The 72,089-nt window shown below is 31.5% G+C and overlaps 6 protein-coding genes across 6 annotated transcripts; 3 read left to right on the forward strand and 3 right to left on the reverse strand.

Annotated features, from left to right (window-relative positions):
* The first annotated feature begins 108 nt into the window (after positions 1-108).
* On the forward strand, positions 109-3,004 carry LOC126687334 (uncharacterized). The gene is made up of 3 exons (XM_050381872.2): positions 109-310; positions 411-847; positions 1,507-3,004. Exons 1-3 carry the CDS (start codon positions 248-250, stop codon positions 2,780-2,782), a joined length of 1,776 nt encoding a protein of 591 aa, XP_050237829.1. The 5' UTR covers positions 109-247; the 3' UTR covers positions 2,783-3,004.
* Positions 3,005-10,423: 7,419 nt separating this feature from the next.
* On the reverse strand, positions 10,424-16,140 carry LOC126687374 (BRCT domain-containing protein At4g02110). Its single transcript, XM_050381926.2, has 10 exons — positions 15,866-16,140; positions 15,701-15,790; positions 15,513-15,617; positions 15,284-15,385; positions 15,116-15,200; positions 14,860-14,929; positions 14,706-14,750; positions 11,910-14,183; positions 11,533-11,749; positions 10,424-11,224 (listed from the first exon to the last, which is right to left on the reverse strand). The coding sequence occupies exons 1-10, from the start codon at positions 15,944-15,946 to the stop codon at positions 10,682-10,684; spliced, it is 3,612 nt and encodes a 1,203-aa protein (XP_050237883.1). The 5' UTR covers positions 15,947-16,140; the 3' UTR covers positions 10,424-10,681.
* Positions 16,141-16,773: 633 nt separating this feature from the next.
* On the forward strand, positions 16,774-18,519 carry LOC126653954 (uncharacterized). The gene is made up of 3 exons (XM_050347958.2): positions 16,774-17,049; positions 17,209-17,428; positions 18,036-18,519. The coding sequence occupies exons 1-3, from the start codon at positions 16,856-16,858 to the stop codon at positions 18,249-18,251; spliced, it is 630 nt and encodes a 209-aa protein (XP_050203915.1). The 5' UTR covers positions 16,774-16,855; the 3' UTR covers positions 18,252-18,519.
* An 8,665-nt stretch (positions 18,520-27,184) lies between these two features.
* LOC126688019 (phospholipase A1 PLIP2, chloroplastic-like) lies at positions 27,185-30,631 on the reverse strand. The gene is made up of 5 exons (XM_050382579.2): positions 29,771-30,631; positions 28,950-29,453; positions 28,694-28,753; positions 28,076-28,492; positions 27,185-27,991 (listed from the first exon to the last, which is right to left on the reverse strand). Exons 1-5 carry the CDS (start codon positions 30,395-30,397, stop codon positions 27,419-27,421), a joined length of 2,181 nt encoding a protein of 726 aa, XP_050238536.1. The 5' UTR covers positions 30,398-30,631; the 3' UTR covers positions 27,185-27,418.
* Positions 30,632-32,998: 2,367 nt separating this feature from the next.
* On the reverse strand, positions 32,999-36,815 carry LOC126653717 (dnaJ protein ERDJ3B). Its single transcript, XM_050347642.2, has 10 exons — positions 36,580-36,815; positions 36,345-36,493; positions 36,128-36,257; positions 35,632-35,746; positions 35,046-35,162; positions 34,686-34,772; positions 34,097-34,156; positions 33,939-34,016; positions 33,722-33,793; positions 32,999-33,313 (listed from the first exon to the last, which is right to left on the reverse strand). The coding sequence occupies exons 1-10, from the start codon at positions 36,648-36,650 to the stop codon at positions 33,155-33,157; spliced, it is 1,038 nt and encodes a 345-aa protein (XP_050203599.1). The 5' UTR covers positions 36,651-36,815; the 3' UTR covers positions 32,999-33,154.
* A 6,117-nt stretch (positions 36,816-42,932) lies between these two features.
* Positions 42,933-46,958, forward strand: LOC126686072 (transcription factor MYB111). Its single transcript, XM_050380095.2, has 3 exons — positions 42,933-43,416; positions 43,629-43,758; positions 45,787-46,958. The coding sequence occupies exons 1-3, from the start codon at positions 43,131-43,133 to the stop codon at positions 46,694-46,696; spliced, it is 1,326 nt and encodes a 441-aa protein (XP_050236052.1). The 5' UTR covers positions 42,933-43,130; the 3' UTR covers positions 46,697-46,958.
* Positions 46,959-72,089: the final 25,131 nt, after the last annotated feature.

Genomic DNA, 72,089 nt, shown 5'->3' on the forward strand with positions numbered 1-72,089 from the left:
TTCTTTTTAAATTCCCCAAAATACATTAAAATTTGACATAGATATTTTTTTCAAAAAAAAAACTCAATTTTTATTTCTCCACTTTGTTCCCATTTCCCCACTCTCTCTAATCTCAATTCTTTCTCCTATATATTCTCTCTACCCCTTTATTACCCAAACCAAAATATGTATTTTCTCTAAAAAAAAAACCTCAACAGGAGAGAGTTTATTGGTTGATTCTTCTTCCTCAACAAGAAAAATAACAACCATGGCTACTTCTCCTTCCTTCAACGGCGCCGAGAAAAAACACTGGTGGCTCACTAATCGCAAGGTAACCAAAAACATAACCAAACCAAACAAATTCTCCGATCACTCCTTAAATTTTTCAGCATTGTTTTAACTTTTAATTTATTTCTTGTTTGTTTACGCAGATTGTTGATAAGTACATTAAAGACGCAAGAAATCTGATCGCGTCGCAAGAACAGAGCGATATTATATCAGCTTTGAATCTTTTAGACGCAGCTTTAGCTTTATCTCCGCGATTTGAAGTGGCCCTCGAGTTAAAAGCTAGATCTTTGCTTTATTTAAAGCGATTTAAAGATGTGGCTAATTTACTTCAAGATTATATTCCGAGTTTAAAAATGGGGAACTCTAATATTGATGACTCGGGGTCTGTCTCGTCTGATAACTCGAGCTCGTCGTCGCAGAATCTCTCGAAAGAACGAGTTAAGCTGTTGGGTTCTGATAACTCGTCGTCGGGTGACTCGGGTGAGAAAGATCCAAGTTTCAAGTGTTTTTCTGTGTCGGATTTGAAGAAGAAAGTCATGGCGGGGCTTTGTAAAAACTGTGATAAAGAGGGGCAATGGAGGTAATTTTTCGAATTATTTAGTTGTTTTTGTTAGTGTATTTGTTAAGCTAGCTGTTGTTAATTTTTGTATTTTGTGATTCTGGTATAAATTTAATGAGTTTATTTATTATTTAGATCAGTGGACATGTTTTCTATTGGTTAGAGTAAATGCACTGCCACCTTTTTTTTTGAGACATGAGGTGGTAGTTATAATTATTCAACTTTTGACCCTTTAATTTATGAAAATTATACCTTTTCCCCCTTACTATTTCTTGTAAAGGGAAATAGCACATGTAATTGTTCTGATTTTGGCATAATTTGGCCCTGTTTTGGAGGTCAAAAGTTGAAAACCTATCATATCATGGCTTGTGGAGCATTTTTCTTAAATCAAATATTTTTATATTCAAAAATGGAAAATATTGTTTAGCTAATCTAATATTCTTCGATTATTATAATCTTTTTATTGATGGGTTTTTGAGCTTTTTGACTAATCAAATTTATACGGTCAGAAAATACCAAGGTTAGGTGATATGTTATTCTAGTACCTATAAATAGTTTAATTTTAAAAAGTCAGATCTAGGATTTTAATCAGTAGAATTAAGCTAAAAGTATGAATCAGAAAGTTCAAGAAAAGAAAAATAATTTCAAATCACTGATTTTACTATTCAATTTTTCAACAGATACTCGGTTTTGGGACAAGCATGTTGTCATCTAGGACTAATGGAGGATGCCATGGTCCTCCTCCAGACCGGAAAACGCCTCACTACAGCTGCATTCCGTAAGCAAAGCATTTCTTGGTCGGACGACAGCTTTTCCATTTCCGACTTTCCGATATCAGGCGATGTCACTGCATTATCAGCGCCCCCAACGCCTCCTCGTGGTACATTGTCGGAAACCGAAAGCATTTCTCATCTTTTGGCACACATCAAGCTCCTCCTCCGTCGTCGCACAGCGGCCATTGCCGCCCTCGACGCGGGCCTGTACGCAGAGGCCATCCGCCACTTCAGCAAGATTGTAGAAGGGCGTAGAGGAGCCCCACAGGGATTCTTGGCAGAATGTTACATGAATAGAGCTTTTGCATACAAGTCATCCGGCAGAATTGCAGAGTCAATTGCTGATTGTAACAAAACCTTAGCTCTCGACCCGACTCGGATTGAGGCACTTGAAACCAGAGCTTTGCTTTTAGAAACAATCAGATGCTTACCCGATTGTCTACATGATCTCGAGCACTTAAAATTGCTATACAACTCGATCTTGAGGGATCGGAAACTTCCAGGACCGGCCTGGAAGAGGCATAACATAAGATACAGAGAAATTCCAGGAAAACTCTGTGCATTGACAACTAAAATTCAGGGATTGAAGCAGAGAGTTGCATCCGGTGAGACCGGAAATGTCGATTATTACGCGTTGATCGGGTTGAGACGCGGGTGTTCACGATCCGAGCTAGAAAGAGCTCATTTGTTGCTGACTTTAAGGCATAAACCTGATAAAGCAACAAACTTTATGGAAAGGTGCGAGTTTTCAGATGACAGGGATCTTGATTCAGTTAGAGATAGAGCTAAAATGTCAGCATTGCTACTCTATAGATTGCTCCAGAAAGGTTATTCAAGTGTAATGACGACAATTATGGAGGAAGAAGCAGCGGAGAGACACAGAAAGAAAGCTGCAGCCGCTTTACAAGCGGCGCAAGCTGCAATTCAAGTCCAGCAAAAAACAATCCACAGTCCTCGACGTGAACCAAACACAACTAAAATGGAGAAAACAAGCTCTAAAAGGATCATTTCAATTGAAAATCAGGCAACCGCAGCAGCAGCAGCAGCAACATCGTCAGGAAACGCTAATTCATCGGTGTTTCAAGGAGTATTCTGCCGTGATCTTGCTACAGTCGGGAATTTACTAGCTCAAGCTGGATTTAACCGTCCAATTCCAGTCAAATACGAGGCATTGAGCTGCTAAGTATAAAATCCCAAAGAACAAAGACAGTCAAAACAATCAAAAAAATCTGAGGAGATGTTACCGGCGGGAGAATCTCTGGTTCATTTTGTACAAAAGGAAACATAAATATTTATATTTAAACCCGCCGGAAAATTTTGTCACTCTCTTTTTCATCCACCATCTATCATGTACATAATTTTATTATGGTATTCTGAATTTGCTATAAATTTTGGGTTTTATTTATTTATCTTTTTATTATAAAGTTTCACGATCAGTTTATTGAATAAATGTGCGTAAGAAGGTTGATACTTTGGGTTCTCTGGCATGGCAGGTATGAATTAAGAGAGGAAAGGTAAATAGAGAGAGGTCTGGTTTTGTCTTCTCTCTTATGTCTTATCGGCTCAGTTCTTTTTATTTGTTTAATAGTTTGAGTTTATCTATGGACTGACCAATCTGACATTCCACTAGATTTCTTTTATTTGCTATTGCCAATCTTTAAGTTTTTTTTACTTTATCCACTCTTTGGGGCTTTTTATTTTTTATACAAAAAAAATCTCTATCTGATAAGTGGAAATATTATTGGCTTAGAGTGTTTCCCTCTCCTATTCTATTGAGTGTCCCTTCTATTTGCGACGTGTCCTGTAATTTTGCGGTGGAAACTGGTAAGATAAAAGGAGATAGAAAAAGCTTAATATTAAAAAGAATAATTGTTTGACAAAAAAAAAGAATAATTGTAATTTAAAAATATATATTATTTCAATTGTAGTTAATTATTTATTTGAACAACGTGATATTTACCGAGTTGGAAATCAGATCATATTAAAAACTAAAATATTATTTTATTTATTATGGACATGTCTTCAATTTATTTTTTGATTTAAAAAATTCCAATCCTATCACATGTTAATCCAGACCCAAACTTAGACGGTATTTAATTCGTTTTATAGTAGTTATCGAAAAGTTAATCTTTTAGAAAATATAATTTTTAAGAAGTTTAATATAAATTGTGTGTTCAACTTTTACTTCTCAAAAAATATAAACTTAAATTTTACTATATAATATGTTATTTTTGGTTCTAATCAGTTTAATTATTTTAAATTTATATTAATACTATTTTTCGTTTTAAAGAGATTACATAAAAAATTGAATCAACAGACCTTTAAACTTGAAACGAACCAGTTGAACTGTGTGGTTCGCTTTAATTCTTAGATACCGCTTTATAAATGGTGTGATATTGCAAGAGAAGAAAAGAGTGTCATGAGGCACTCAATACAAGAAAAGAAAATGAGGTGTGAATTACCAAATTTTGGCATGATTGTAAGTCTGGGCATGCATATGGGAATTTACTATTTGCCATTGGCATGATTAAAGAGAGAGTAGTGTTCTATTTTTGTGCAGTCCATGCAAATGACACAGTAGTACTAATAGTAGTAATTAGTGAATGTACATAAGAATCACTATTTTATGAAAATTATTAATGATGGATTCTGTAAGGGGAAGAGGGTTGTTGACAGATTTTAATTTTGTTTATCTAATATTTTCTCTCCTAAGCTAATAAATATTATTTTAACTTTTTATTTTAAATTTTATATATTTAATTATTATTTATCGCTAAAGAAAAAAATATCAAAATTGTAGTTTGAAAAGGAAAAGTTAAAAAAACAAAAAGCTTTAGCTAGGTGGTTTTCAGGGTGACCGGTGGTTTCTTCAATTTTGACCGGAAAATTATTAATCTATAAATTCATAGTTTTATATTTTGGTGCAATTTTTAAGAATAATTTTAATGCTGTTTTTTCAGTTTCAATGAGTTGATCGTTGATTAGATTAAAATAATCTAGTGTTCGATCAAACTTCAACTTATATCTTTTTAGTGAATTAGATTCTAATTAAAAACGGAGCATATTGAAAATAGAAATTCTAAAAATATAAACGGTTTTGTGAATGAATACTCGCCGCTATTTTTTTTAATTCGTCAATTTTCAAAATTAGATCTTCTCTCCTTTATTTATTTTTTAAATAGATCAATTGCTATGCTTAATTTTTTTTTTTAAAAATACTTTATATCTAATTTATGATGTACTATTTACATACTTATCTTAATACACTCTATTTTGTAAAAATATATTTATACTTATTTGAAACTATTTATGAATCTGACACGGTGAAAATAAATTAATGGTTTGATTGTTAAAGCAATTTTTTGTTTTTGCCCATACAAAAAAAAAGGGTGTGGGTTTTGCTCTATAAAAAGGTGGCATCATTATGTTAGGATTCTTTGTTTCAACCTTTTGGTGGTCACAGCAGCTTTTCTTTTAACTTTGGGTAATTTGATAGCAACTTTCACACGGAGTAATGATTTTGTGGTTCCTAAAGTAATTAATTTTTTAAAGTCACCATTTATTTGTACTAATTTTGTAAGAAAGTATTTTAAGTAGTACTATCTTTAATAATTAAAAGTAAATTTTAGTCCTTCATAAATTAGTATTTCCATTTCATAAATTATGGATTTCATATTTAAATATTAATCTGGGTATCTATATATTTATTAGTATTTTTAACAAGGTCTAAAATCTTAAAAAAAACTTGATTACGATCTGACCAAACTTTTAAATCATAATTTTAATATTTTTTATGTTTTGAGCTTTCAATTATACTAATCTTTAAAAATCAAGTGAAAATAACAAAAATTATTACCATTTGTAGGGACTTAAAAGCGGCTGAAATTCAATCGATTATAAAAGTGATTATAATTAAAAATACAAAATATGTTAAAATATATATTTTTGATAAATATAATTAGAATTCATCACATCCAAAAATATTTGATCTTTTAAAGCGCTAAGCGTTAAGTAAATTTTATATATTTTTATAAATAAAATTGTGTAGTTTATAGCATAGTGGCTTCCTTTTTTATGATAATATTTTAGATATTAAAAATAATTAATTTATCTTGTTCCATGTATTATGTTCTAATTTAATTAGCTCAAAATTGAAATGATTTTATTGTGACCAAATAAGAACATTCTATCTTCTTTTTCCTTTCCTTAGAAGTGATTTGATCAATAGCATTTCCAAGCCTTATGAAATGGCTTTGTTCTTTGTATCCTTCTAAGTTACTCTACTAACTTTTTTTAATTTGCTTTCCTCACCTTTAATTAATTCAACTTATCACATCACCTTTAATTAATTAACTAATTCTTTTTTCTGCATGATAAGAAGAATTCAAGATACTATTTATTATTTAAAAAGGACTGAAGATTTGTATTTATTTTACTTAAAATCTATTGAGTAATATAGAAGAGAGCCATTAGTTTATAGTAAAATCAATATAAAATTTCTTGGTCGAATTCAAGTGTATTATACAATTCGAGTTTAAATCCGAATAGATTAAAATTTTCAAGTCTCGGAAGACATCTAAACTACCCAAACTCGATCGACATATAAGCTATTCAAGTTGAGCTCAAATTTAATGAAAAATAATAAAAAAAATTATTGAATTTTTTTTTACGTTTTAAATTTTTTCACTATAAAATTCAATAGTAAAACAATATACATCCAAATTTAGAAGTATAGAAAATTCAATATATAAAGTAAATAAACTATTATTTTATATTGTGCTAAAAGTTCGTTTAAATTGGCCAATTTCATACTTATTTAAATAGATATATAGTCAAATTCGGCTTATAGTAAATTTTCAATAGCTCGATTTTAAGTTCGACTCAAATGTTTTAAATCGATCCGGAATATTTTCGAGTAACCGGATTCGTTTACACCCAGAATGGTGAGTTAAAAAATGGAAACATGCCATGTTCTCTTTAATGAAAGTCCACTTTCTTGCTTAGCTGCACTGTTTTTGTATCACACCCAATTTCCACTATATATTTACTCTTTTTTTTTTTGCTGTCGCTTCCATGATAAGACGGCTATTGAAATTTTAGCTTGGTTGAATTTATTTGCAAAAATGATTGTAATATGATTATTTGTCTGAAAATAATTTTCTAAATTAATTGATTTCGATCGACTGGAACTCCAATATATATAATGAAATTATTAAGTGGCACATGAATGAAATTATCAACAAAAAAAAGTCGCACATGAATGATCAGATCAAACCTTTAAATTCTTATGTGACGAAGACTAGAAAATTAATACTACACTTAAGTTTTACAAATAGCATTGGATGCATGTGAATGAAATTACAGAATCACTCACATTTGCAGCATTAAACCATTACAATACGACTTCAAAAATCAAACAAAGACTAGTCAATCAGATTTATGAATTTGTGGTTCGTAATCAAATAATTATGGACAATAATTTTTATTTTTAATCAATTAAAAATTTAAATATACAATATGAACAAGTTAGAAACTGAAATGATCTAATTTTCTTTTTAATTGAAAATAGAAAAAAATGTTCTTAATTGATATAAAAATAGAAAGTGTCGTGTTTAATTAATCAAAATGGCTGATAGTGATTTATTTGATTCCGGATTAGAAGTTCAAAAATTAAATTCATCCTTTTCTCATTAAACAAATGTAGCTATAAAATTCTACTGGATATTTAGGTTAAGTTGTAGGTCATTGGTGGCATGAAAGTGGGCAGAGACTTTCTTTATATTTATATTCTCACATAAATGGTTATTATTTAATTATATATACAGCATAGCTTGATCTATAATTCATTTAAGAATTCTGAAAAAACATAGTTTAATAGCTTGTGGCGAAAGAAAAGGTTTTTAATTGTGCCACTTCTCACGAGGCTTACTATTATTCTATTCACTCAGTGCTGTGTTGATGCTGCTCGACTCTTCAAAACGGTTATCTGTCCTATAACATTTTTATATTTTTATTCTATATAAAGTTTATAGAAATTCTGAATTTAAATGTCCATGCGATATATTTTTTTTGAATTTTTTTATAATAAATATAAACAAGTATTGTTTTTATATAATTCAAAATTGAATTCAGTTGGACCGCTATTTGGTAGGAGCGAAGCTATAAACTATTTAAAAAATATTTTTTTTAATGTGAATAAAAAATAAAGTAATTGATATATATATCTAAAAATTCATTTAATATGTATAATTTTATCTAATTAATATAACAAACTAATATAATTTTTCAAAGAAGGTGGCCAATTGACCACCATTTTTTTCCGTAGGCTTTACCGCTGCTATTTAAGAATGTTAAGTCGAGTTAGTGGATCGTGTTCATATTGTATTGATCCATTAAAAAAGACGATTAGAATCAATACAAACCCGACTAATTAAATAATTTTATCAAAAAAATATGACCTAAAATTAAACTGACATGTGTCAATTCATATTATCTTTAATTTGATAAGTCGATTATACATTATAAATTTATACCAATACAACTCATAATTTATTATTATTATTATAAATCAGTTACATATGGATCATATCAACACAATATGGTAAACTCATTTAGTTAAAATGTGTCAAATATAATTTATATCATCAAGGTATGTTTAATCTATTAATTTTTTGTGTTAGACTAACCATGTTTGTTTATTGTGTATCAATTATTTTGACACCTCTAACAAGAGGTTATTGAGAAATGAAAAAGTGGGGGGTTGGAAATGGGATTAGGGAGGAAAAGAGGGGGTTAAAGAAAAATAAACACGTGATGTTTGAATGTTGGGAACATTGGAAAGAGGGGCAGAAATATAAATTAATTTTGGAAAATCATAATGATGTCAGTTGATAGCATGTGAGTGTATCATCTACTTCATGTGAATGGGTTTAGTTATGAAAAAGAGGTTAGCTGTTTTTGTCAAAACCTCAAAATGCCTTAATTATTCTTCTCTCTAATAAAAACACAAACACAAAACTACAAAAACTCCTTCAATTTTTGAATCATTTGCCATAATGTGGGAACTCTGTAGGGTCCAAACCTAATTCAACAAGCAACAATTTGAGACCATCATGAGATGAGATTACCTTCATCTAACCCAAACAAAAGTCAAATTAATTCTTTAGTATTTATATAATTAAGATTTCAAAAATTCAATTTAAAAAGGTGTGACAATACAAAGATCCAATATATTTATTTGCCAAAATTACTACTCCCTCCGTCCCATTTAAGAAGGGGCATATCGTATTTTCATTTGTCCCACTTAAAAAGGTCATATCGTGTTTTTTGTGCCAATTTATATGAATTTTCCTTTTTTATCCCCTTTTCTCTTTCCATAATTAATGACTATTAGCCTATACACAAAATACAACACTATTATAAATAGGGGTAAAATAAGAAAATACTATAATAATTAATGCTTTCTTAATATATGTGAAAAAGTCATTTGTCCCTTATTAAACGGGACGGAGGGAGTATATTGTTCTAATTTATAGCATCAAATGGACCTAAGCTAGCGGTAGCAATTTGATTTGAGTGGGTGAAAGATTGAGCGGCTACTACATAGAATTTGGAGATGGAGTGCGCACAAATATAGGTAGCCCAGCCAAGTGTCTACTACCCAAAAGTGGCTTCGTATCAAAGACTACGGTCGTCTTTACTTTACACATAAATAAATTATTTGTTCCTTCTAACTTCTAACTTCTAGCCTACCATATTGCCTTCAAAGAGAAAAAAAGGCCTCTAGCTGCTTTATCATTTCTGAGCTTTTTGTGCCGTACCATCCGAGTCTAACTTATGCGTAAAACAAGGTAAAAGGCAAATGTAATTTGACCTTACGGCATATTTTTTTCCATCTCTAATACAACTCTAATGTTATCTATTGTTGAAATTTTAAATCAAATTAAAGCCAAGTATGTGGTTATAAGAGTGGAAATCCAACACTGCTTAGAAATAAACCATTCATTGAATTTAGGCTAATTTTCAATAGCACAGTAATCTTATAAACTTGTCAATTGCGTTCTATTTTGTATTTTTACATTTTAATAGCACTAAAATGAAAAAAAATAGAAATTTTTATTATTATAAGAATTAAAATATTAAAAAAAAAACTAAATTTAAGAACTATATTACACTTTTTTCTATATGGACAAATTTAACAAACCCTTTAACTTAAAATACATTCTAATAAACCCTTTTCTTCACTAATTAAAGAAAATAAAGAAAAAAATCAAAACATATCTTCCCCGACCCACCACCTCGGACCCGCTACCGTCACACCCCGGGGGGGGGGGGGGGGGGGGGCATTTTTGAAATATTCAATAAGTAGCCAATGGGTATAAATTAATAATTTGTTCCTTCTAACTTACCAACTTGCCTTAAAAGAAAGAAAAAAAGCCTCAAGTTACTTTTTCACTTGCGAGCTTTTTTCCACCATACAATCTAATTTTAACTTATACGTAAAACAAGGTGAAAAGCAAATGTCGTTTAAGGGATTTTTTTTTCTTTCAACTGCAAAACAAGTAATTTTAGACTTTATTACAATGTATCATCATATAAGTATACAACTCTTCTTTTTACAAAATATTTATTTATCAAGGTGTAAGATGTATAAAAGAAATACTATCATTTTAGTAAATAAAACTAATGTTATGCGTTGAGACAAATTTACACCATTTTAATGTAAAAAAACTTGCATAAATATTAGTATTGCAGATAGCCATACATAGATCATTGATACATCAATCTTTAAGAACCGTGTACAGGCCCATAGCATAAGTCCGTGTTTAAGTAGTCCAGACTTTTAAAATTACAACGTTATAAAATTGTATGTACTACTCCAGCAAACTCAAACGTCAATCTAAATCACCACTCAACAAGCAATCAATATTCATGTTCAAGTGAGATTATTAGTTTTAAGAGAAATCATACGTTAATTTGAAGCTAAACAGGGTCAATATACATATCTAATTCTTAGAGAGGATGTTATACAAAAATACTCACATTGCACAACGAATTATAGCAGCAGGTTAGGCTCCACTCTTCACGAAGTCCCTTTTCTCCTCTTAGAATTGCTGCTTTTACTACTACAATTAGCACAAAACCAATCCTCATCAGGAATACTTTCAAGAGGAGGATTACAACAGTCCATATGCATACCAACTCCACACCCTACCGAACCACTTTCGTCTCCACATACTAGCATAACATCGCCCCTATCTCGAGAACCACAGACTTCGCAGGCTATATCATCAGTAATGTTTGAATCATCTGATGGTGTCAAATCTTCTGCAAGTCCTAGCGCTTTGGTCGAGAGGTTAGCAAATGATTTCTCCGCCCAAGCATGAGTACTGTATAGTACATGCTTGTCCAGTGAGTACCCAGGCTTGCAAACATACTCTACCAAGTAATCAGCTGCCACGCAGGGTATCTCATGTCGGAGAAACTCTTGCACCCATATGTCAACACGTGGCATTCCAGGACTGATGATGGCATAGTCAACTCCGGATGCAAGGAACCGGGTATAAGGAGGAGAAGTTGCTAGAATAGTCCCATCACCAGCTTTTACCACACGTTTCAGAGTTTCCTGATTGTTGCATACATAAAATGTATCAGAAATATACTAAAAAAAACTCCAAAGTAAGCTCTTCTGCTAAACTATGAAGCACGGACACAGATTCAGGAAATTGGGACTCCCGGATACGGACACGGCAAAACGGTATTAGTTTCAGTTTCTTATGTTACAAAATGAAATTTAGTGTCCAAAACACCAAGTTTACGACACGCTTCCAAATCAGAAAATGTTGTTCACTTGAAGTGTACGTGCTACTTAACCGCTAAATAACAGTAGATTCAAAAGGAAAAAGTAAAGGTAGATAAAATCAGATAAGATACCAAAGGTGGTGCAATGCATTCTCCATAGATGATAATGCGCATGCCATACAAGGCACCATGACCTGTCTTTTCTCGCAGCTGTCGCCATCTTCTTGGAGCCTCTAAATTAATTAAACCATCTTCACTCAGGCATTTCTTATGCCATTCATATGGCTCCTCTTCCAAGAATCTTCCTGCTTGACTACAAGCAGTTAGATAATCACTCTTAAGAATCCACCTGCATTGAAGTCGGCATTAGTGTCTCTGAAGTAAAAAAACTTGACGTAAGAGACAGGTCAAGATAACTGATGCAAATACTCTCAGCTAAACAACTCAGAACTTAGGTAAAGCCAGATTTTACTATGCAATTTTCTGAAGTCATGCAGATAAAAATGTACCTTCCTGAGGCTGCAGCAGCAAAAAACTTCTCCGTCCTACGAATTGGGTCTGGGACTATAAGGTGAGTTGCCTGGTATGACCACTGATGAGAATCTCTGCACAACTTACCTTTTAAACCCTTAATAACTTGCTGAAACTCCTTTCTCTGCAGCCTATGTCCACTCAATAAGAAAAGTGCAGGTTCAGATTTAATGTGCTCTAGAACTTCTCTTGCTGGCTTACAAATAGAATCACTTTTTCTTTTCTGGTTGTTTTTCACGGACATTACTGATTTACCAGCTCCTTTTTCGACAAGGTCTTTGGCTCGACTTATATTTTGATCTTCAATAATTATTGGTTTATTCTCCTTCTCCACGTCCGTGGAACTCTTCGTACTTTTTCCAGATACAAGTTTGCTCTTAGGCTGACCAGTCGCAGAAGGCTTACCTTTCTCCTTTCCAATACCTTTTTTGGAGTTTGCTTGTTTAGTGACAGAAGGGACAGTCTTTGTCTTTGTAATTCCTGAAGGCTGCTTTTGGCCTTTGCTTAATTTCCCATTCACACAACCTCTCTTAAAGGTTGATTCATTCTTATGCAAAGGTTGAGCAGCATTGTTTTCTTCTACGGTACCATCATCCATGTCAACAGCTGTATTATTTGCTGTCTGATCCTCTGGCAGAATTTCAATTTTATCAGCAACTTTATCTGATAAATTAACCATGAGCCCTGCCTTCTCCCCATTAGAAATATTGTCACATCCATTTCTATCCTCTGGAGGCTCAGTTTCATCATCCATAAAATTAGCTTCACTGATATTCTTCTCTCCAGATTTTGTTTCACTTACCATGTCCTTCTCTTGTACTCCAGTGACATTAAGAGTTTCAGCATATGTTTCAAGCTTATCAGCAATGCAAGATTTGTTATGGTCTGCTCTGTCTCCAGACGGACCACTTGCAGGATCAATTTGTGCAACAGTTTTATTTGAATAAATAGAACCCTTTTTGTTAGTAGTACCTTTTAATTTTGGTCTTGAACCTAAAGTCCTTTTGGCAATCGTCTTCTTCCTACCTGGCTTTATACCTAAGCAGTCATGTCCACCATCAAGCTGTTCCAAATCGGCAATAACTGGAAATTTCTCAATCTCCACTTTCCCATTACTATGAGATGGGACCTGTTTAGTTTCCTTCTCATGCAAGGGGTGCCTGGCATCTGCAGTTACATGGGTGAATTTTTCAACACCAAGGTCTCCATCTTCAGGCTTGCTGGCCAAACTGGACTCTATCAACTCCTTGAGAGGTGTTTTTACATTTGAACTCTCAATTTTTTCAGTCCCGGGAGTCACGTTTTCAAAAAACAAGTGATTTTGTACGGGCGATTTCATTTTCAATTCTGATGTTTTGGCTGTTGAAGCATCAGTATGCAACTTCTGAGCAGCACGAAGACTTGATATATCATTCGTTGAGTTGTCATGATTTCCAGGGGGAGAATGGTCATTAAGCCCAGGTAGATCATGAACCACATTTCCAGGATCAAGTCCTTGGATTTTGCTACTTGCTGGTGGACTTCCTGTCACGCACGCTTGTGCATCATCCCTGTATCTATGATTCGAACATGATATGTCAAACTTCTTCTGATTACTGCTAGGTACTTCTTTTTGAAGAAACTGGCTTTCTTTTGGAAGATCTTTACAACCAGACCCGATTAAGTCCTTTGCACATTCAGCTTTGGCAGGAGAGATATTAAAGGATTTGCTCAATTCTACTTTAGCAGGGGATCTATATTTGCCTGATTCTCCTCTGAAAATTGATGATGGAGATTTCCGTGGAATTGTCCTTGTGTAATTTAAAGCACTGAATGTTGCATCAGAATGAGATTTCTCAGAACTTCTAAAAACAGACTGTAAGTCATTCCCCTGTTTTCTAGAACTTGGAGTTCTTCCCTGTGCATCAGGTAAGCCAATACCAGTGGCATCATTTAAAGCACTTGCATCCTGCCAAGTTGGCATCTCAGAAATATAACTCCTATCATAAGCGGATGCGTGATGATTTCTGCTAGGAGTTGTTAACATGTCATTCACATCCATAACCCTTGCAAAAGGTTCAAGTTCACCTGTATTATGCGATGCATTTGGCACTTCCCCATTCAATCTAGGGGATTGATAAGGTTTGGGGGTGCCAATTTTTATTTGAGGACTCTTATTTGACATTTTATGGCTCAATTGCTTTTCATTGGTGTCCTCAGCATCGTCCTCTGAATCCTTTGCTTCAGCTTCCATCACCTCCAACTCATAGCCACTACAGCAAGAAGAGCAAGATTTTAGTATAGATCTTTACTGCTATCTGACATAATCTTACGGATGAAATAGAGTTCATTAACTAAGTAATCGGACATAACATCCAGTTCCTGATTAATCCATGATTTATCTATAATGTACATCAATACAACAAGATGTTTAGAGTTTGTAAGAATTTCATATATTGACCAGTCAAAGTACTTTTGTGGGGAATCTTTTCAAACTAACCATCTTGAGACACCGGGATAAGAAAGCAGGTCTCTGGAACCAACATGACACAAAGATTTAAATTAAATCATTCATATCATGTAATTAGAATTAAGACTCTATAAGCCTAAACAGAACAAAAAAGTCACTTTTCATCTGCTGCATTCTTGGAGTATAATAATGTTAATCAAAAATCATTGCAGTAAGATAAATGGTGTATTTTAACCCTTCATAGCAAGAAAAAGTAACCAGGATCAAAACTAGTTCATCTTATTGCAGCAAGACAATACAAAGGAACCAAATTCCAATACCCTACCTCTTGTTATAATCATCTTCAGGAAGAAGTGTCCAATCCCTTAAGCTGCATGATCAAAACAAAGACAGTGTTCATTTCTGATAATACAAGTACTTTATTATACATGAATAATTAATCATCAAAAATCAAAGTAGAAAAAAAAAGGCTAATTTACCAATCTTCCAACCAGCGATGATTTATAAGCTTTATTTTCTTCAGCTTATGCGCAAGCTCATACTTTTCACCTGTACAGAATGAAAGCATCAACATAAAAAAGAGTTCCATATATATAGCAAATGCTAACCAGTCACTCTTACTACTATGATCTGCTTTATTCTAAACCTAACAGATTAAGCCTGCTAAGTCACTAATGAGCATCGAAACCCATAAACCGTGCCTTGGCTTTTTCAGTAACTATATCAAAAATTCACCTTCAAATTTATAGCATAAAAGATGAGTAACTTTGTTAGCTACCAATGGCTTAGAAAACTGCGCTCCCATCAAGCTAACCATAGTCTGAGAAACAAATAAAACACACAATCACATTTCAAGTAATTTTAAGAAACTGAAAAATAACTGAATAAAACAGGACGACATACCATAATATCATCTCGATCTTGTCTCTGGTAACCAGTTAAACACATAATTAAATCTTTAGCACCAGAAATTCCATTCAAATCCCTAAGAGGTCTATACATAATCTGTTACAAACAACAACAAAATAAAATCAAAATCACAAATTCCCTAATTAAAATTATAATCAAGCAGCAAAACAGTTTTAAATTAAAATAAATAAATATTGCCATAAAGTAATTAACAGAAACTCACAGAAGTAGCATCAACAGCCATTCCGTTGTCATAACTATGGTCAACCCATAATCCTGTGACGACTGTCTTCCTATCATTTCGTGCAGCAACACATACTGGATCATCCTATTAAAACGATAATTAAATTAATTGATATATTTTGTGGATTAAATATTAGTTTAAGCAGATAAACATGATTAAGGACTTACATAAACTACTTTATCCACAATTACATGAGTACAGCTTTGATTGTACTGACCAGCATCAACTCCACCGCCGTTCATTAGCTTTGCTCGAGCCTGTAAAAAGTGACGACACCGTTTAGTCTACTGTGATATTTTAACGGAAGTAGAATACAACGGAACCCTACTTACCTGGCTTTCATTGATTGGATCAAAACCAAAGAGAACAAAACGGACGCCGAGGAACGTCTTGGACGGAGAAGCGGTTTCCATCGTTTGAATTCAAAAATGTTCAGCTTGAACAAAGTGTAAATTAAATATTTAGGGGAAATGAATTTTTTTACTGTTTTTTCAAAACTTGTTGGGGAAGAATGAAGAGTGAGCGGTGGAATTGTAGAAGCGGGAAGAAGCAATTATTTCTGTCGGATTTTGGAATTTTTAATTTTTGGGCCCTGGCGGGAGTGGAAAATTTTGTGGCTTTGCGGTCGCATCCACGTGATAGGACACGCGTCCAAACTTATCTCGTACGCTAAAATCAAGATGGGCTGATTTGTTTCTGATTATGTGATTAATGGGCTTTCATTACCTGTTTTTGGGCTATGAAAGAACTGGACTTAAGTTTTTTCAATTTTACATGGCCAAATTTATTTTTAGGTCCATATAATTTTAATATTTTATTTAAATAGTTTTTTTTCAAAATTTTATATTTTATTAAGTTTTTGTATTTCACGAATATGATTTAATAGATTATTTTCAGATGGAATCATTACACAGGTGCTCAGTTTTTATTACTATTACTACGTGAAACATAATAAAATTGAATGATCAAATTTTTTTATTCTAAAATTTCCGTATTTTTAAATTTTTATATATCTAATTTTTGTATTTTTATCTTTTTTATTATCTGATCCATTTTCGAGTTTGGTCTCATGCACGTTTCATGAAAAACGTAGTGCATGTTCTTTTTTCATCTAAAATAATCTTAGTAATTCAAAGAACTAGATAAAAACAGAAATTTAAAAATCAGATAAATAGAAGATTAAAGTACAGGGGTCTTAAGATGATTTTAGCCATTTTACACAAATGAAAAAAATTAGGAGTGGGATAAGTAAAACTGATTAATTTCATTGTTGCATTCTTGACTCATCGCATCCTGTAAGAGGAACAGCGGACGACAGAGAAATGGCTTGGCTAACCCGATTTTTAGCGGCGGTGGCTTTTTTAGCCGTCGGAGTTATCTTTTCACCGGAAACGTTCGGATCAAAATCAGCGGGTGAACTATCTACATACCTGAAATTGGCTCACCTGCTCTGCTTCTCCACTGCTTTTGGTGCCGCTCTTTGGGTCACCTTCATCGGTGGCATCATCATGTTCAAGTAAGTAAAATTCCTTTCCTTTTTCTGATTCACTATTTAAAAACTTAGGTTAATGTAATTTTGATTATTGTTATTTGACACTTAGTTTAATGGAATTTTGATGATTACTTTGTAATAGAATGAGTATGATTTAGTCAAGAATTGTGTACGGATTTTCAGGAATCTTCCGAGGCATCAATTTGGTAATCTACAGAGCAAGATGTTTCCTGCATATTTTTCATTGGTGGGTGTGTGCTGTGCAATATCTGTGGCGTCGTTTGGGTATTTACATCCATGGAAATCAGCATCCTCTGCGGAGAAGTACCAGCTCGGTTTCTTGCTCTCTTCGTTAGCGTTCAATCTTTCTAACTTGTTTGTCTTTACTCCCATGACCATTGAGGTATACTTAGTAAACTTGTCAATTTTTAGCCCTATGATTTCAATTTCCTATAAGAACTTGCATTATTTGCTTTGATGATTATGTCAAATTTTAGTTTCCGAAAATATTTCGGATAGCGGTTTTAGGATGTCGAATTGTTATCTGTCATTTCTTTTGCTGTATCCACCTTTTCTTGGTTGTTGAGGAAATAGAGGCAATGAGTATTGAAAAGAAGTGTTCTTTTTTTTTATTTTTGTTTGGGGTTGTAAGCTCCTTCTTGTAAATCATCCAAAAATTTGATCATTTTCTTTGTCAAATCTTGGAAGTTGATCATTGTAACTGGAAATGTGTGGCATCTCCGAGCATTTTGTCATGATAAAGTAAATAATTGAATGTTGTTATTCTATGTTCTCAACTACCATTCTTTTTCATAAAACAATAGCCAACTTCCTGTCATGGAGAACTGATGGCATTAAGTTTGCCAAATGGTAGTTCTCCTTGTTAAATAACGTTTCAATTTGAAATTCCGCATCATTTTCTCGTGGGTATTTACAGTGTTGCTGGTTTTCATGTATAAGTATGTTAATTGTTTCATTAATCCAAGAATCTTCTGCTTTTGGTGGATTAGATGATGAAACAAAGGCATAAAATGGAACGAGAACTGAACGTTGGAGAAGAAGTTGGGTGGTCAAAGAACCAGGAAGCAGCAAAGAAAAATCCGAAGCTTAAGGCCATGAATAAAAAGTTTGGCATGATCCATGGTTTCTCATCCCTTGCTAATATTATGTCTTTTGGCAGTCTTGCCATGCACTCCTGGTACTTAGCAGGTAAGATGAATCTGTAATTGAAGGTATGGCACTAAATTTATTGGATAGACTTAAGTACTCAAGCTGTGATTATTTCTCAACAATATGTCAAGTTGAAGAAGCTCCTCATCTCACGGTTGTTGTAGTGAAGTTTGCAAATGTGCCTGTTTCAGTATTAGATATGTCTACTTGTCTAGTCATAAGATAATAATTTTCTTTGAGCTGTTCCATGGATATATGTTGTAACATTGTCAAAAATATGTCAATGCCCTTGCTTAGTTTCGAATACCAGTTCAATTTCCTCTATTTTTCCCACTATTGAAAGATTGCATCAACGTTTCTGAGTAGCGTGTTTTTGTGGAAAGACTAAGGAATGGAATTTCTACACTAGGTAGATAATGATCTAATTCGCAACCACGTAATTTCTATTACTGTTTTTTATTCAAGCATGTGTACCACCTTTGATTGGGCTATCTATGCAGAAGAAAAATTATGTTCCATGAACCATTAAAGCATTGAATGTTGAATCTTATTTTAATATTGGCTGAAAGCATTTAGGGTCAGGATGTTGAATATATATAAATAGTTCCCTTTCATCTGTACCCTATCTCTAAATTTCCCTATGCATCCAATAACATTACAACTTGCACTAACTTGGTTTTTAACTGACTTTTTAATACCATTATGTTTTCCTATTACCCGCGGTGCTGCCATGCATAACTTTTCAGTCTGGTATTCAAAAGATGCATTGTATAATAAGAACTTAGCATGATCGTTCTGAGAGTGTTTTGAAGTGCTGGATAAAATGAATTGTACAGCGGCAGTGTTCATGCTATAACTTATGTAAATTCGTGCTTTTCCTGATATAGCAATGTTTTTCAATTTATGCTCATGGTCATTCTGATCATTTACTGTAGTTTGCCTGTATTAAGACCAGTTTGCCTGTATTAAGACCATCTTCAAAGGGAGTCACTAAAATGGAAATTGATGACTCCCCGTCTTTCAAGGGAGTCACCTAAATGCATTTAGGTGACACCCTTAGACCATCTTCTAGGGGAGTCATCAAAATGGGAATTGATGACTTCCCATCTCCAAGGGAGTCACCTAATTTAGGTGACTCCCACATGCCCTCTCTCATGAAAAATGGTGAATGACTTATTCTTTCACTGTTTCACTTTTTGATTATAATAATAGGACTAGTTTATAATTTGATACTTATAGTTTATGGTTGCATTTAATTAATTGCTTTCTTATTAAATAATTATAGAGTAGTTTTAAATGTAATAGCATTAAAATATATTAATCATTTATTTTCCATGATAATAATATTACATAAATAATTTAACAAGACAATAATATAAAAATGTTACATAGATAATTTTACGATATAATAACCTAAAAACGAAACATATTAGGACATTACATACTAAAGAAATAGAACACATCTTATATCAATAATCTTGAACTTTGCAATGCTTTAATTGAGCATTTGTGGATGAACCACAGTCATTATGAGAATTGACTTATTATTCCATTAATTTTAATTATTATGTTGTGTTAATTTAAATAAATTTATGTAATGTTTATTTCAACTTTTTATATTGTGTTAATTTAAATAAAATAATGTAATGTTTATTCTAAGTAATTTTAATATAAATTAAGTTTTAAATAATATAAGATTTTATAATTAAAAAAATTAATAGCGTTATATTTTTAAAATAGAAATAATACTATATGTTTGATTCGGACGAATATGAGTATGAATAAGTTTGTGGCTGTAATTGGTAAAAAGTGTATAAAATGTTAAGAATTAAAAATGATTAAAATATTAAAAAGTAAAAGAGTATGTTTTTTGTGAAGAAATTGGTGACTACCATTGGAGTAAATTTGGTGAAAATTCACCAAATTGAGAAATGGTGAAGGAAATTAGGTGATTTTCTTTGGAGATGCCTTTACACTCTTTTTCATCAGAAATGGTTTCCTTCACCATTTCACTTTTTGAATAAAATAATATGATTAATGTACAGTTTGATACACATAATTTGTAGTTGTATTTAATTAATTATTTACTTATTAAATAATTTAACGAGATAATAATATAAAAATATTACATGAATAATTTTACGAGACAATTAATAATATTACATAATTAGTTTTACGAGATAATAATATAAAAACATTACATAAATAATTTTACAATATAATAACCTAAAAACGAAACATAATAACATTACATAATAAATAAATAGAACACATATTCTATCAATAATCTGGTAGATTGGTATCAAATCCACCAATATTAGTAAAATAGTCACCAAAAGTATTTAAAGTAGAGGATGACTGTTGAGCTCTTTTTTGAAATATTCGTCTGTATTCGGCTATCCAATATGCACGCATAGTTGGATCAACAATTGAATTCAAGTCCATTATCAAAATTTTATGTTCTTCCCTAAATTCTTTGAGACCATATTTTTGGAATTACTTTCCATGTCTATTTAGTTTTTTTATTGTGTTAATTTAAATAAATAAATATAACATTTATTTTAAGTAATTTTAATATAAATTAAGTTTTATAAGATTTTACAATTAAAAAAATTAGTGGCAATTTATTTTTTAAAATATAAATAATACTATATGTAGAATTCGGACGAATATGAGCATAAATAAGTTTGTGGGTGTAATTGATAAAAAGTGTATAAAATGTTAAGAATTTAAAGTGATTAAAATATTAAAAAGTAAAAAAAAATATTTTTTGGTGAAGAAATTGGCAATAATCATTGGAATGAATTTGGTGGAAATTCATCTAACTTAAAAAATGATGAAAAGAAATGATGATGAATTTTAGAGATGCCCTGAGAATAAGAAGATGGTTGTGAGTTTTGAGGAGGCATTATTAGTAGAATGGGCATTAAATAGCTATCGGATGGTAAGTGATAAATTAGTGAGATTAGGATGAGATGGGTTAGTTTTGATGCGGTCTTGGCGAGTGTCTGTAGCGGTCCTGGAGAATAAGCAGTTAGGGTGGGCAGGTTCACTGAAGTCAGTAAGAGTAGAAATGGTAATAAATGGGTAATAAATGCTTATTACAATCGGTGGTTAGAGAGTATCCCCTATACTAATAATGTGGAATATTTGGAGAAATGTCATCGATAAGCATTGGATGAAATCACAGTCCGGGCCTATAATCGACTCGCGGTTTCTACTATATTTGTTTTAGGATTGTAATCGAGCCGAACCGCGTTTTGAAATGTTCTTTTTCAGCTCGTTTATGCAGAATGATGTCCATATCTAGTTTGAGCTTGGTTTGAGTTTTGAGTACTAAGCACTAAATCAATTTATTTATATTTTGTAAAGCTGGAGCTCAGCTCAGCCTCAGACTCAGCTTGTATCTTGTTCATATAGGCTCTAAAAGAGCCGAACTCGAGCTCATTTAGCATTTAAGTGAACAAAATACGAACCGAGATCTAGAGCTCATGTGTAGCTTAATTTTCCAACGGAAGGTTCTTCAGGAATTGTGAGCCATATATAGGTGGGAGGCTGATTACCTAAAATGATATCCAATTTATCTAGGAAAAGAGTGGTAGGCGTTTCGTTGTGTATGAGAAGAGTTTTGTTAATTCCGCAATCAATAAACATCAAGTCAGCGATAAATAATATTAAAATTGTTGGTCAGTTTGGTATAGTTGAAATAAGTGAACTGGCCAAAGTTTAGTTCATGTAGCAATATAAATATTGACATTATACATTTTAATAAATCAATTTTCATGTGGTATATAAGGGTAAATCACACTTTTACCAACTAAATGGCTATGATTGAGCTTATTGTTTAAAAAAAAATATCTATCTTTTAACCTCTTTTCAATTATGTCCCGATTTTATAAATCGTCAATTTACCCAAATCTGCACTTTAAAGTTTTAAATGTATCCATAATTTTCATTTGGATCGATTTTTCCCTGTGGATAAAATCATTTAAAAACACTAAATCTCAAGGTATAGTTTTGCTTTTTCATTTGAAAAAAATTAAATAAGTTCTTTATCTTTAGGATTTAATTTAATTAACTTTATTAGATATAAATTAATTTTTTAAATTTTACTAAAAAAATTAAATAAATTAAAAACTGTCATATTCATTTCGATATTTGAACCGCGATGCTCATCTGATCCCGTTGTCTCCCTCTGACTTGCCGCGTCCCTCCGGCGAACAGTTCTTAAACTGTTCGTCTTGAGGAAGATGAACCAAATATGTTCTGTTTTTCTCAAGGCGAACCTAAATTGGATTCGTCTTGAGGAAGATGAGCGACGCGTCAGAGGATGGCGGCGGGGTTAGAGAGTGGCGGTGATGGAATCAGAGGCCTTCAAATGTCATAATGAATATGAAAAACTTAATACCATTAATTTATAAGAAATAAAAAAAATATTTTTTATTATTATTATTTGAATTTGTGGAAAAGAATGATTTTTGTTCTATTTATAACATCTAGTGCTATTTAGAATATATGTTAAATATGAAGAATTTATTAGAATTCTTTTCGAGTGAAAATGAGGTTAATTTAATGTTTAAAGGTAAAATTAAAAGTTAAAGGGGCACATTTGAATAAAGTATAATTGAAAACAATTTTTTTTTTGAAGATTAGCCTTATGATTACGTGTCTAGATTGCTGTATTTCTTTTTCAATTTTAACTGAATCAAAAAAATTACTATAAATGAGATTCTGAAAATAAATTCTATAGTTATAGAAAGTTCACCTGCACGTTTACCTCTAAATTACAAATTTATTCATTTTACATAATCAAATAATGTGTACGTATAATAAATAGGCTAAACCTATTTTGAAGTCCCTGAACTATATATTTTTAGTTCATTAGGTCCCTTAATTTCTATTTGACTTGTTCGAGTCCTTAAACTTTCATTTTTTGGTTCATCAGGTCCTTCAACTTTTATTTGCCTTTCTCAAGTCCCTAATTGTTTATTTTTTGGTTCATTGAGTCCTTAAATGAATCTTCGTTTAAGGATCTAATGAACCAAAAAACAAAAATTTAAGTGCCTGAAAAAGTCAAAATAGAAGTTGAGGATCCGATGAACCAAAAAATAAAAGTTTAAGGATTTGAGAAATCTAAATAAAAGTTGAAGGACTTGATGAATCAAAAAATAAAAGTTTAAGGATCTTAAAATGGATTTAGTCTAATAAATATTGAATACTGAACGATTCAGCCGGTCATTCAGTTTGTACATTTTAGAAAGCTGACCAATATTATTATTTTTTGCTTAATAGCTAAAATTTCAAAAAAATTAAAAATTGGTGTTAAATTTATCAAAATTAATAATTTGAATTAAATTTACAAAAGACACTAAAATTCATGATATTTTTACACTATTAAATCTTATTTTTTTTAACGGTTCAATCACTTAATTGTTATAGTACAATAATTTTTAGATACAAAAACAGGTAATTCTGATTTTTTTTCTTTTTTGAATTCATCAAATCTCATTAAATCGAATATGAAATAATTATATTTGTAGAAAATTCGGGATAATTCAAAAACTAAATTCGATGACTCGATATGGAACAGACAACATGCTGCCTTATTCGCATATCTTACTTACGAAAAAAAATATATTAACTGTTTCGCTAATTAAATGCAGTTTTCAATCAATCTTCGATCAAATTTCATACATCACCCGCAAACGCATATCATCCGATTCATTCAACACTTGATAACTTCTTCATAAAAAAGAAACAACAAACCTTTTACAGAGAAATGACAAAAAACTTTTCACAAATAAATGACAAAATAAAACATTTAGAAAAAAACAAACAATAAAAAATAAATAAAACTAATATAACTCATAAACGTTTCCATTTTATTGTTGATGGTTTTCAATTTATCTTCATTTCTTGATAATTGAATTACGCTTCGTTGATAAATCTTAATTCATCAGGAAAATTGAAAAAGAAGTAGATATTTACTATATCTATGAAATTAAAATAACATATATAAAGGGACGGCTACAGTCAACAGTAAAAACAAACCATTAACGGCTGCCGGAGAAGAAACAAGAAAAAAAATTCTAGTCTACTAGGGTTTGCTTAGAAAGAAAAGAAAGGATTTTTGCTCTCACTTAATCCTATTTTAGGTAATTCTGATTTATAGACACAAAAAGAGTATTTTTTTTTGGTTCTTTGTAAAAGTATCAGAACTATATATAGCTATTACGCAAGATTTAGAGTATAAAATGATTGGATATTTAAATTTAAATTTTAAATTTTACTATAATAGCAAATAATAGGAAGTATGATAAGCAACTCATAAACTAAATGTAACGTCGGCACGATTGATTATTTAGATGGGTATATAAGCAAATTATCAACTAAATGTAATGTTGACATTGATTGATAATTTAGTTAATATGTGACTTGGATTGGAGGGGACTCCAATATCATCAATAATTATTCATCCTTCCTGTTCTTATTCAAGTAAAATAGGCTCCACATCAATACAACTTAAAATTATTGAAATGAATTAGCAAATCTGATAAATGATTATTGGAGAAGAAGGAAAATAGTAACATCATTTTCCATTTATAGTGGATGTGTGGAGTGTGTCAAGGTAATTTTAAACAGAACAAAGCATCAATTCACCCCTTAATTTGGCACGAAATATCAAAAAATCATTTTTAAGCAAATCGAATTACTTCTGTCCTGAACTAAGAACCGCATCATTTTCACCCCTCTGACAAAAAGAGAAAAATATTTAATTTTACGTTATTAACTCTAATTAATTATACATATTTCTAATTAGCTCTAATTAAACTCCTAACTAATATATTAATTAAAATTGTAATTAACTCTAATTTATTTTAATTAAAACTAATTAAATCTAAACCTAATCTACCAACAGTCGTCGCAACCCTCCATCCCCTGCCAAGCAACGAGCGCCGCCATCGTATTAATTTAGGGATTTTATTGCACCTTTTCTTTTCTTCTTCACATCTTCATCTCTCCACCGGCTGTCACCGTCTCACCGCCTGCAATGCATATGGCGCTGCTCCCCTGGCTATTACGGTCCATACTGCTGCAATTCGAAGAGGAGGAAGGAGGAAGGAGCTACTCCTTCAATGAGAGTTCGACGGTTTCTTCACGTGTAATTCACAGTTTCTTCGCCTAAAAGATTCATATATTTTAATTTAAATATTGGTATCATTTTTGAACTTTGAAATTATAGGGGTATAACTGAAATTTAAAAATGATTAAATATCAATTTCAAAAATAAATTAAAATTAAGGGTCTTTTTAAACTTTTTATCATTTTAAACTGGAATATGTGTTTGACGCGAGGAAGAGAGAATTTTTTTGTCAAAAGCTAAAATTTTCATTAATGAGAATGAAAATTATATAAATGGATAGTTCTTCAACACATTGAAAGAACTATTCTAAAATAATTCAGAGATATTAATACAGTCATCGAATAGAGCTTTTTCAACCATCAAAAGGTTCACCAAATATAAAATGGTTCAAATGAAAATACGATCTTGAAACCGCTTAATTCTTAAAGCTTCAAACTTTTCAAATCTCATCAATACATAAATCCATAATTTATCTCCCAATTCTTAAATCTACAAGAATATGGATCTATAGCGCAAACAGACGCTAAATTATTTTGAGCGATTTAAAACATCGGATCAAAGAGATGCGAGAAGACCTTAAAAATTTATTCAATTAAAATAAAATTCAAACAAACACTTTAAAAAAAACTTATTGAAACAAGAAACACTTTTTGATATGGTTATGCTAAGTTCATAACGAAAATAATCTGATTCGTTTAGAAATGATCTTTTTGATATTGAGGTGTATTGATCCATTGTTTGTTTTAAGCATGTTCAAATTCGATTTATATGATATTCTAAGCTTAACATTTTTTTCAGGCCAAAATCAGTCGGAAAATAAATAATACTTTAATCATGTTCTAGAAAGCGGATAGAAATTACATTTATCATTTTGTCCCGATATATTCCTAACAGAAGCCTCTTTTCCTTCTCCGCCTCCGCTCAGTTCTCCGGATCCATAAATATTAAGCTTTTATAAGTTTATAATCCAAATAAACAAAAATTATGTACTCATTTGATGATAAACCCCACAAGTTGTTTACAATCTGTAGCCTAAAAATATCTACTAAAGGATTTGAATATGTCAACTTTTCAACTACATGTCTGCTCGTATTAAAATCCACTTACCAACTGTAGCATTACTTTCACAAAATTTGGGCATGTCTAGTGGTCCCTCGTTTGTTCTCTTTTTAAGCTATCCATTTTAATTTCGTAAATAAATAGTACAAGCAATTTGATGCAACAAAATGTCAAAACATATTCCATACCAGACAAAAATCCAGGAACATAACACGAAATGGCAACTACACTCTACTACCAGAATTCAAATCAATCAAGTTCACCTAATTACATTGGAAATTTTACTTTTGAAGAATTGAATTTAAGAAAAAAAAATATAATTAATAATTTAATTTACATATTCAAAAATTAAAATTTACATATTCAAAAATTAAATAACACAATATATAACGGTCCCTCTAAATCAAAAAACACCACTTCAACACGCACAAAATTGACTGTAGAAGAAGCAAATTATGAATCTAAAAAGCAGGGTAAGTATGCTTTGTTGGATGGATAGGCACAAATAGCAAATGGCACCACCGCCCTTTTTGGACTAGACTGTCGCCACGCCATGTTTTGTCTGCACCTGAACCATTTAGCACACCCAAGACCTTTTTTTTGGCTCATGCTGCTACTTTCCATGTGCTTAATGTGGGTCATATAATGAATCTACTGGTACATTCAACCCCGTTTCTACTATTTGAACTTTCCCGTTCTCCAAATACATTTCAACGGATAACTGTATACTAAACGTAAATCTAATCGCTGATAGATACAGAACAAAAACGTCGTAAAACATGCTCGTACGGATAATTTTTACAGCTAGGTTCCCAACTGTAATTTCTTCTTTAACATAGCCCAACTGTTTAATAATGATATGTATTGTACTTTTCCAACATCTTATAATGGATGGACAGGAAAATAAATTTTTTTCTACTCCCTATAATGAATAAAGAATCGCCTAATGATCTTGATGCCCATGTGAATCTAGCCTGTACAATATTCTAAGACAGAAAGGCAATGTACCTACATAGATGATCAATGAATGTTGATCACGCTGTATGCCCCCAGCAGCAGCAATCTTGCCGGGAATAATAGAACCACTAGCAGATGCATGTGTTGTGATGCGACGAGCCTGCTAAATCTTTTCAATGATTCCCTGCCCGTCTGTACGGCGCCAGAGAAATTGAACTGGTTTTGCCCCAGGTTGATTGATACCAGAGGCCTCTCTGTGAAGAAGCCACCACTTTGTGGTGCCAGGAGGGACCACCAGTACTTGCGTCGGTGCTCTCTTTTGGTTTTCCTGATACGATTAAGCTCTTGACGAATCACACCACGCACACATTTTAGGTAGGAATTCATGTCATGGTCCCTTTGAATGGTTCCTTCAGCACCGTAAGCAGATTTATCACCTAAAATCTCAAGTGGGTGCGGGGAGTTCAAAAATAAACTCTGTGCAGCCCGGAGCAGCTTCTCTGCATCATTTGTGTCAGACAACGGATAGCTTAGAAAATATAGGCCACTGCCAGATGGAAGAAGATCGTGGTGAGGGGAGAATTTCTCATCTGGCTGTAAAATTAAAAGCTCTCCCATTGGTGCATACAGTAGCTTCTGCAATAACAGAAAACATTCAATTTCCGTTCCATGGACAAAACAACAATGAAACTAAGGTATTGTATATGGTGAAAAAGTTACCTGGTTATTCAGACAAGGATGATTTCTGAAGTTCTTATTCACAGCCTTTAGAAACTCTGCAACATGACTAGGATAATTACAAGAGAATGCTCGAGGCACAATGTCTCTATGCATAGTAATTGCCTGAACATGACTTCGTGGCAATCCAAGTTTACGAAGGAGATAGTCACCGCCACACATGACCGACGGTGCACCAAACGTTATAACAGGAAGTAAGGATGAAGTTGGCACTTCGTTTCTAATCATCAACATGAGATTTATGAGCAGAGACAAGCTCCCACCAAGAGAATGCCCTGTGAAACGAAAGGTCGCACGTCTCCCGCAAGACTTTAAATGAGCTTGGACTTCCGGCAACATTTGTTCGTACATACCCTTTGCAGCCTCATAGATACCTCTATGCACTAGCACATCCAACCCCTGCACACCAAGAGGACACAACATTTATCTATATTAGCGAATTGTACAAGTGAAGAGATGACATTTCGTTATTATTCGCAAGATATTAAAAAATCGAATTTGAGCATTTTGTAGCAACCCATCTCATTTTAGCTCATCAAAGGATATAAAGAAACATTAAAAGAATAACTGAACTAGAATTTGGCAAAAAGATAAATGTACCTCAAACTGAACAGGTTCGAAGAGTAAATTTGCTTGCCAAGATGCTAAGGACTCAGATCCCTGCGCGACAGATGTGCGAAAATTAGAACATATATAATCTATGACTTGAAACATACTACAAGTCCATGTTCTAGATATTAATGTGGAAAGTGTAGATTTGATTGCGCACCAACCTAATTATGGTGAACATAAATTGAATTGTTACAGACATTGTATGAAGGAACCAAGTTAAATAAGGTATTAATTGATAGCTTACCTGAATCACAAAGAATCTTGTATACTGGTCATCATCACATATAAACCATTCACATGGTGAGGAACCTGTTGAACTCAAATCATCGGCAACAGCCTGCTTAACTTCCTCCTTTGCAGCAACCACAGCTGTCACTGAGTCGGTGGTTGCCATGAAAGAAGCAACCTCCGAGTTCATCATGTTGACATTTCCATTGCCACCATCAAGCGAATCTTTACCCGTCTTAGATTTTGAAGATTTAAATGGAAGTATGCTTTTTGTATGACCGTGCAAATAAGAAGCAGCAGAGGCAGCTATCTGATAAGCAGTAGAGGCACTTATATGATACCCATTATTCTTCTTATCTTCTCGGACCTCTGGCGCCACCGGTTGCTCTAATACCCCTTCCTCTACTTCTCCATCTTCAGATAATGACACCTGAAGTTTCTCTGCTTTTGCTGATAATTCCCTCTTTTCAATCGAGGATGTCACATACCGAAGGCCGCGATACTTTAAGAGGTTCCCTGCCTGATTTCACCAAAAGATTACACCAAAAGGAGTAAGACTCCATCAAAATTAAGTTTTACAATGCAACAAAAAATGACCAAAGATCAAAGTATATTTATAAATATAACAAAGTTTGCAGATGCATGCAGAACCAAAAACTCAACTATTCCTCCTTGGCTACATTGTAAAAGAAGATTTATACATAAAACAAAGTTTGCAGATGTATATACAGAACCAAAAAATCAACTAATCACCCTTCAAATAAATATTGACTTGATCCACCATGATTAAATCTAAGAACCCTAAATCTCAATTAAAAAAAAGTGAAATTTTGGTACCTTAATTTTGGGAATGCAATAAGCAATGTTACCAAGATAGGACATTTGAGCATAAAGCTTAGCTTCAGCTAAAGAAACCTTCTTTAACAATTTTGAAAATGAATCCTTATCAAATTCAAACCCTTTTTCATGACCATCATCATCAATTCTACATGCATCACACTCCTCCTCCTCCTCCTCCTCCACCTCGTCATCACCGCCGCCTATCACCGCCACATCACCACCATTAACATCTAACCCTTCTCCCCCACCACCGTCGCCAATCCTCAATTCTTCCTCCTCTTTCCAGAGAGACCTCACGTGTAAGATCTTTAACACCCAGTTATTCCCATTTTGTCCCTCCTTTGTCCCCGTCTCCATTACTCCATCCTCTCTATTCTCCACCAAAACCGCGTCGTCCACCGCCATTCCGTTAAAACGGTTACTTTTCCCTCCCCCGGGCCAAAAAGATTGCAAAGGATACCTAAATGAGAATCTTGAAGCTGCTTTTTGTGGCACACTGGATTTCTCCCTACCAACGGCACTCACCTGAGACGCAGTTGCTCGTATGTCCAAGGTGGCGCCGCCACCGACGGAGATCGGCGGTGTAATACCGTGAATTCCAGTTTTTAAACACAGAGTATCCATTTTTATTTCTTCTAGTTTCTTGGATTTAATTTCGTATATACGAATTTAAATATATTTATAAGGCGTTTACGTAAATCAACAATCTTTGAATTTTCTTGTTCTTGTTTCTTGATCGATAAAATCGAAAGCCCGAATTATAAGAGAAAAATTAAAATCAGAGAAAAAAATTTAGAAAGATTTTAGGAATGGGAATAGAATGCGTTTTATAACCAAATTGGTAACCAACCTTCATAGTCACACTCGGAACCTTTTTAACTATTTTTATTTTATTTTATTTTATTTTTAGCTATTTTTTTAAATTTTATATCTATTTTGGAAATTCTTCTGTGATATTTAGATGAGCAGCCGACTACTTATCAATATCATAGATGGTGAGACGACGTCGTTTAGAGTTGAAAGCGTAAAATGCGCTCATTCAATGTGTTTAAATTGTGCGTGTCAGTACAGGAACGTGTTGGGAGACAGACGAAGGGTTGTGATCAGCTACGAAAGCGCGTGTTTTTTACGAGACATACGGAAGATTAGGGAGTGACACGTAAGGAGATGTAGATGAACTACAAACAAAACGCATTCAGCTTAGCCATTAAAAGTTGACGTGTTAGGTTGACACCTAGGATATTTGGGTTTGGATTGGGTACGACTCTTTTCTTAACCTTTTCTTCCGGTTACAGATGAGATGTGGCTTTACACGTCTTCCTACGATTAATACTTACACCCTCTATCCACAATGCAACACCTGTCCTCTTTCTCACTTCTTTTATCTTTTTTTTTTTTGATAATTATCTTTATTTATTTTTAATTTAATTTTAATTTTGTCGGTTTTAACCAAACCGGTTGATATTTTAAAAACGTGGTTTTTAATTCAATTTAGTTTTGTTTTTTTCTTCTTTACTGTCAGTTTGATTTTTTAAAAAAAAAAATTTTGACTGGTCTCAATTTGAGCTGAAAGGTTTTCGATTTTGTCAATTTATAAAATTTTAGTTTTAATTTCAACCGAACAGACCAAATACTCACTCTTTTTTTTATAGGATAAATATAGATGATATGTTTGATTCAAATTTTTAATTCTCTTATGAAAAATTCTTACAAGTTCCATAAAAAGTGCATGTTCCTTCAGAAACGCATGTTCTAGGTCAATCAAATGTTAGAATAGCTAAAATATTTTCATCTCACATGTCATTTTGCTATCAATTGCCTGGTTAGATTCACACGATTTTTATGGACTTAATCTCAATAAAAAAATCTTATCGAAATATAAGTAGCTCAATGAAAATTATATGATGATTATCTATTGTACAATTATATACATAACACTAATAATTAACAATTACTCCCTCTGCTACATAATATTTATCGGATTTGAGAATTTTTTTGGTCCGTAATATATATCACATAAAGCATTAATTGCTATTTTTTCATATTTGCCCCCCATTAATTTATTAAAAGAATACAATAAACAAATAAAAATAGTAGTAATAAATGTACATAAGTTTCAATATAGGGTTAATTTAGTAAAAGTGTTTATAAATTAAGACATATTAATTATTTTCTTAATTCTTGTGTTACAGCAAATGCAACGAATATTATGAAACGGAGAGAGTACATTTCTTATAAAAACACTTTAATAATGTAACAATAATCAGAGCTGGAAGTGGAGACGTAGACTTCGTATTTCTGAAAAATCAGAGCTTTTCCTTCTCCACGCTAGCATGGACCAACTCGATCTCACTTCTGCTAATGAAGACCTTATCTGCTAGTGCGGGAAAGCACAACAGTTCACAATTCGTTCATTTGCAGTTGTTTCTCAAGCTCAGATAACTGCAAGCCCTGCCTTCTCGAAGTTGTGGAAATCAGTTAGCTCTCCTCGCATCAAGTTCTTCGCTTGAACAACTTTACATAGAAAGATAGCCAGCCGCTCTTTCTTCACTCATTGAAACATAATTCCTCAGGTAGAAACAACTTGTGTCTTTTGCGGCGATATATATTGAGGATGGCGACTATATTCGTAGGCATTGTTCTTATGCTAGATAAGTTTAGAATTATAATTTGTCGAAAATTGGTTTGTTGGGTTATGCCTCGTAGCCTAGAGGACTTTATCTTTTGTTGGTGTTGTTTGATTTACAACAACCTATACTCAGATTTGTGATTCAGTATATGGGTCTTCACTATTTGAAATTTATGAAAAACAAGAAATTTGCGTATTTTTCAGAGAAAGATCATGTGAGTAGAGCCGGATTGTATTTTTTTTGGATGATTATATTCGTTTTTGCCTCGCTCTTTAATTAACCTCTTTTAATTTTGAGTGTTGGCTTGCCGTTTCTTAGCATTTTATAAAATTTCATTCATAAAAAAGAAAATATGACAATAATTAAAAATATTATTTGATATTTTTAAATTTAGGTCTAATCACTTAAAAACCATCCAGGTTAAAACTTTTTTTCAATTATACCCTAACATAAAAAAAAATTATTTATATCTTTTTTTTTCTTTTTTTTTATATTTCATCTCTATCCCAAAATTAAAAAAAAAACTTGCGATATGGTTCACATATATGACAAATGAGCCAAAATACTGGAGATTTTCATAAACAGCTCACTAAGAGACGAGAAAGGCAAAAATGCATTCCATTAATTTGTATGCTGCTACTTAACAAAAAAAAGAAGCAAAAGCCCCATAATCGTCTTAAATTTCTATATAATCTAATGTTACAATTGGGAACAATTTAGAACCCGAGATCAAAAAATTTGATTCTATAATCTAGCCAAGAGTTTCCTTGATCTTCTGCTTTTGATTTTCAGTTAGTGAAGTGGGGAAAAGAACCTCAAATTGGATGTAAAGATCACCTTTCTTCGTGCTAAAATGCAGTGGCATTCCTTCTCCTTTGAATTTTCTCACCTCCTTAGGCTTAGTGATTCCCTGAACATAGTTTTGACATATCATTGTAGTTTCACTTTCATTATTTACTGTTTATTTAAAAGTTACATATCCGAGTAAATAATAGGGTGGAAATTTTCTGTGGTTACTGAGCTATATAATTTAATAGAACGATCACCATCATTTCAATTGTTAAATTTCGGTAGCCGAACTTCTATTTTTTAACAACGCGAGGTTATTATAGCCATTCTGACCACTGATTGCTTATGAGGCAACAGTTTTACGTTGCTGCATAGGCATTAGTAACCTCACGTTGGAAAAATAAAAATGGAAGCTCAGTAACCAAATTGTAACTGAAACAACAATAACCATTTCTTAAATGTCCATAATTCAGTAACCGTAGAAAAACATAACCCAAAATATTACATGCAAAATATACTCCATGGTTACCTTTGTGCTAATGTCCACTAAATGTTCATCTAAGTGTTTCACGGTTTTCTCAAAACCAACAAGCGCTTGAACCTGACAAATATAGCATCAGGAGAGTAAGCCATAAGATTCGTGGAAGTACACATTCAATTGTATTGTTCTTGCACAGCGAAAAGAATAGGAAAGGAAACGTGGGGTTGGGAAGCACAGAGAGATATGCCGGGTGTACGAAAATTACCAGTGTTATTGTCACAGTTGTGTGCAAGTCATTGCCTTCCCTTCTGAATAGATCATGGGGTGCTGTACGAATACGGAACTGCCAAAATTTTGATGATTATTATTTGTCTTTAAAAGAAAAACACCTAGCAATATCACAATTCACTTGAAAGGACTAACCTTCAGATCTCCAGGCTCACCGTCTACTACTGGCTCGCCATCTTCATAGAAAACCACCTCCTGCAAAACATCCACAAAGACAGTAACTTAACCGTCTGCACATATTCCAACAACTGCAGAATATCTAATAGAAGTCTGCTACACTAAAATTCTGCCATTTACCGCCCAAATGCAATGCTATAGGAATAATACTGTTATTATTGACCAAGATCTGATAAAAGCACCCAAGAATGATAAATGCTTATTGGAATGCCTAAGAGAGATGAGTCGAAGTGATTTGAGTACCCCGGATGAACATGCATGTAAGAAATCAGAACTCAGTTAAAAGAAACCAAAACAAGAGATATGCCCAATTATTCCATCTACCTTAAATGGCCAGGTGCAGCATCATACACTCCCAAAATTTGGATCTTAAGAAACCTTAACCATTATGCACCAAAGGACTTCCATAACAGGTAGACATTAACTAGTAACTATCATGAAAATTGGAAAATGGAGAAAGAAAAAGAAGATAACAATTTTCATATGCATTCACTGAGGAAAGCAGAGATTTCTATAACAATGTGTTCGGAAGTTATTGTGCACTTACTTGTCCATCCTGCATTCCTTTCTCAATATCAACAGTGACAAAATAGCCCTCGCGTTCAAATTTGATATTTTGGCATTGCTCACAGACCTGACAGAAAATAGTAAGGAATTTTAGAGCTTTGGAGGGTAAAGCCATAGAAGTGACAGAAATTGGAATGACGATGACACTAACAAACCAGCCCATGCACAGAGGTCAACAAACTCTTATTTCCGGCAAACGAAAGCAAGTCAAATTTTTAAAGGACCCAATTGTATTGCCAATCAAATTAATTGCATCAACATTTTTTCTTTCCACACTATGAAGATATTGATAGCACAAAGTATGATATTGAACTACAAATTTGTTCAGGCCATGATTTACCTGTTCTGTCATCTGTTGAAACATCCCTGGACCAATTTGCTTATGATAAACTTCATTTCTGCAATTACAGCGTCTTTTGCCAGGGGCTGGCTTTATAACATTTTTCTCCCTCCAAACCTGATAAATCCACATTAGACAGCCATTTGTCCACAAGCCAAACAATGATCATCATAATCAATTTTTATCCTTCAAGCCAAGTAGTAGAAAAAACAAAAGAACGACATGCATGCCTTGTAATGTAAAAATCCATCAACCAACAAAGAAAATGCACAACTGTTAACGGCTGATCAGACAAAGTCCTAAACAGTTAAAAAAGTTAACTCTGCAAGGCTTATGCACCGACTGATTGATTTCCTCATTTAACAAACTGTCAACTAACTAATTCGCAGCTTTCCGGTTTTCATATAGTTCTTGGGGATGTTTGAAGCAGGGGTGTTGAATATGTAGATGTGCAGGTACAGACAAATGTTCCAAAAAGAAACACCACAACCAATGTTATCTACTAATGTTCAAAGGGCTTATCTAGCATTGTCAAAAAAATACTTCTATAATACATGCAATAAGTATACATGAAAATGATCCTTACCTTTAGTGAGCCACCCATGTACAAGTCTTCCAATGTAGCATCCAAATCGACAATTACATCATCACCTTTTACAATTGTTTCTTCCTCCTCCATAGAACCTCCTCCACCAAAGAAACTGCAAACACCATTTTAATCATATAAGACCTTTACAATACTAACGACAATCGAGAAACAAACGAGAATTGAGAACTCTCGTATATTATACAATACGCACAAGTTTCTAACAGGACACATTTTCCATCATAAAAGCTACATTAATTTAATGCCCTTGTAAGGATAACACCCAAATTAAATACAGCACAATAACTGTCCAGTAATGTAATATGCATGATAGTGCATATCATAACTATGCAAAGCTAAATGCCTCATGCATATCCTACATAAAACTTAATGTTCATAATTAGTGTAAACTTTTGATCATCTAATAGACATAGACTATAACAAAATTCATTCCCTTTCCTTAAGCTAACTCTATCATATAATGAATAAAATTTACCTGAAAAGGTCTTGCATATTCATTCCCATGCCTCCACCTCTACCTCCACCAGCCATATGCTGTTTAATCCCTTCTTCTCCATGCCTATCATATATATTTCTCTTCTCGCCGTCCGACAACACTTCGTATGCTAAATTTAATTATAAAAACAATTAGTAAAAACACTCAATTCACCAAATCAACAATTAAAATCAGGGATTATTTAATTCATATTTACCATTACTAATCTCCGAAAATCGCTTAGTAGCCTCCTCATTTCCAGGATTCTTATCAGGATGGTACTTCAATGCCAGCTTTCTATACGCTCTCTTGATCTGTTCATCTGATGCGCTTTTCGGTACTTGCAATATATCATAATAGCTTTTTCTGTAATCAAATCGAAACAAAATTAGCATTAGCTCACTCATTGCAATGTACTTCGAATCAAAATCTAGGGTTTCAAAGATACGTACGCAGCAATTGCAGCAAGAACGTGAGATAAAGCGCATAATAGAAACACAAGCTTTGCTATTTGATACGCCATTAACAATTATCAGGAGAGAACTCGGATCTCTCCAAATCTTAAAAAACCTGTAAAATCTGAAATTCTTTATCTTCTTCTTCTTCTAAATTTTTGTTTGAAAGTAAAATTAGCTCTTCGTCGTGGTTCAAGAGTTTGAGCACTGATACGAAACTTGACCAGTAAATTGCAGGGTCAGACACTATGACCTTTACCAACGTGTTCTTGTTGTCACGAACCAATCACAGCAAAGAGAGGGTTTGTTAAAGCCAATTAGAGATGACCACGTCATCATTGGCTTTCTACGTGTAAAATGGGTTTGCTGTTTTTGAAAGTTAAATGACGTCGTTTATTGTGTTGGATAGATTTCTCTAGCATAAAAGATCATTTAGCACCTAAATTTGACTCCAAAGATCATACAAATTAAAGTTTACAATTTTAGACGAAGTAACCCAAAATTTGCATATTTGAATCAATTAAGGCCACAAGTATTACACACAGGCTGTAAATGAACTCAGTTGGTCACAAGCGACTCGACGCTCAACCCGATAAGAGTTCAGTTCGTATTTATTTGTATCGTAAATGAAATAAGATCAAAGTTAATTTTATGTTTATTTATTTAAATGAGTCGAAATAGTGATGTTCATCTCTTTTACATTTATGAATAGCTCGTATTTGAGCTTCTTTGTTCGTGAACAAATTCGTATATAAGGTCGATTTTCGCAAGTATACGGAATCGTAAGTAGTGTAAAAATATGAAGTGAGAGTTATGAATCCCATGAAGAAAGCACGTCCTAATCACTAAATTTAAGCAACTTTAGTTTATCTAGAGAATCAAGAATTTTGGTATACAAAAGTCTAAAATGTAACAATGCAAAATAAATAATTAAGTAAAATTAAACTATGAGTTAAACTAAACCAATGATTCAACAATGGATATAGCAATTTGACAATAATAATCCACATATACTACTTCAAACCCTGATTTATGAATACTAATGTCATAAGTGTATTCCAGGTTCCTAGGCACTTTTTCCACTCTTTCGAATTAAAAGTAATCAAAAGCTTAATTTAGTAACTCATTCTCAAATAACAAATAAACCTAATCAATTTTAATCAATCTAATTATACACTTTAAGAAAACCTAACATGCACAGTTCATTCTTATGTTACCAAGCAATATATGTCATTGATTAATTAAATCTAATTAGTACTAAACTTGCTAAAATTATAGTCTAATACAAGATAGGATTAATGAGCTCTAATAACCCGAAGCAATTGAGCAAACCACACAATCCAACCCAATATATATAAATAAATAATTTATCATAGTATATGTGAATGTCAAATCCAATTAGGAAGTTAGTGATTCATTACCTTTGAAGAAAAATTCAAATAAAAGGAGAAGAATAAAAATATAATTTATTTTTTCAGCAACCAAAAATTCAAATGCGCGTCCTACATGTCGATTAAACCGTTAGTATTTTCCCAGCAACCAAAAATTTATTAATTATATTTAATGATAAAAAAATTATCAGCTTTTTAGCAAACTTTTTCATATTTTTTTTTTGACGGCATTGTGGAAGTTGCTCACTAGGTGTCTAATATACCATTTGCGGGTATCACTCGCCCACTCGAGCCCCTCCATTGCACTCATGATACCGGAACCGCGATCAGATACAATACACACCTTTCGCTCACCCAAAACATACCTTTCAACATCCTCATAAAATACCTCCAGGATGCGGCAGTTTCCGACTTCACAATGGCAAACGCTATCGGCATGATGTAGTTGTTCCTTTCGATCGCAGAAGCTATCAGCAAAGTCATTTCGTATTTTCCATATGTGTGGGTGCCGTCGATGTACACAACAGACTTGCAATACTGAAAACCCTTCACCACTAGCTCGTAAGTCCAAAACATATACTTGAAAGTTCTGAATCCTGGATTGTTTTCAATGGGTGTACCTGTGCATACACCGTTATTTGTAATTATTAAATTGTAATTATTAAATCATTAATATTTTTAAATAGTTGAATTTTTAAAAAAGTTACTTGTAGCATGCCACACTGTTCTGGGATTAGCAACGGTGACATTCGTCATAAAATTGCAAATCTCGCCGAAAGAGTCGTCTCATTCTCCGAACATGTTTACAATGGCCTTTTTCTTGACATACCAAGTTTTTTTTGTATCCAGGCCTAATTCACAGACTTTGGGAAATCCCCGCTCAAAGCGTTTTAATCCTTATGTCACGTAGCAGTTGTAATTGCGTGTTGATGTGTCAGCTATCTGTCACGCTCTTAAATTGCGATGGTCTTGGTTCATTGCTTGGTCGCTGCATTAGTGGGGGTCGTTATATCTTGTTACATCCAATCTTTTTCGCCTTTTAGAAGCGACGCACGCAACCTCCAATTGCAAGTGTCATTGTTCACACTCACAAGCACTATTGTTTTACCGGTTGTTCGACTACTCTTGTATTCTTTATTAGCTGCAATGTGATAACTCGTCGCACATGTCTGGACATCATACCTCGATCTAAAAACCATCCCCAGTTCAAACTCTTGGCCAGCTGCCCATATTGCATTTTCTTTAGGCCACAGATTCATATTGACGCGCATCTCATCAACATTCTGATGCGTGTACTCATAAGGAAGGCGCGGTTGAAAATGATCTGTATTTTGTTCCGACTTTCTCACTATGGGTGCCATCTCTATTCTCACCTCTGATCTCATCATCATCATCATCATCATCATCATCATCCTCGTTGTCATCATCAACGACCCCGTAGAAGTGTTCTTCTTCCTCCTCTTCATCACTGAAATCATCACAATCGTCTACGTCCGCACAGTCGTCTACGTCCGCACAGTCGTCTACGTCCGCACAGTCGTCTACATCCGCTAGTTTAGAATCCCTAAACTCTGCGCGTACTTGAGATAGCGGGTTGTACACAATGTAAAACTCAAGTACTCTCATTTGTGGCGTCCGCGAAAAATTACGCCACATTGCTTCCATGTGAATATTTGTCTCCATAGGGAAACCATCATATTTTTGAAATCTTCCAAGTTCATCGAACTGGGGCACTCGTAGATAAATCTTCATTATCTCATCAGCTTCGTTCAGCTCAATTACCCTTCTAATTACGACTTGTAATTGTGCAAAATTCACTACACTCGTCAGCTCAACCAGTTCCGATTTACCGGAAACATAATCAACTCCACCTGGAGTCATTAATATTGTACCATCCCAATAAACTTTTAGGGCTGACGGCTCATTTGTCGTTATTACTATATTACAAAACACAATTTTAACTACATTTTTTTTAAATTGGCAATCCTAAAATTCATCTCTTTATATATTACAAACCAATGCTTCCAAATTAATAGTACGATTTAAACTTTCCAAATCTTGTCATACTAACTTTTCAAATTGTAATTTTAAAAATATTGATAATTCACTTTATTCTCTAATTTAGATGTCTAAATTAATATTACAGTTTATTAAATTAATTTTGTTTTTCTTAACATTACAATATTTAAATTCTAAATTACTAGATCAGTTTTTTGATAATTTAACAGCTTTTTTTACAAAGTAATGATTAAAATAAACCTATATTTTAAATAATATTATAATTTTAAAAATATCTATTCTAATACACAATTTTTAAATTTATATTTTTCAAAATCAACCGTACTAAATTTATCAAAGCTAATTTAAATTTTAATTCAAATTTTTCATATTAATTTTTTTCTTACAAAGTTACGATTATAAAAAAAATTATATTTTCTCTAAATAGTGTTAAAATTTAATAAATATCTAATCGGAATCTAATTTAAGAATATATTAAAAAATTTGCAAAAAATAACAAAAATTCGATTTTCAAATTTTAATATACTCTAGTTTGACATTTCTCTAAATTTAATACGCATTATTCTAATTTTATTTACACATTAATCTAATTTATTTTATAATACATATTTTCAAAAATTTCAATAAATCTAACTATATTTATTTATATAACTACATTTTAAGCATCATTTAAATCTAACTACTTTTAATAATTAAAAATAACATATTTGTAACTTTTAAAAACTCACCTGATGTAGTCCTCGTTTGAATATCTTTCCGTCCGATAATACCGCCAAAAAAAAAAATATCCCGCCACGAAAACCGACTCCGCAAAATCTTCTCCACAATAATTAATTTCCACCAAATATTTGTTGTCGAACGAAACTAAAATAATAATTTCAGACACTCATGTACAATACCTAAACTCCTAAACTCTCAACTCTCATTTTCTGTCCATTTTTTTTAACAAATCTGATTTGAGTATGAAAGAGGGGACGAGTTCCCCCTTTTATAGTGGTTGCAGCTCGCAAAAGACTTCCGCGAGCTGCAACCACTCAGTCAAAGGGAATTTAATCCCTGTCAGAGGGAATAAATTCCCTCAGTGGCTCGCGGAAGCTTTCCGCGAGTCACACTACGTGGCTCCACCTGCCTCCAGGTGGAGCCACGTTTGCAGATCGCAGAATTTTTTTGCGATTTACTACAACTCGCAGAAGTGTTCTGCGATCTGAAGAGCACAATTTCAGAAAAAACGTTAATTAGGGGCTAATTTGAGGAATATTTTTAATTTTATAGACAAACATGTCATTAACCCCACAATAGCAAGGGAAGAGTACGTGAAGTATAATTATAGGAAAGTAAACTAAAGAGAAAGATTAATTTCGACTGAAAATGGCCAAATAAAAAAAAATCATAAAAAAATTGTATCTTCATGTTATCTTTAATGTAAATTTTAAATGTATAGTAAAAATTGTGATTATTTAATACTATTAAACAATTTGAATAATATGGAACCCTTAACTAAAACCAATTTTAGAAATTTATTTATATGGTTGATGATTTAGTTTTATTAATAATTATTATGTAAGTGATTTTTTATTTCAGTTTATAAAGAGTTACGTGGTTTAAATAAAAATTAGATGTCTAAAAATATGCCTAAATTGAAATTTGTTGATCAATTCATGTCACAATCGCAAAATTAACAAAGCAAATTGTTATAGTAGTTTTTTTTTTAAAAGTTATTTGCCATTTTGATAAAGGTATGAATATATTATATCATACTGTTTACAATATCAGTTTATTTCTTCAAGTACATGACAGCCAAATCTGTCGGGATACTACTGGAATAACTTGGATATTGGCCATTGACATATTTGTTTTATCAAACTGTAAGGATTTTTAATAGCTTGGGAAAAAAAGGATTTTTAATAGCAATTATACTGATACTAGCAGCTTCTGATTCGGCCAACAATTAAAACGTACTCAAAGAAAAATTAAGGCCAATAGTGTATACAATAACAAATCAAATGAATAATTTAATAATTTCTAAATAATAATTAATAAAGAATAAAGAATAATTTTTATATAAGTATATTTTAATATAAAATTGATTAGAAAGCCCGCACGGGTTTGGTCCAATGGTCTAAGTCTCAGCCATCTGAGCGCTAAAGGTCGCGGGTTCGAACCCCGGCTACGCTTTTTTCAATATGGAGTGGTTGAGGTTGGATTGCTGGCCATTATAACCCGGAATTACCTGGTATGTGGGCTTGCGGGCGGTCCACCTTGCGGGCGGTCCACATCTCGAAGTTTGACAATGATATTGAATTTCGGCTCAGTGAGTCCTCGCCACCAAAAAAAATTGATTAGAAAAAAAAGTTTTTAGAGAGTTTAAGTAAATCAATAATTTATTTTTCTTAAACTCTCTAAAAATTTATTTTCCTAATCTCTTTAATTTGTGTGTCTTACACTAAAACAATATACAATTAGAAATAGGAGCATATAAATTATAGCTTATTGATATTTTGAATATGAATACGAATTTGTTTTATTAATAATATTACTAAAATAATCCAAAATAAAGCTTAATATATTCTATAAAGTCATGATTTTTATTTTTCTTCTGTAATTTCTATTTGTTACTCCTTTTTGGAGCTGTCTAAATATGTATTTGCATAGTATTAGTGAAGCATTCATTCAAGTTCGAAAAAATAAAATTAGATGGAGTTATTTTAGATAGAAAAAATATATAATACCCTAAAATCACTCAACAAGTTATATAACATGGAATATTTGAAAAATTTAGAAAAACATATTAATTAGGGTGGAAGGGAGTAATATATTCAAATTCATTATTATTAATGATATTGAATTGAAATATTAAATTAATAATTATAATACGATGATTATATGATTTGATTAATACATACTGTAATATAAAATTTTCTACCAATACATCCTATATGACATTAATGAAGGAACCCGAGAACCCTAGTACTCAATAATTCATACTCTAATTAAATACACAACAGTGGACAAGACGGCAGAGGCTGCATCAACGTGGGAGATAAATCCTCCATCACCAGCTCTCGACGGTGGAGATGCCACGACTCTTCTCTTTTTCTTTATACTCGTGGCTTCATCTTTAGCACACATCTTCCATTAATGGCCCCTCTCATTATGTGCCCACCTTCTCCCTCTAAATTTTGTCTGTCTATAAATTTATTATTTGACCAATCTATAGAATTCCATGCCACTCTCGTCCCTGTCCTTTACGTCAGAAACCAACTAGAAATTTCTACTGTCATTTTTTTCAGAATGGGACGAGCACCCTGCTGTCAAAAAGTAGGGTTGAAAAGAGGAAGATGGACAGCTGAAGAAGATGATACATTGATCAAGTATATTCAAGCTAATGGTGAAGGTTCATGGCGGTCTCTACCTAAAAATGCAGGTTGGTTTTCTTCTTGAAATGCATTTAGATTAATCTTACGACTCTAAAACATCGTTATTTTAGTGTTTTTTTTGGTACAAAATGAAGTTTCGTGTAGAAAACATTTCCGAAACCGGACACATTGTTTCATTGTTTGAATGAAGTGTCCGTAATATCTAGCTTTAATATAGTAGTTTTGGAAACTGACAATAATGGTGGTTTATATGTTGAAGGATTACTGAGGTGCGGGAAAAGTTGCAGGCTGAGATGGATAAATTATTTGAAAACAGATTTAAAAAGAGGAAATATAACAGCTGATGAAGAAGAGATTATTTTCAAGCTGCATGCGTCCTTAGGGAACAGGTTAATTAGTTCCTTTTTTGTTATTATTTTTTTCTTATCATTTTTTGTTTGTTCATATTTTTCTCTTCTTTCACTCTCTTCTAGACTTCTTCATGTTTCTTTCAGATTAGTTTTCTGTCTATATCGGCCTTTAAGCCTGCGTGACAAATTCATAATTACCAATTTATATGAATATTTTTTAACTTTTAGTGAAAAGTATACTTTAATTTTTTTTAATCTATTCTTTTATTATACTCTTACTTAATATTGTAATTAATTCACTTTTAAGCAATGGTATAATTAATAGACTGTAAACAAGACAATATAAAAATATTTCATGATTTATTAAGAATAAATGATTATTTAAAAAAAAAAGAAATGTTTAATGAAATGAAAAAAGTAATATTTAAAATTTAAATTATTATATATTTTAAATCATTTTTTTGTTAGTTATAGATTTTTTTTGTGAATTATATATTTGTTTATTTGCTATAATAATAAAAATTGGGTTCTATTATTTCATATATTGTGACACTAATATATAAATGACTTATGACAAGAATGTTGAATGATCGTTGAACATGCAATTTTATATTATATTTATTACAATGTTATGAATAATTATAGATCTTTGTTTTCTAGTGCAAGAATTTTATTAATTTTGTAAAATTAAAATTTTTATTAATTTTTTTTGTAATGATTGACAACTATATATTTTTCATTACCTTTATATGATATCGCAATAATTCTAAAATTTGACATTGTCATATCATTGCTTCATTATATAATATTGTGAATTTCACATCACATCAATCTCAGGTCATTTTCATATTAAATAAATTATTTATATTTTCAAGTTTTGATTATATACATTTAACATTATTTTTAGTTTCAGCAAAATTAAATTCCAATTTATTTCAAACTCATATTAAATCGCATTAAATTTTTTTATTTTAATATAAATTCAGCTTCAAAGAGGTTTTTTTTAGGCAAACTCTTACTAAAATGTAGGAATACTTCTAAATGTAAATTTAACAGTTTGATTATATTATTGTTTTTACAATATTATTTTAATCTTTTTATCAAGCGGTCTAAATAAAATATATTATGTGCCAACAAAACAGGAAAAGATTACCATTTCTCTATATCTTTTTGAGCTAATTACGAGTTTGGTTTCTAAATAATTTTGAAATCATTTTTATTTTTAATCTGGAACGCTTGGTTTCAAATGTCAAAGCTTGCTCCTTTTATTCTTTAATTTTTTTATTTTTTTTTTGTGGTGAACATAATTTCCACAACTAACAGTCACAAGTTTTATGTACAAACAAATTAATACTAAGAAAATTTGTTAAAATTTTAAGTACAAAAGTCATGTAGAATTGTATTTGAAAGCTCATTGTCTGGAAGCTTCATGTCCTTTCTGACATATAATAACTTCTCTTCATTTTATTCAAAAAAAAAACCTTCTCTTCAATTTTTATTACTAAAATTCCTCATTGTTTGGAAGCACCGTCTTTGATTTTTTTTTTCTATTTCGCCTTGAATATAAATTTCATCATTCAACTTAAAATGGTTATCAATTTCAACTGGCAAAACTATTTTATGTATTCACATTTTTAACTAAAATGATATGTATTTTCTTTTTTTAAAAATTCGGACAAAATGATCCATCAATTTTATACTTTATGACAAATATATATACAATCTTCATTTGCAAATCTATTTTTGAGATTTACTTTTTTATAATTTATAATTTAATTTTGACTCAACAAATAATTATTTTATACAACTAATTGTTTTTTCTATTTTAAAAAAATTATATGAGTTTAAAATGAGAGTTATGTGTTTTTATATAGGTCTAAATTGAAGGGTAGATATACTTGTCATAAAATTATCTGATCAAATTGCCATAAATTATTTTTAATAATATATTTATTATTTTAGTTAGGAGTTAGTTACAGAAGTGCGATTTGAACTCACGAACTTGTCAGAAATTGTAAATAATTATTCTTAATAATCATTACTTACAATTTATGATAAACTGCGCAGATGGTCGCTGATAGCAAGTCATTTACCAGGCAGAACAGACAACGAAATCAAGAACTACTGGAACTCCCATATGAGTCGAAAAGTTCACATTTTTAGAAAACCTGGACAAGAGAGTCCACCATTACTGTTGGTCGCAAAAAACGCCAAATTAGGAATGGCCGCACCTAAGAAAAAAGTTGACAAAGCACCACCTAATAATAAATGTAAAACATCCAAAAACCGCGACCAACATCATCATCATCATAAAGAAACTGTAAAATTTGACGGACCCTCATTAATACCATCACCATCATCGTCATCGTCGTCGAAAAATGATGACATTATCGAGAAAGAGACCTTGTCTATGGCCAGTAACGAGCAATTGGACCTTGTAATTCCGAGTTCATATCAAGAAACTACAGCAGAGGATAATACAAGTGGGGATTATTCGTCAAATTTGTTTGCAAGTTGGATCGTTGATAGCGAAAAAGAAGCTGAAATTTCAGGACCATATAATGGAGGAATTGATGAGGGGATGCTGTTTTTTGACGACGTTATTCAAAATGAGTTGCTGGAATATGCTCAAGATCCTGCTTTAAATGAAGAAAGAGAATATTTTAGTACTACCACCGATGATCATAATTGCATGGGGACGGTAGAGAATGGAATCCTGATGAATCCAAACACAACTTTAACAAGTGAAGAGTTTGAAGTAGCAGAACTTGGCAATTTGAGTTCAAACTCCGAGTCTTCTGAGTTGGACGATTGGACATGGGAAGATTTGATGGAGATGCCTGAATTTTGCAGTGATGATAATTCTGTAGACGATATGGTTTCGTCTTTCTTGGAGATTGATAATGGAGAAATAATGGAAGCTAATCAAGAAAATGAAGATAATAATTCATTAATTACGTGGCTGCTTTCTTCATAATTAAATAATCAGTGCGGCCAATTAATGTTTCTAGATTCTAGCTAGTAGTATTTAGTTTCTTTTTTCATTTGATTTGGTTGCTGATAGCGAGTTGCGTTCGTTAATTTCCTTGTCTGTTTGTAAATATTAATTAAGTTAGTCTACATTAGGAAATTTTAGTGTACTATATAATCCGCTGAGTGGGAAAAAAAAGAAGATATTATCGGTGTGCTTGTTTGGAAGATCTAGCTAATAAATGGCCAAACTCATCTTTAGGTCCTTATATTTTTTTTAAAATCTAATCCGCATGCTTAATTTATTTTAAATTTTTTAAATCCTTTAATGGAAGAAAAAAAGAAAAAAGAGCATGCATTATGTTTATCATACAACGTGCATGAAATCGAATTTACATGTCCACCAACAGCGACGTTGCCAGGATTTTATCATTGAAGGGACCAAATTATGATACGTATTATATGAAGTAACAATTTTTAATATTTAAAAGAGGCCAAATTATAAAATCTAAAAACTTTAATGTTAATTTTAACTTTTAACTTTTTTAAAAAAGTTGGAGGACGTCATGGCCATCCCATGCGACCGCCTCCCTCCGTTATTTTCCAACAAATTCGGCATGTTAGCAAAATAGATCACATCATCAAAATTGAAGAGGATCAAATAAACAAGTGTAAGTTTAATGGTTTATTGAATAAAAAAAATTAAAATAAAGAATTAAATGAAAATTAAATTACGAATTTTAGCGTGATTTGCAATTACAACACAAATTTTAAAATTTGACAATATTATTATTGACCAACTTTTATTTTTTTGTCAAATCAGAACACCGAGTTAAAAGAATGGACATTATAATATACAACCATGTGCTATTGTATGATTGGTCGGTGTTACGATATGCCAAAAAAATAAAAATTCATCGTTGATATTGTCAAGTTTTAAAGTTCGTATTGTAATTGTAAATTATGTTAAAATTTATGATTTAATTTGCAATTAACGCTATATTAAAATTAAAAATTCTTTTATTATTTTAACGTAAAAATTATTAATCACTCAATAGCAGCTATCCATACTCACATTTATGTTTATAAAAGACCTATTGTATTCATAAAAAAACTTATTCTTTTTATCAGGAGATAAAGATTTATATTATGTTAGATGTTAGCGGGGTCAGTAGAGAATTAGTATGCATTTTTTAAATTTAAATTAGGCAAACCACGGCCTAAGGAGATACAGGGATTCGGACCCCGATCTCATGTGCAATGGAAGAACTTAGTCTTTAGATCAAGCCTTCACATGCATAAAGAAAACAATTATTAAATAGAAACAAATAATACATAACCAATTTTTTTATGAAAATTGAAAGTGCGGAAGTTTTTAATGAGTTAAAACGAACAAAGGATCAATTCACTCCCTCAATTTGGTACAAAATATCAAATCAGTCAATTTCAACGCTTTTGGTACAAACAGGCCCAAAAGTTGCATTTTCGTATCAAATTAACCCACAACTTGCGTTTTCGTATCAAAATGACCCCTCTGACACAAAAAAAAAGAGTGAGATTAACTCATTACATTATTTAAACATAATTAACCATAATTTACCAAAAAAAAAACACAATTAACCATAATTTAATACTAAAAAAACATAATTAAAACTAATTAATCTTAATTAAAACTAAGCCTAATAACTCCACTGAAAACCGCCGCCGCCCTGCTCAACCGCCACCGCCCAAGAATTATTTTCATCCCTAAGGGATGAATTGTTCATCCCTTTTAGGGATGAACAACAGATCGTTCATCCCTTTAAGAGATGAACAAACTGTTCATCCCTTTTAGGGATGAACACGTTGGTGTTCATATGAACACCAGATTTGTTCATCCTTTTCAGGAATGAACAGATCGGCTTTTATCTCTAAAAAAGATGAATGGTGGTGTAGGTATACAACGGTGGGAAGTGAAGGAGGAATGGTGGCCAGAAAAAGAAAAAGAAGAATAGGGAAGAAGATGAAGAAAGAAGAAAAATGAGGAGGAAGAAGAAGAAGGTAGGAAAAAAAGAAAAAAAAGTCCTTAAATTTTTAATAATTATTAAATTTTTAAAATTATAAAGATATAATTGAAATTATAAAATTATCAAGAATTTTTTTAGAAGATAAATGAAATAATAAGGGTCTTTTTAATTTATTTTTATTTTTATATGGAAAGTGTAGTTCACTTGCTTGGATGAGAGAGGGGAGGGTCTTTTTGATACGAAAATGTAATTTTTGGGTCTGTTTGTACTAAAAAACGACGAGATTGACTCATTTGATATTTCGTGCCAAATTGAGATGGCGATTTGATCCTTTGTTCGAGTTAAAACTTTAATAAAATGACAACCACAAACAAGAGTTTTTATGTGTCATCATGTTCTAGAGTTTTTCCTTTATTTCTTCGATCTTCTCCTTGTTCTTTCAATAGTCCAAAAAAAGAAATTAATTTTGTTCAAGCGGTAAGAAGTGCTAGGTAGTAGGGTTGTCCATGTCCTAATCCTAGGATACATAACAATTAACCTTTAAATGATATTTAAATGACTATAAAAATAAAACAACATCTATTAATATAAATGGATAAAGTATTTGGAAGTATTAGCGATGCTGTAATAATAATTTTTATAATTGTCATAATTGTTTTTTAGGAGTAACTGTCATATTTTAGTTACAATCAAAATTCACCAATTAATGTACTAAAATAATCAAATTTTTTTTGTTTTGCATGTAAACTTAAAAGCTTTCAAAAATTTACAAATGCATTTCAATTTGATAATTTTATTACTATCATATTCATTTATTTTTCAATTACTTAATATTTTCAATCATCATTCGAGTGTTATATTAATTTTTAAATTAGCAAAATCTATTTTTTTTCAAAACAACATTAAACTATAATTTATTTATTTTATTTTTCAATGGTTGAAGCGATAAATAAATGAATATTAAGTTTAATTAAATAAAAAAATAATAACTGAGTATTGTACTGAAATGAAAGGTTGTCACAATTAAATTGACTAAAAAATTAAATAAAATTGCAATAAAATTACTAAATTGAAATAAATTTAAAACGTTAGATAAATTAATAAAAACAAAATCATTTTTTTAACTTTTTAGCATTATTGAATCAATTAGTCGCAAGTCCAATGTATTTGCACGGAATCTAATTAATAATTATTTATAAATAATAATTACAATCTAATATGAACTAATAAATAAATACTTTGTTCAATTTAAAAAAATAATAATATGAATTATCAATTATTAATGACTTTTAAAAACTAAATAAGTATTTTATTTAAATTTAGAATTTATAAAATATAAGTATTTTATTCAAATTGAAAAACTGATGAGAATTATATATTAATAACAACTTTAAATAATTAAATAAGTATTTTATTTTAATTAAAAATTCATGAGAATATTATTTTGGTCCTCTCAATTAATAATAACTTTTTAAAATTAAATAAGTATTTTATTTAAATTTTAAATTTATAAAAATACTCATTTGATATAAATATTTTATTTAAATGAAAAACCAATGAAATTTATCTATTAATAATAATCTATAAAAAAATTAAATAAATGTTTAATTTTTATTGAAAGCTTACAAGAATATATATTTATTTGGCCAAACACATATTTGGGTCCCTGCACTATCATTTTTTTCCAACTTAAGTCCCTGAACTATAAAACATTTAAAATAAGTCCCTGCACTATTAAAAGTCTCTGATTTAAGTCCCTCCGTGTCATTCCGTTAGAGAGTGAGATACAAACGCTTGACTCTGAGATTGGTTGTAGTTAAAATTTATAAAATTAAAATTTTAAGTCCCTACACTATAATTTTTTTGCCATTTGAGTCCTTGCACTATAAATCTAACTTAAATTTTTAATTACTCAAAATTAATTAATTCAAAATAAATTTATTTATTTAAATTAAAATAAATATTTTTAAAAATATGATATTTTAAAGATTGCGAGGTAAACGAACAGTTTTTTAATATATTTAATTTTTTATAAAAATAAAAAATTAATTGTAAAAAATAAAAAATTATTTTTATTTAATTAAATTAATAAATTTTAAATAATTAAAATTTTAAATTAAAATGAAAAAAATTTATTAATGGTCGGAGATGATTCTAGCTTTGGAAATGCTACAAAAATTTAATAACATTAAAAAAGAAAATAAAAGAAAAATTTTATTAATATTATTTAAATTATGTGATAAAAAAGACTTAAAATTGATGTTTCTAATAGTGTAAGGACTCAATTTGGAAAAAAATGATAGTGCAGAGACCAAAATAGCATTTTTGATATGTAATTGTTAACGTCATCCACATTCCGTTAACTTGCGCAATGATAGGGACTTAAAATAGATGTTTTTGATAGTGTAGGGACTTATTTTGAACGTTTTATAGTTCAGGGACTTAAGTTGGAAAAGAGTAATAGTGCAGGGACCTAAATATGTGTTTGGCCTATTTATTTAGTTTTGTCAACTATATAAATATATAGATACATAAATTATATGGGTAGATAGATGTCAAACATTTATCAATCACTTAAAACGATTTTTATCTAGAATTCAAATTAATAAAAATTTAATGATCTCATTCAAAATTCAATGATCATTAATTAGTTAGCATGGAGAATTGTAGTTTGTATTTTTGCAGTAATCTATAGACATAGTATCGTATATTGACATATACTAAGTCATTAAATCAGAGAACTATAATTCAAATGACATAACTATTTTATTAAAAGGGTGAGTTTAAATTTTCTATAAATATTCTTTCTCCGGTTATAAAAAAAAATACTCCATTATAAATTTGCATGGAAATACAGAAAGGTGACTCCCCTGTTTAAGTATAGGGCCAAAAGTCTGACAAAATTTTCCAGAGAATTCCCATCTTTAGGTGGGAAAATGGCCACAAGTACTGCTAATTGCTTCCATCAACATCCATTAAAAAGCTATTGCTGAAGCATCAGAATCTAAAATTGATTATGCAGATCGTACTGTACTGGCCCAGTTGAGTTATACACTTGTTCTTGCTAATAAATATGACCACCTAACATGAGAAGACTGTTTAATTTTCTTTTCAAGAAATTTACATGTTCTACCAATGTTTTATTTTTGAATTGTAATATGATGCATTCAGTCCGTATGAAAAACACGTTATGTGTTTCTCCAATAATATTTCTGGACGTTTCCCTTCAAATCATTGGTTCAAATAATGATACAACTCAACGGTAATGTCATTCGTATAACTGACCAATCAGATATTTATAATGTTAAAATATCTAAAAAATTAAAAGATAATTAAACAATCTACTAATGGTGATTAACTCACCACCTGAATAGATAATCAGTCATGTATAATCAACGGAGGTAATTAATCACAAAATAATCCAACGAAAGCCAGTGTATCACAGCCTAAGTGGTACAGTAGAAGGACCAAATATATTGTGCTCGTCGTTCATATTAACATTTTTTTATTAAAAAAATATTCGGTGTTATGAATACTAAAAGAATTAACAGTTCGTATTTTATATTGATAGAATTTATAAAGTTAATAACTTATTTTGTATTTAATCCTAAAAAAACTAACGCAACTTATTGTAAAAATGACTAAATATAATTGTTGCATATAATAAACATGCAGCTGGCTTACACATGTGGTCACACTACGAGTCGATTTAAATTTAAAATGAACATGTTTAAATTACTTGAAATTGGTCAAATTGAAAACTCATTCTGAATCAGCGCAAAACTGGAAGGAATTCGGGACCGATTCCTTATTTTATTCCAAACCAATATAAAAAAAATTAACATTTATTAATTAAGGTTTTTTTTAGAATCCTTTACCGACTAAGGTTAATTGTCATTTGTTACTTTGTTAAAACTAAAATATAGTACTACCTTTTTTGAATGTCATCAGCTAGTGCATCAACAAGAATTAGAAGTGGGTTATTCCACTCTTTATAAATAGTTATAAAATTGATTGTTTTTGTCAAATAATGAGCAACCAAACGAATTCATTGAGCGTTTTATAAAAACAAAAAATTATTATACGTATTACTTAACAAAACCTTAGAATTAGACACAACATAAAAAAAAATTCTTACTTCAAAGCAAGAATCAACTCTTGGCAATATATCTTCAATCGAGCCTCAATACATCTTGCCAAGTGGTGTAGTTGAAGTCACAACAAAAATAAAATAATTTTAAAAGCTATTGATCATTAAATAATATTAACAATTAACTTTTAAAATTTATTAATTCAATAAAAAGAATATTAGACAATAGACATCAAACGTTGATTCATTAAAAAAATACCGAAATTTGAAAAATAACAAATCACGTCTAAAAACTACCTTCCAACAACTTATAAGGTTGTTTAAATAATAAAACAAAACAAAAACCCTAAACAGGCATAATATAAATTAATAAAAGTTTAAATTAATCGTAATTGCAAAAACGCCCTCTTAAAGACTTAAACGAAGGAATTCGGCTTTAAAATGAGTGAGATCATAGTAAAGTTGATGAGTTTTTTTTGTTAGTCTGTTTTCACTCGAATTAGACCTAGAAATTGTCTAATTCGGACACCTTTAGTAAACTGGCAGATTCTGAAAAACTCCATAATTATCCCGATCCAATTTCCCCACAATTTCTAAATTCACATCACCAAAATATTGAGATTTTGGTTGAATTTAAAAAGAATTTGAAAAGTAGTTTGTGTGTGGATAGAAATACCATTTAAAGTGTGTGTTAGAATGAAAAATCCCATATTAGTAAAGAGTATACTCTTTAATGAGTTTTATAATGGCTTCATTCTTTGAGTTTGGATCCTAAAACGTACCAATTTTTATGAATGGGGTAGGAGTTAAATCTTTTTCGATTTACCACACACGCAGGCGTGCGCCGTCTTTCTTTCTGTCTAGTAATAATGTCGAGTTAATTAAACAAAAAACGGTCTTTACCTAAAATATTCTCATTAATACGTTTGATATTTTCCTTTTTGAATAATACAATTTCCATCTTTCTTTTTTGATTTTTAGGTTTTCTACTTTTGATTTTTAGGTTTCTATTATGTTCTATTATACGATTAAAATCACAGCCACTTTTAACCAATTTCATATCTCAATTCTCCTCTTTTCCGTTCAATCATCACCAAATCGTAAAGGCCTTCAATTCCCAGGTCGTCGCCTCCAACCTCAAGCTGCCGCTGCCGCTGTTGCTGTCGCAAGTCCTCCGCCATCGTAAATCGTTTAGTTTTTCTAGTACAGATAAGATTTGGTGTTTGTTTTTTAAATTTGGAGTTGTTTGGATGAATCTGAGTGGTGTGGTTGGAGAAAAAGGAAAAAATGAAAGAAAGTGAAAAAATTACAGATCTTGTTAAAATGGTTTCAGATTTAGAAATAAGAAAAGGGAGGAGATTAGCCATAGCCGCCCTGTTTTTGCTTCCGCTCCCTTCAAACCGTCAAAACGCCGCCGTTCTTCCCGCCACCTTCATCCACCGTCAACAGCAGTTTTTGATTTTTGTTGTTGCACAACCTGCACTCTAAGTGTTTGAGGAAATGCTTATGAGAATTGTAATGTTTTTGGGTGTTTGGGTAACCAATGGCTAACATTAGGTAAACCGTTGGATAACTTGTAGAGAAGATGAGGCTGATGTCATTAAGTGAATTAGCCAAGGAGATCCGCTTGGAGAAGGGGACAGCGGCGCCGCGACAATGTAAAATGTTTATGGATTTTCTTATTTTTTTGTTGTTTGAGTTATGAGAATTATAATTTTTTTTGGGTGTTGGATAACCAATTGTTAACATTAGGTAAACTGTTGGATAACTTGTAATAAATATTATTTTGAATATATTATTAATAAAATTGTTAGTTAACTGTTATTAAATTTTATTTTTGTTGCTAATTTAACCAATGTTGTACTAAAGATACACCAATGACCTTTGTTTTTAATACACCGTTGGTTAACAAATGGTTAACTAATGATTAATCAATAATTTTAGATTTAAAAAAAAGACGATTTAGATTTTATTTGACGGTTGCTCTTGCGGTGATGAATGCGGAGGGGTTTGTGATAGAATTTTCAACTAGTTTAATAGTAATAGAGGTTTAAATTTGTAATATTTTTGTTTTTTGTTTAACCAATGGTGTTAGTATACCGCTGGATAACTAAAATCGTATTTCTGAGATTAAAAAAAATATTTCTGAGAATGACAAAAGTTATTTTTGATAAAAAAAAGTACAAATTGTATTTCTCAAAAAAAATTGAGGTAGTATTCTTGAGAATATTTTATCTTTATTCGGTATATATCTAAAGAAGCCGGAGTTAAATCTTTTTCGATTTACCACACACGCAGGCGTGCGCCGTCTTTCTTTCTGTCTGTCTTTCAGTTAGTCTAGTGATGTTCAATTTGGGCACTATTATTATTTTTAAAATTTTGGTTACTAAACCTTTTTATATTTTGTGACCTTTCAATTTTGCAAATCTTGTAACTTATGTGATAATAACCACATTTTTCATGCAAATGAATTTCGTATTTATTGCTATTTAAACCGTTGTCACCTTCCTCGCTACTGTAAATACAGCCTTTATTTTCATTTGTAACATGAATAATTATACAACGCAACTGTTGCGCCACGTTATTCGTGTAACAAACCAATGAGGCGTTAGCCATGTGCAAATGTTTAATGATAAAAAAATAAGTAATAAATAAAAATTTCCTATAGCAAATGATTATTGGCTTATTGTAAAAATGACGTGACACATTCGTTGTGTGGAATAAACACTCTTTGTAATATATATCAAAAACCAGAGCTCTCTTTAAGTTAAAAAAAACAGCTTTAATTGATAAATTGAACAGCTTGTATTAATTGTTTTTACGATTTTTTTGAGGAATATTAGGAGTGAACTTCAAACAGTACACCGTGCAGTGTGCAATATTCATTTTATTTGTAAAAAAAATGGTTGTTTTATCATGGCGACGGTGTGGTTGATAGGTTGTCTTACATCTCTGGGATGAGACCAAGAAACGTCTTAAACAGAACAATTTAGTCTACGATTTAGCCGGATTATATTTATTGGCTGATTTTCAAAAAACTGTTTGAACAAATTTTCTAATTATTTTATTATTGAAGAAAGGGTCAATGTGCCCCCTGAACTTGTGACACGGGATCATCTAACTTAATTTATACTTTTTTGAGCAACTAATCTCAAAACTCTTCATTTAGGTCAAATAACCCTATAATTATAGTTTTAAAATGTGTAAAATGCAAATCAAAAGTAAGGGATGTAAAAATGTGATTGAATACTTTTCTAATTGTTACGATATTCTAAACTTATTTTTTGAAATAAAAATATAAATTATGGAATTTAACCTAAAAATGAAAAGTTTTAGAGTTAATTGTTTAAAAAAGTATAAATTGGATTAGATGACTCCGTGTTATAAATTTAGGGGGCGCGTTGATCCTTTGTTCTTTTATTATTTATCTGAACAGTTCCAATACAAGCAAACCATTATGTTTTGCAGTGCGACAATAACCAATAGGATCTCGCATTAAACACCCATAAGCAGTGAAATTTCCTACATATGCATTAAAAACATAAACTTTGTACGTAAATGAGCCCAGGGCTGGTTTTTTTCCATATGCAGTTACTGATTGACTTCTAAAAATGACCGGGGCCAGCTTTAAAGCTCTTGTTGATCTCCATTGCCCAAGAAATATGCTCGACGCTTGAACCACATTAACATATGAGTTGGACCTGTTGTTCCATTAACTATTATTTCAGTTTATATCATATATTCCATAACAACAAGCACAAACCTGCAACATTATCAAGGGCCACGATAGAAATATTCACAATGTACTAATTGATGAAAAAACGCATCAGAATGATTACTGTGACACAGAATAAATTTAGACAAATCCTGGACAAAAGCGCAATCTCAAAACACATGAATTTCTAATTCCCCCTCGGCTTAATCACCAAAAAAAACCCCCCACCTTTTAACCCCTTTTCAGTTGCACCCTGACGTTTCAATTTTGTCAGTTGCACCCTAATTCGCAACTTTGGATTTCAATTCCACCCTCAAAATCAAATTGGACTCTTTTTCACTCGGAAAAAATTCATAAAAACCCTTATAAAGTACTCGTTTGAATTTTTTTCCACACAAAAAGTTAAAAATAGATGACTTATTTTAATTTTTTCCAAATGGAGAAAAGATCAATTTAGTACTTGAGGGTGGAATTGAAAACCAAAGGTGCGAATTAGGGTGTAATTGACAAAATTGCAACATCAGGGTGCATTTGAAAAGGGGCTGAAAGGTAGGGGTTTTTTTGAGTGATTAAGCCTTCCTCCTCCTTAAAAAGAGGGAATCCTAGTTCACAACAAAGGCATATCTTCTGAGAATGTTATCAACAATGGGCAGAAAATCTTGTGAGAGGTAGCTAGAAGCAGTTCTTAATCGATGGGGGAACTCTCCTTCTTAACAAAAGCGTATAACAAATTACTATAATAATTTTCTGTTAATTATTTAGGTATAATATTGTTTATTTCCTTGAACTGCATAATTGAGAATTGAGTTTGTATTGTAATTTTTGTGTGATTGTGTTTTCGATGATGGAAATTCGTGTTCTTTTATTTTTATCATGAAAATCGTGTTCTTGACTAAGCTGATATTTTCTAATTATGATTGCTTAGCAAATGATGTAATTGAAGGAGGAAACATGTTTGGTTGCCGAGAATTTGGTGTAATCAAAAGAAAATATCTTGGTTGGTTGTAGAGAAAAATATAGAGCGGGTTCTCTTTTTTACAAATTCAAAAAAAGAAAAATAATAATTGAATTAAATTTATAGTGTCAACATTATAATTAAACAATAAATTTAAAATTTACTACTATATGCTATACCGGACTTTAAATTTAAAGTCAAATATAGCATATGCTATATTTAGCACTAGATATAACCAGTGACGGACCCAAGAAGGGTCCAAGGGGGACACTGCCCCCCCCCCTGAATATTTCTTCAAAAATTAAGACTAGCTGTGCATGAATAAGAAAACTGAAGTTGTTTGGTTGGGTCTCAATAATGCATCATCATTTCCATAACTCACTCATTAGATAATGTTACATATATTCATATTTTATTACATATTTTTCTAATTTTGAACATAAAAATTTATAAATTATGTTTTACTTAAAAATTTGTATAAATTTTTTTATTTTTAAAATTTAAAATTTACTTTTTTCTCCTATTTAAAATTTTTATTGTTAATTTACATACAACTTAAAATTTTAATAATTCATACCTTTTTTTTTATTTTGCTCTTATGTTAATTATACATTTAAAAGATTTATAATTAAAAATAATGGTGAATACAAAAAATTATAATCATGTATATTTATTAATAACATTTGTTTCTCTTGAATTATCATAATCATTTAAATAAATAAAAATTAAACTAAAAAGTAGAATGAGATTTTTTTAATTATATATATATATATATATAAATAAAGATTCATCTTTTTTAAGTTTATCATCAATTTATATTAAATATTTTTTCTCTTAAGTAACTTATTATTTCCAATTTTTATAACAAAAATACAATAATCAAACATTCATGTAGTACTTAAATTAATTTATGTCATTTTCTTTTTATTCCTTTTTATCTTATTTTAAAATTAAAATGTTATCTTAATAATTTATTTGTATGGATTTTTTAGATATGAAACGATATTATAAAAGATAACTAAGTCATGTAAGAGAATAATCAACATTGTTAGATCGATATATGCATAAATACCATGGAAAAATTAAAATTTATTTTGATTGAAAAAAAAAATCATCTAACGATTCAGGACCACGACATAATATATTAAGCTATTCATAAAATTTGAGAGATCGGATTCGTATAGTTCATTTATTAATTTGGACCCCCCTGGAAAAAAATCTGCGTCCGTCACTGGATATAACACTGTATTGGAGTGAAATTTAAAATTAAAATATTAAATTATTGAGTTAACATTCTTATTTAATATTTCATTATGAATGCTCTTAAATATTTAAAAGTATTGGTCTATAGTTAAAACTTATACATAACACTTTCTATTTTATGTTCTAGATTCCACCAAAGCGAAACTTCACCGGATATAACCATATGAAAAGCTTTAATTAGTTTTGTAAAATTTTATATAAATTGATAAAAAAAATAGAAAAAATTAATTTTTTTATTAAATTATTACTAAATAGAGTTAATAGCAAATTAATACACGGATTTTATCTTGATTTGCAATTACAACACGAAATTTAAAACTTGGCAAATTAGTACACCAAATTGTTTGACAAATTGGTACACCGAACTAAAAAAATGCTAACTTAGAAATTATAATATACAACCATATGTTGTTGCATGATTGGTCGGCGTACCAATTTGCTAAAAAATTGAAAGTTGGTGTACCAATTTGTCAAGTTTTAAATTTCGTATTATAATTGCAGATTAGATAAAATTTGTGTTATTTACAATTAACCTCATTTAATATAATGAAAATCAAAATTTTTATTTATAGAATTCATTTTTGAGTATTATCCTTTTTATCATTTTTTACAGTTTTCAAAATAATTTTCTTTAGGCTTAATTTCTTAAAAAAACCCCACCTTGTATTTTTTTTTCGTTTATACCCTGACCTTGTAAAAACACCATTTGTACCCAATTTTGAGTTTTTATGTTTCATCTCTACCCAAAAGTATTAAATTGTACTCTTTTCATTTGAAAAAAAAGTTTAAAACAATTCTTTATTTTTAACTTATATACGAATTAGATATTAATGTTATTAATAGTACAAAAATACCATCTTTTTCAAAAAATTAAAAATAATAATAATTTTTTTTAATTTTTTTAAAAAATATTTCGAATTTTTTTTAATTTTTTCAACTTTTTTAAAAATATTTCCGACAAAAAAATTAAAAATAATAATAATTTTTTTTAGTTTTTTTAAAAAATATTTCGAATTTTTTTTAATTTTTTCAACTTTTTTAATAATATTTCCGACAAAAAAAATTAAAAATAATAATAATTTTTTTTAATTTTTTATTATTTTATCAAATTAAAAAAATTAATTAATTATTTGGATGTATTTGATTATTTTTTAAGTTTAAGGATTTATTTGTATATTTTAAAATAGAAAAAAGTATGTTTTAAACTCTTTTCCAAATGAAAAAAGTACAATTTAATGCTTTTGGGTAGAGATGAAACATAAAAACCCAAAATTGGGTACAAATGGTGTTTTTACAAGGTCAGGGTATAAACGAAAAAAAAGTGTAAGGTGGGGGTTTTTAAGGAATTAAGCCTTTTCTTTATCATGAAACACATATACTACTTTAATACTAATTTACCAAAAATAGAGAAATGTGAGTAAACTGAAAATAAAAAGGAAATGCAGAATAGTTAGTTAATCCCATATTTAATTACATAGGGCCAGAGTCTGACAATATTTTCATGAAGAATTTTGCATCGTACAGTAATTTTATTTGGTGCGCAAATGGCCACAGCTGCTAATTGCTTCCATCAGCGTCCACTAAAAAGCTACTGCTAAAGCATCAGAGTACAGGACAGAATTCACAGTGGACTGCCCCAGTTGAGGTGCACACATGTTCTTACTAATAAATGTGGTAGGGCTGTGCATTCCGCCAGTTCGGTCGGTTTTCTGAACCAAACCGAACAAACTGAATACCGAAATACGGTAAAATATTTTTTTAATGAATAAATTTGGTAATATATAAAAACCGAATCGTACTGAATTCTAGATTTAAAATATATCAAACCAAACTGAATTTTTTTTGATATGGTTGAATTCATTTTAGTTAAAAACTGAAACTTTTTTATTTATTTATTTTTTATTTTAAAATTTCAAAGAATTAAAATATTAAAAAAATTATGGCCTAACAATGTTTTATTTATGCTTATTAGTATATTTTGTCTATTATAAAAAAATTATTAACCTATATCTTAGGTATAGTTAAAAAATAAAGATTAAAATTAAAAATATAGATAATTATATATATATATATATATATATATATATATATATATATATATATATATATTACAATTAATATTTTAAATTTATTGTTCGGTTTTTTAGTTAAATCGGTTTTCAAAAAATTAAAACTGAATCGAAAACCAATAATTTTTATATTGATAAAAATCGAATCAAATCATATTAACTAAATTAACCGAATCGAAATTAAAATTTCGATTCGGCTGGTTTGATTTTTACACAACCCTAAGTATGACCACCTAATTTTTTATATTTTGAGGAACATGACCACCTAATTTCAAAAAAATGTTTACTTTCTTTGCAAGAAATTTACATATTCTACAAATGTTTTATTTTTGAATTATAATAATGCATTTCGTACGAAAACATATTAAAAATGTGTTTGGTTTGAATAAATTTTAATTTTTTTAGATTATTTAGAATTTCATATAATGTGTATTTAGCTTGTTAATTGAATTTATTTAAAATGTAACAGTCCTAATTTCATAGAATTAGATACCTTATTCTAAATTTTAATAAAATTGATGAAATTTATTATAAGAAATTAATCTTATTATAAATATTGCCTATCTTATTTTATTTTCATTAATTTTAAATTAAACAAATAAATTTTACTTTTTATTTAAGGTTTAAAATTAAATTTACGTATAAATCAATTAAAAAAGTTTACATTTAGAAAAAGTTGTTTTTATATAAAACCCTACCATTGTAATAATTGATTAAAATTCTATAATTTCAATTCTTATATTTCCATTGCAATGCTTTCTCAGCCATGCTACCACTAATTAATAGACCCGAGAATTGTGGTGATAATTTGATAGCGTTTTTCGTATGCCTTGTAGTACATAACATGTGATGTGATCAATAAGTTGGATCTTGGGCTTAGTCCTTGGATCCACTCTGATATTAAAGTCAATAAGGGTGTAGTAGGTGAAAAGATAAAAGGACAATTAGGAGAATACCTAATTAGAAAAAATATTAATATTTCATAACCCTAATTTATTGACTTTATTTTTATTCCCTAACATATCATTGAATTACTTTTTTAATCTGCTCATTTGATTTTTATACCTAAACTTTACTCTACATGTTTTCTTTTATAACAAATATCTTCTTCTCTAAAAAAAACCTCCAGCTCATTATTTTCTTTCAAAATCTTAATTCATAAACAATTCCAAAAATTGTTTTTAAATATTCTTTCAGATCTATTAAAATTATTGTATTTTTATCAAATTGTAAACAAGTTATTCAAATTTGGATCCAAACTTTTTTAAAAACTGCAAAATTTACAAAGAATTGATAAAGAATTGTTAAATCGAATTGTTTTACAGCTTTATTATGTTTATTATTTTTTAATGATCATAACTTTTTCCAAAACGAAAGAACACTGTAAACTATTAATTTATTTTCTCTAATTAAACATTTATTAAAAACAGTTTCAAATAGTTTCAAAATATTTTGTAAAAAAACAGTTTCAAACCGTTTACAAAGGTTTCGAACAATATGAAACAGTTTCAAACCGCTTACAAAAGTTTTAAATAACAGTTTCTAAAAAACACTTTCAAACAGTCTAAAAAATAACAGTTACAAACAATATAAAACAGTTTCAAACCATTTACAAAGGTTTCAAACAGTCTAAAACAGTTTTATCACGACCCAAATTATTGAGCCGCGACCGGCGATAGGGAATAGGAGTGGTAGCTCCGGAACCCGTAGCAAGCCTAAATCCACTGTAAATTTTTCGCGATTAAAACATATTATTATATAATACATTATAAAAAATCTTCTTTAAATAATATAATTCAATTATTAAAATATCGTATTCCTTTTCTGAAAACATTCGCGAAACAATTCTTAGAAACCAGGGTTTTACCGAGCGATATCTCATATCCAGCACCGCCCTGTTTCTGATCACAAACATCACCAATTCCACTCACGGCAATTGGTATCAAATTCAAACGGATAAACGCCATCTTTCAAAACAACTTATTTATAAAATTTATATCAGAGTTCACATTTTAAATACCGTTTGAAATCAAATCATAAATCTTATTTTGACACCTACTGACTACTGCAGCTCTAAGAACTCGTACTTTGTGCAAGTCAGAAGACTTCCAACACAAAGCAGATAATCTGTCTGATCCGACTACGATCACCTGAAATAAAACACTGTGAGGGAGTCAGTATTTTGGGAAATACTGAGTGAGCTTGCAAGCTACTAACAGTATTAATATATAAAAATATAACATCGCATCTCAAGAAAAACAATAATATAAAACATATAAACAGGTATTTGATCCGTACAAAACTAATATCCTAGCATGCGACACATCTCTTGAATAATCATATATCGTTCAACCCAATCATAAATCTCAAGTTGTGAGTCCAACTCACTGGTGGGTCCAACCCACTAGATACGGGGACTCCAGGTTACACCGTAACCGAGTGCTCACTCATATCAAATCATATACCCAATCTTGAATTTCATATTCACATCATGTCATACATATCAAATCATTTCTCAAACGCAAACACACTAGACTGACTCAATACTGGTGATCACACAGCCTATTGACACCCAATAGGTAGCTAGTTTCTTCGGATCGCATACTAGTTCTCGTATATAAACTTGATAGAAACATATCACATTTAATCAAATCATATATTATGCGATGCGTATAAACAATATATATATATATATATATATATATATATATCTATATAAAATAGATATAATATATAATACACGAAAGTAAAGTGCAACTCACAGTGACCGCTATCCCAAAATTGCATTATCGTCAATTCATCACGTAAGTTCCGTGTGTCATATGATCTCGTAGCCATTCCAGCTCGTCGGCCTGGTAGCTCGTCGATACATCCGTTTCCTATTCAAATTACTCGTACGTTTAATTCATAAACGTAAACTGAATACTAAAATCCTAAGTTATAAACTTAGGTTAACACGATCTTATTCTGAATATGTATTTTAACTTTGATCGTGTTCTAATACTTAGTCGAGATACTTGTTATATCTCTTGTTAATCGATTTCTAACCATAGGTTTCTTATACCTCGATATCTTAATCGAACACGTCATGCTCGATATCCAAATTTCTCATTTTTGGGGCCCGTGTTTCCTTTTTGATGTCCAGCACTCTTAAAGTCGGAAAACGGGGTCATAGCGGGGTGAAAATACCGTATAAGTGCTTCACATAAACTATGCGCCCGCATAGTCCTGCTGCGTGCCCGCGCAATATGGTTGCGCGCCCGCGCAATGTGGTTGCGCGCCCGCGCAACGTGCTTACGCGCCCGCGCAACGTGCTTACGCGCCCGCGCAACGTGCTTAAGCGCCCGCGCAACGCTCGCCCTCGGCCATTCCGACGTTCTTCCGGCGTGAAAACGTTCCAAACGTGTTAATAACACTTAATCTAAGTTCAAAACACTATAATTCAATCTCAAAACCATTAAAACGATTAAATCGTTCTGTGGCCTAAAACTTTAACTCCATATAACTCTAAATATATCCATTTAAACGGTAAAACGACAAGCTTACCGTGATTCGTCGTTGAAATACGATCAATTCGAGCTATAAAACGTCGGAAACGGACGAGAAACGGCGAAGCGGCGGTGGATCGTATCGATCGTCAAATCTTTCTTTTCTCCTTCCAGAGACTTCATGCGCCTCTGATTCTTTCTTTCCTTTTTTTTATCAAAGGTGGAAATCGACTCTTTAGAGTCTCATGTTAGTTGTTAGTTACCGAGGCGTGGTTCGAACCCACAACCTCTCGATGCACTTAGTAACAGCTTAACCATTTAGGCTAGGCCCACATTGGCATTCTTTCTTTCCTTATTCATAAGGAAATGTGTATATATGCTTTGGCCAATTTACCTCTTTAACCCTTCATTTCTTTAACTTAAACCATTTCTTTTTTAAACTTTCTAATTTAACCAAATGGTTAATTATTCTTTTAACTCGATTACTTACGTATTATTTATATCCATATAAATAATATTAACCCAAAATTATTATTTTCTGTCAATAATCTTTTAATTACTACCCTCGATATTTGATTGACTAATTTGCACTTTAGTCCTTAACCTTTTCAAAAGTTGCAATTTAGCCCAAAACGCATCCGCGTCCAAATTTTAAAAGGTCTCCGATTGACCCGAAACTTTTACCATATATACTATAAAATATTTCGCGGTCCTTGGCAAAATAATTTTCACTTCGGGATTTATGTGGCTAAATTACTATTTTAGTCCCTGTACTTTATTTTACGACTTTCTTGACATTTTTCTTTTCTAATTCCAATTCCAACTTTAGAATTGGAATATAATATTAAATTCCGCATAATTAATTTCCCCGAGACCGACCTACTTGGACTTATTTATTAACTTTCTCGGAAATTCCTCCGATATCGCCACCCCGGCCACTAAAAACTGGACACGTGGTCCAATTAAATACTTAAATCTTTTGGGGTATTACAAGTTTCTAAAAAACACTTTCAAAAAGTCTAAAAAGTCAGAGTTTCAAAAAAACAATTTCAAACTGTTTACAAAGGGTTCGAACAGTATGAAACTGTTCCAAACCGTTTACAAAGGTCTAACACAGTTTCTAAAAAAAAAAATTCAAACAGTCTAAAAATAACAGTTTCAAATAGTTTCGTACAATATAAAACAGTTTCAAACCGTTTACAAAGTTTTCGAACAGTATAAAACAGTTTCGAAAAAACAGTTTCAAATGATTTCTAAAATTAATTAAAAACGTTTGAAAACCAGGTCAAAATATCATTAACGAAGAAAATGACGATTTTTTCAAAAAAAGTAGAAATAAACTTTTGAAAACAATACTACAATATTCAAAACAAGATATAAAGAAAGAATAAGAAGAAGTTTCTCATCTATTGGCTATCATATAATCCCTTAAACTCATTCACAATTAGCAAAAAGAAAAAGACGAAAAAAAAGAAAAAAATTGCAGAGAAAAAAAAAGACGAAGAAGAAGAAGGAGGAAGAAGAAAGAGAAAAAGGAAAGTGAAAAAAAGAGGAGAGAAAAAAGAAAAAGAAAAAAATGAGATATGCATGTGCTTAAAAGAAGGAGAGTAAAAATGCAAATAAGTTATTTTGCTAACTGAGAGTACAACTAAAAACAATAGAAAAATAGAGTAAAAAGTAAATTTTTAAAATTGAGGTATCGAGAACAAATAAGTTTAAAAAAGAGAGTCTTTTGTGCAAATTCCTCAAAGATAAATTATGTGATAAAAGTGAATTATACGTACCTCTTTTAGAGTGGTCCTTATACTATTTTATAAGCGAGTGTCTAAATCTTTTTTTCCCTTAACGATGTGGGATTTTATGGTGTTCCATCATTAATCCCCTCTTCAATCTGTTTGTTTAGATATTTAAGTCTACTTTTTGGCGATATGGGTAGCGGATATCATGTTGTTTTTAGTAGTGGGGTTTAATCATGTTTTCATGTGCTGACTCTGTGCCATGTCTTTACTAATGTGTCTAGCATCCTTTCGGGTGCTTTCGTTGTTTCGTTTCGTTCCTAATTCAATAAACTGTCGTTAAACTCCATGGTCTTCTATTTTTGTCATCATTGCTTGTTATATTTACTTACTACCAGTTGATTCCTTCCTCTCTTTTACTTCACTTTTTCTTCTCTTTATTATCTATTGTCTCACTGTCTTCAATTTCTTCTTCGAATCATGGCTGAGGATTTTGTTAAGGCCATTAAGGACGTTAAAAAGTATCCTTGTATTTTATTATCGGAGTCGCAGTGAGCATTCGAGATTTTTATGGCATACCCGATGATTATATTATTTTACCAATGATGGCGTCTTCCCTATTCTTCCTCCCACCGGGTATTCCTTTTTTCCGAGGAGAACCTGTTGGCTTGTTTCCGTTTTCTTGGATCACCTGGTGTTTTCATTTTGCAATCTTTGAGGCATTATTTTGTCTCAACTACATCTGAACGTCATTTGATAAATTATTGTTCTAAAGTCTCTTCATTCTTCTTGCTGTGAAGAGTTGACATTGGACCGCCTCCATTACAGGTTTAACTATCTTTTCCGTCGAAAGGAACTTCCTTTCTTTACCCTGGGCTTTAGATCTGGTCGGAAGTTGTTTAAGGACATCTTGATTCTATGAAGAAGCGGAAGGACAATTTTTTTCTGATTTCTCATCCTAGCCTCTCGCTAGGACCTTCGGTGTGGCGTTTGTTTATTGCCAAAAAAACTTTACCGGATTCAATTTCTAGCGAGCAGGTTGTGATGAACCGAATCGCCTCTTTTTACGTTGAGGAGTTTTTTTTACGTCACATACATTAATGATTATGCGTGGCGCCGAGCCGCTGCTGAAGTTCCTAATGTCGAGGACGTTGGTCACCTTGCTGGCAATTTTCTTTTTCATAGATGATTTTTTGTTTAATTGTCTTTGTTTTTTGTTTGCAAGCGTTGTTGCCCTATTATAATTGTTGTAGGTGATCCTTTGTTAGTTGTCCCTATTTCTGCTTCCCAAGTGGAGAGCCTAAAGTTTCTCGGAAGCGCCCCAGTGCGGATCGTCGGATCTACGTGCTGCGAAGAAGACTTTAACTCTTCCATCCGCTTTTGTTAAACCTCAAAGGAGCTTTGAAGATTCGGCCCCTAAGGAGAGATCGTTGCCCCTCTCCTTGGTTGCTTCCGGTCTTCCTCTAAATAACTCCTCTGTAGTGACCCCTTTGGTTCCTTCTTCTCTACCGGTGATTCCTTCTACTCCCTTGGGGACTAGCTCTATATTATCATCTTCCAAAGGGGTTTGATTGGATGGTGGTGCACGAGCAGCGGCTGGTTCTCCTGTTTCCTCTTCCAGAGTGGATGTTGGCGGAGATACTATTAGTATTTCTCCCAATGCTTCTCTTCTTTTAAAGAATCATCTCGTCCTTTGTTACAGAGGCCAGCGTCATGACTTGGGTGTCTTGCGTCAGCTTTGGGAGTTTGTTGAGAGGATGGAGCCTCCTTCTTTCTACTCTCATCTCGAAGATAATTAGCTTTATGATTCCATATCCAATGACTTTCTTACTGTTCTTGATGAGGTTAGGATAGCGCATGAGAGGTATATTGTAAAAAAGTGCGAGTTAGAGGCAGAGCGAGCTGATCATGCCTTTCCTCAGGACCAGGTGAAGTCTTTGTTTACTGATGAGGAGGCTCAAAGGTAAGATTACGTTGGTTTGAGGACCGAATTGCACGAGTTGTGTTTTGATCATGTCGTACTTCAGGAGAAGTACTAGAATTCTTGCTTTATGATTTCTCGAATGTTGAGGTTGTATCGGAGGATCATTCATGATAATTATCTTGCTCTTCATCCTGGTTGGGTACGTCCTTCCTAGTCATTGATGGAGACTTTTTAAAGGAAGACGCTCAACATGCCATGTTGGATCCAAAGAAAGAGGCTCCGCTGGTTTCTGGGGATACATTTGGCACTGCATTCGTTACTAACGCTTTTAGTGCTTCTTCAACCATTATGGATCTTTTGTCTTTCTCTATTAGTTTGTCGGTGTCTTTTTCTTCTTACCCTTTGGTTTCCCCTTATGCTAGTATGCCTTTTTGTTGAACCAAGTTCTTTTGATCTCTCTAATTTAGACTTTGACAATTAATTTAAAGATTCTAACATTGTTTATTGTGTCGCGGGCGCTACAGGCTGTGTCATGGGCGTGACACAACTGTTTTCAGTAAAAGTGAAGTCTTCACTTGTGTCACAACCCAAATTATTGAGCTGCGATCGGCGCTAGAGAATGAGAGTGGTAGCTCAAAAATCCGTAGCAAGCCTAAAATTACTATACATTTTTCGCAAATACAATATACAAAACGTGTTTAGAAAAGTTCCTTAGATAATATAATTATAGATATTACAATATCATATTCTTTCCTGAAACGTTTGCAAAATGATTCGTAAAACCAGGGTCTTACAAAGCGATATCTCATATCCAGCATTGTCTTGTTTCTAGTTATAAGTACGACCAATTCCATTCATGGCAATTGGTATAGAAATCAAACGGATAAAAACGCATCTTTATAAATAAACATCATTTGTAAATCATATCGGAGTTTACATCTAAAATACCGTTTGAAATCAAAACTCAACGTATATACTGACACCTATGGACTACTGCAGCTCTAGGGACTTGTACTTTGTGCAAGTCAAAAGACTTCCAACACAAAGAAGATGGTATGTCTGATCCGACTCCAATCACCACATCAAAAGTGAGGGGTCAATATTTGGGAAAATACAGAGTGAGTTTGCATATTACTAACGGTATTATAAAAAAAAACATAACATCGCATGCTAAAAGTATATAAAAATAATAAGCGATAGATCCTATTGAAACCCTGAACTTGAACTCCTAACCTTTTGTAGACATATCATTTCCATATCTAATGGTCCGGCCCCGGGACAACTCAACCGCGTTAGCCGCGACCAACCTCTTAATCCCAAGTTGTGGGTCCCAGGATAGCTCAACGAGGTCAACCCACTAAATACGGGTCTCGGGATAACTCAACCGAGTTCAACCTCGTATCTATCATTCATATTCCAACTTCCATATTTATCACATATCACATATCGTTTTCATTTTATCGACAACAATCTAGACATGCTAGACTGACTCAAATACTGGTGATCACACAGCCTATTGACACCCAATAGATAGTTGGTTCCTTCGGATTGTACACCAGATTCATATATTCAAAACTATCAATAAAATAATATATCATACATTCAAATAATATACATGCGATGTATTTGATATACCTACCATTCATAATATATGAAAATAACTTTTATAAATAATATGCGAAAGTAAAATGCAACTCACTGAAATCGCTATCCAAAAACTGCAATATTGTCAATCAATCATGTAGATTCCATGCGTCATTCGATCTCGTAGCTATTCCAGCTCGTCGGCCTGGTAGCTTGTCGGTTCGTCAGTTACCTATTTACATTATACGTACGTTTAATTCCTAAACGTAAGTTTCGTATCCAAAACCCTAATCGTACCCGTCACGTTCTAAATCCAAATTTCATATTTTCGGAGTCCATGACTTACTTTTAATGTCCGACATACTTGAAATCAGACACCGGGGTCGTAACGGGGCAAGGGTGTCCGAATATTGCTGGCTGTGCGAGCGCACAAAGGGTCCTGTGCGTTCGCACACACCAGTGAGCCGTACACCCCGGTGCCCGTCCGCACACACCGGTGTGCGTCCGCACACTGCTGTGCGCGTCCACACACTGCTGTGCAATCCCAGAAAACCATTTTTCTGGGCCGTTCCGACACTCCTCAACACTCCATACGTATAGTAAACACCCTAATCTACAAAACCCGTAATTTAGATTTTCCGATAACCTCAAAATCAACCTAGTTTTGACGAAATCAATGTAAACGTAATATTTAAACTAATAACGGCCATTATTCCTTCAATTTGAGACCAAGAAATCATATCTTACCTTGATACGAAGCTTGAGATTGATAGAGGGTCGAATTCCAAACAAATCGACATAAAGAACGCGCGATTTGGACGAGAAACAGCGAAACAGCGTCGAACCGAAAATGATCGCCGTTTTTCTCTCTTGTTTCTGGATTCTTCCATCTGATACTTAAATTCATATGAAATTATATTTATATGTTTGGCTAATTGACTCTTTTGATCCCTCACTTCTTTTGTTTTAACTATTTCTCTTTCAAACTTTCTATTTTAACCAAACGGTTAATTATCCGTTTTAACTCAATTATATACGTATTATTTATATCCAAATAAATAATAATAGCCCAAAATTATTATTTTCCGTCAATAATCTTCTAATTGCTACTCTCGAGGCTTAATTGGCTAATTTACGCTTTGGTCTTTAAACTTTTCAAAATTACAATTTAGCCAAAAACTTATCTGCGTCCAAATTTTAAACAGTCCCGATTGACTCGAAACATCTACTATTGATATTACAAAATATTTCGCGGACTTTGGTGAGATAATTATCAACTCGGAATTTATATTTTATTTTATATTAATTTTTCTCGATTATCTCTTAATCCCGACAATTCTGTTTAATGGAAATTATTCCAAATTTTCTACATTATTATATTAAATCCACTTTTATCAAAAATTATAACACGTGGCACGATATTATTTATTTTAAATAATCGGAGCATTACAACTTGGAAGACTTAGAGGAGAGTTGTTAGGGTTATAAATATCTCTCAACCACTATATTTATGTGGTTAGACACTCTAAGAACAACAACTACAAGCATTCAATTTTATTCTCCTTTTTAATGATTGTGCATCATTAATTGATTGATTTTTCTTTATTGTTAATAATCAATATTTGATTTATCATTGGTGTTTGTAGGTTTGTGATTAGGTTTAAAAAATCATTTTGTGAGTTACTAATTCATTTTTAATTTCTTAAAATAACCTTATTCACCCCCTCTAAAGTAGTATTTGAAATTTCAACTTTTTTTGTCTGACGTTTTTGGTTCTTTGAACAACACTAATGACAAGTAGTTGTTGTTGTATTATACTTTTTGTAATTTCTATGAAGAATTTAAGGTTTACTTTTGTCGATATGTAATTTTAGCCAATTACTTATTTTTTTCATCAAAACACTAATTTTTTTTATTTTTTTAATTATAGACATTTTATAATTTATATTCTAATTTTGATTAATATTTTTTAAATAAAAAAAATGTTAGATTTGGTTAAAATTGAAAATATTACAAAACGTTTAGTATATTTTTAAAAGATTGAGTGATTGATTAAAATTAAAAGGCTTAATCACCAAAAAAACCTCCAACTTTTTTAGCCCCTTTTCACTTGCATCCTAACGTTGCAATTTTGTCTATAGCACCCAAATTCACACCTTTTATTTCCAATTACATCTTAAAAAACTAAACTGACTCTTTTTTATTAGAAAAGATGCTTATTTTTATATGTAAAAAATAATAGTTTAAATAACTAAACAGTAATTTATAATAAACTATGGGAATAAAGATGCAATTTTATCTTAAATTTGATCTAGCTGATTTTATAGGAGCAGCCTATTAATGACTGACATGTTAGAGGGTTGTAGGACCTCCTGCAACTTGGTTTGCATGAATTTTTATTCTTAAATTTAAAATGTTTATGTTTCTGCAATCTATATATACTCTAACTATGGTTTTACATATAATTATATAAAAAAAAACTATGGGTTACATACAAAAGCGGATAAACCAGTTACATCTCATCAACGATAGAGCCAAAATTTTGATACTAAAGGACAAATCGCAATATA

The sequence above is a fragment of the Mercurialis annua genome, linkage group LG6 (genome assembly GCF_937616625.2).
Source record: "Mercurialis annua linkage group LG6, ddMerAnnu1.2, whole genome shotgun sequence".
NCBI classification, from domain to species: Eukaryota; Viridiplantae; Streptophyta; class Magnoliopsida; order Malpighiales; family Euphorbiaceae; genus Mercurialis; species Mercurialis annua.

What these genes read in the sequence shown, in the direction of transcription:
- LOC126687334 (XM_050381872.2), top strand. Translation starts at nt 248, where the DNA reads ATGGCTACTTCTCCTTCCTTCAACGGCGCCGAGAAAAAACACTGGTGG. An exon ending in GGTGGCTCACTAATCGCAAG is followed by an intron (nt 311 to 410) that starts GTAACCAAAAAC and finishes TTGTTTACGCAG; the next exon opens with ATTGTTGATAAGTACATTAA. An exon ending in GATAAAGAGGGGCAATGGAG is followed by an intron (nt 848 to 1,506) that starts GTAATTTTTCGA and finishes ATTTTTCAACAG; the next exon opens with ATACTCGGTTTTGGGACAAG.
- LOC126687374 (XM_050381926.2), bottom strand. Translation starts at nt 15,946, where the DNA reads ATGGAAACCGCTTCTCCGTCCAAGACGTTCCTCGGCGTCCGTTTTGTT. An exon ending in ATCCAATCAATGAAAGCCAG is followed by an intron (nt 15,791 to 15,865) that starts GTAAGTAGGGTT and finishes CACTTTTTACAG; the next exon opens with GCTCGAGCAAAGCTAATGAA. An exon ending in CATCGCTGGTTGGAAGATTG is followed by an intron (nt 14,751 to 14,859) that starts GTAAATTAGCCT and finishes TTGATCATGCAG; the next exon opens with CTTAAGGGATTGGACACTTC.
- LOC126653954 (XM_050347958.2), top strand. Translation starts at nt 16,856, where the DNA reads ATGGCTTGGCTAACCCGATTTTTAGCGGCGGTGGCTTTTTTAGCCGTC. An exon ending in GGTGGCATCATCATGTTCAA is followed by an intron (nt 17,050 to 17,208) that starts GTAAGTAAAATT and finishes ACGGATTTTCAG; the next exon opens with GAATCTTCCGAGGCATCAAT. An exon ending in TTACTCCCATGACCATTGAG is followed by an intron (nt 17,429 to 18,035) that starts GTATACTTAGTA and finishes TTGGTGGATTAG; the next exon opens with ATGATGAAACAAAGGCATAA.
- LOC126688019 (XM_050382579.2), bottom strand. Translation starts at nt 30,397, where the DNA reads ATGGATACTCTGTGTTTAAAAACTGGAATTCACGGTATTACACCGCCG. An exon ending in CAAGATTCTTTGTGATTCAG is followed by an intron (nt 28,754 to 28,949) that starts GTAAGCTATCAA and finishes TCTGTCGCGCAG; the next exon opens with GGATCTGAGTCCTTAGCATC. An exon ending in TCGAACCTGTTCAGTTTGAG is followed by an intron (nt 28,493 to 28,693) that starts GTACATTTATCT and finishes CTTGGTGTGCAG; the next exon opens with GGGTTGGATGTGCTAGTGCA.
- LOC126653717 (XM_050347642.2), bottom strand. Translation starts at nt 36,650, where the DNA reads ATGGCGTATCAAATAGCAAAGCTTGTGTTTCTATTATGCGCTTTATCT. An exon ending in GTTCTTGCTGCAATTGCTGC is followed by an intron (nt 36,494 to 36,579) that starts GTACGTATCTTT and finishes ATTTGATTACAG; the next exon opens with AAAAAGCTATTATGATATAT. An exon ending in CAACTGTGACAATAACACTG is followed by an intron (nt 33,794 to 33,938) that starts GTAATTTTCGTA and finishes TATATTTGTCAG; the next exon opens with GTTCAAGCGCTTGTTGGTTT.
- LOC126686072 (XM_050380095.2), top strand. Translation starts at nt 43,131, where the DNA reads ATGGCCCCTCTCATTATGTGCCCACCTTCTCCCTCTAAATTTTGTCTG. An exon ending in GTCTCTACCTAAAAATGCAG is followed by an intron (nt 43,417 to 43,628) that starts GTTGGTTTTCTT and finishes TATATGTTGAAG; the next exon opens with GATTACTGAGGTGCGGGAAA. An exon ending in CATGCGTCCTTAGGGAACAG is followed by an intron (nt 43,759 to 45,786) that starts GTTAATTAGTTC and finishes TAAACTGCGCAG; the next exon opens with ATGGTCGCTGATAGCAAGTC.